This window comes from Trichosurus vulpecula, chromosome 1 (assembly GCF_011100635.1).
Source record: "Trichosurus vulpecula isolate mTriVul1 chromosome 1, mTriVul1.pri, whole genome shotgun sequence".
Classification (NCBI taxonomy): Eukaryota; Metazoa; Chordata; class Mammalia; order Diprotodontia; family Phalangeridae; genus Trichosurus; species Trichosurus vulpecula.
The window spans coordinates 168,598,341-168,659,288 of NC_050573.1; the positions used below are offsets into that span (position 1 = coordinate 168,598,341).

Sequence of the window (60,948 nt, forward strand, 5' to 3'; positions counted from 1 at the left end):
TATTGTGCTCTGCTCTGAGCACCACAGTTTAAAAAGAACTTTGATTAGTTTGAGGAAGGCAATCAGGATAACAAAAGGCCTTGAATCCATATCTTAGGAAGACTTATTGGAGGAATGTTTAGTCAAAAGACTCTAAATCACTATTACAGAAATGCAAATCAAAACAATTCTGAGGTACCACCACATCATACCTATCAGATAGGCTAACATGACAAAACAGGAAAATGATAAATGTGGGAGAAGATGTGGGAAAATTGGAATACTAATTCATTGTTGGTGGAGCTGTGAACTAATCCAACCATTCTGGAGAGCAATTTGGAACTATGCCCAAAAAGCTATAAAACTGTGCATACTTTGACCCAGCAATACCACTTCTAGGGCTGTATCCCAAAGAAATGGGAAAAGGACCCACAGGTACAAAAAAATTTATAGCAGCTCTTCTTGTGGTGGCAAAGAACTGGAAATTGAGGGGATGTCCATCAACTAGGGAATGGCTGAACAAGTTGTGGTATATGAATGTAATGGAATACTATTGTGCCATAAGAAATAATGAGCAGGCAGACTTCAGAAAAACCTGGAAAGATTTATATGAACTGATGCTGAATGAGGGGAGCAGAACCAGGAGAACATTGTACATAGTAACAGCCACATTGTGCGATGACTTTGATAGACTTGGCTCTTCTCAGCAATGCAAGGATCTAAGACAACTGCAAGATTCATGATGAAACATGCTATCTACATCCAGAGAAAACTTTGGAGTCTGAATGCAGATGAAGCATACTATTTGCTCTCCTTTTCTTTTGTTGTTTAGTTTTCTTTCTCCTTTCTCATGGTTCCTTCCCCGTAGTTCTAATTCTTTACATCATGACTAATATGAATGTATAAGTAGAGACTACATCAAATTTCATGCCATCTTGCGGAGAGAGGAAGAGAGGGAGAGAAAATTTAAAACTCAAAATCTTATAGAAGTGGAAGTTGAAAACTAAAATTAAATAAATTATATTTTTTAAAAAACCACCAAAAAAGACTTATCAGGGGAAGAAGGGGACGCATTAAAATTACAGTGCAGTAGTTCAAAGGGGATGTTGTTATGGAAGAGTGATTAAACAGATTCTCTTCATTCCAGAAGTCAAAAGTTGGAGCTGTAGGTAGAAGCTGCAAAGAGGCAAACTGAGACTCGACATGAGGAAAAACTTAACAACAATTAGGATTGTCCAAAAGTGGGATGGGCAGCCTTAGGAGGCAGGGTGCCTCTCTTTCGAAGTCTTCAAGGAGAGGCTGGATGACTACTTGTTGGGTATGTTATAATGGGGGTTGGTTTCATGTATGGTTTGTGCCAGATGACTGCTGAGGCCTCATACAACTTTGTCATTCTGTGAATTATGACCACCATAGAAATACGATCTTTTTGCCACATTGTATATTTTAGTCTTGATGGACGGTTTTCCTAAGAGTTAAATCATATATAGATATCTGAGTTTCAAATATACCCAAAATATATAATGGAATCAGACCACTTAAGTTTGTAAAAGCAGATTTATTGGATGTTTCCTTTAGCATGCTTTGTGCATTTACTATTTCACTGTCTGAGCAATAGTGAATAATCTGCATGTAATAAATAGAACATAACTAGTCAGTGGTTCTTAAGTATCTTTTTTACTTCGCTAGGATGGGGAAGAATATCATGCTAATAGAAACGTACTCTGATCATTTATTATTTTAAATTACAGCCCTGGGGTTTTGATACTACCAAATTGATTTTTGATTAGTTCCCATTTTCCTTTCAAACTACCCCAGAAAACAGCAGGAGGTAGTAAGGGTGGGATGGGGAGAAGCTACTTAATCCTGGTCTACTACTTACCTTAGAACTCAGAGCATACTAAGAAGCTAATAGCAGAGAATTATAGATGATGTAGCGTTAATTCAAAATTTCCTCACAATAACTCTGTGAGGTACCTAGTGCAAGTATTAGCTCCATTTTACAGAAAAGGAAACTGAGGTTCAGAGAGATTATAACTTGTTCAAGGTCCCAGAGCTATTAGATGTCAGAGCCTAAACTCAAAGTTAGGTCTCTGCAGTGTTTTTCTGCTACATTGTACTCCTACTAAGCATTCTGTAAGGTTCACCAGTACCAAGCTGTATAAATAGCCACAAATCCTTATTTCTGCAGTGTCTTGTCACAGTGCTCCCTCTGGTCATGGTGAAGAAATTAGTAATGATTTGAGAGTATTATTATAATGGCATCCCCTTTAGAAAGACTTCTACAAGGGATTCGGATTTCATGGATCCAATGATCCACTGGAAAGAGTTTGAGAGTCATGGTTGGTTAAGTGTCAGCCAAAGGAGTTTCCAAATTGAGGTGGTATTTTTTAATATGTTTCCGAAGGAGCTGCTTATCAGGAGAGGAGTAGCAGCAAAAATTACAGCCAAATGTCTCGCCTGTGTGGTGTCGCCGTACATGAAGGTCTAGACTCTTCTTCTGAATGCTGCAATAAAAAGAAAATGGGTAAGTCTTTATTGGGAAATTTTCTTAAAATGGAGGCATAAGTATTTCTGTTTTCTGAAACTAGTGGCTTTTGAAAGTCTTTAGAAAAAGTAAACTTTTTAATCTGAACCATAATGTTATAGGTATACTTTATGACTGAGAAACTCCCCCAAAGCCAATTACTGTTTCAGTCACACAAGCTAAAATGGCATATTATAATTTAGCTTGACTCTGAAAGCAGAACTCTACCTAATTCTATGTCCCATGGAGGACAGCGAAATTCAGCAATTTGGTAAATGTTCAATTACTGTGTAATTTCTGGGTTCAAAGAAATAAGACCACTACCCTCCAAGTGATGCACATATCCCTGCTAATAAAACAAACTTTGCCCCAATGGCAAATTAGTAAATATTCATCTTTTTATACCTTTCAAACAAATATGTTCATATTCATAGTTTAGTTAACAGGCTATAGATTATGTGAAGGTCAAAAACCATATTAAATTTTGGATTTTGTAAATACATTCAAACTTTGTAAGTCTTGCATTTCCCATCAAGGAACCAAGATTATTTAAGCCACCCAAATATGTTAAAATCCTAGAAAGAACATATGATATTTAGAACTTAAGTATACTTAGAAGGCTAATATGTGATTTTGTTAGTCTTCTCGGCTTTCCAGGTTAGCCCACGTTTAATCTTCACCCAACCAAAGACTCATGAATCAGTTTTCTCTGATTCTAAATTTAAAAGCCTGGCATTAAATGGTCACTGAATTCTTTTGAAAATAAGACTTCATCATTGGTACAATCATGACCAAGGAATCTATTTTTCGTACAAGCACAAAGTTTGCGATTACCACATATTACACAAGATTTCTGGTTGCTAGGGAAAAAAGGTATACTACTAATAATTTAACAAATTTGAATGTTGACTTCCATTAACAATTTAATTTTAAAAAATTTCAAACCACTTCTGACTGGTTTAGAGGTACTCTGAGGAATATAATACATTATCAAACAAAAGACCAAGGTACTATAGTAGAGTGAAAATAATACCTATGTGACAACTATTAGCAAATCATAACCATTCTCGGTGTTTCAACATACATAAGAATGAGGAACTGGACCTGATGACATCAAGGACCTGATGATGACTCATAAACTAACAACATTTAATGTTCTTTGCTCCCTGAATAATGGTCACCTGCTTTTTGTGACAAGAAATTGTCTTGTCTTTCTGTTTTCCTAGCACTTTGAACATAATAAGTTTGTAATAAATATTTTCATTCATATCACATGAAAACAGTGATAATTTTTTCTTCTTTGCTTATTTATTTCTTCAATTTCTTTCTGGCTTATTGTTAAAGCCAACATTTTTAAGAACTACTCAAGTTTACTAGAAGATCTGGATGGGAATGGGTGTGATGGTGCAGTATTTAAAAAACCTGAAGTGCTAACAACAACAACAACAAAAAAAACATATCTCTGACAGGTTCGGGTTCAACTGCTGTTGCTCATGGGCATCATTAACAGGCTTTTCCTTGGGATTATGCATAACATAAAACATCAGGCTGACTGCAAATTTGAGCATTGGATGATAGAAGAATATAAGGACTTCCCACATTAACTTTAAGACATTTATTCATCATGAAATAAAGGAGGATGTAAAAGGTGATTATTAACATGTTAGAATTTAACCAAAATATCAATCCCTTCTTTTCGAGTTTATTTAGTTCTCACAACTTTGAACTATTTATATGTTGCAAATTGAGCATTTGTTTTGTAATGCATCTAGTGGGTTAACTGTAATTACTTCTAATATAAATAATTAAAATTTATGGAATTATAAAAAAATTATATTTACAGTTTTCCTAATACTGAAATAACTGCATTTCTGGAGCAAATCCAATCTGGAGAGTCGGCATAATCTTTTAAATATATTGTTGAAGACTCTTGGCTATTATTTTCTGTCCTATATTCTTTAGGAGTATTTGTCTATAGTATCATTTTTTTTCTGCTTTACTTGTCCCTGGACTGCGTATATGGACCACATTTGTTTCATAGAAGAATTACAGTAAGATATCTCTTTCCCTATTTTTGCAAATAATTATGTAATGCTGAAATTATCCTTTGAATGATTTCTAAATAATCTAGTCAAGTGATTTTATCTTTGGGAGTTCCTTCATGGATTATTTGATTTCTTTTTCTGGGATTAAGTGGTTTTCTATCTGTTTTGCTAATTTAGACAGTTCACATTTTTGTAAATATTCATCTATTTTATTTATTAGTTTCGTTGTCATACAACTGGGCAAAACAGTTCTGGATTACCCAAGTTTATTAGGTTTTGGAGGAAAACCATTACATTGTTTTGCTTATCAATTCAAAGTGTTATTTTCAATTTTATCTCTTTGAATTTTAGAATTTTTATGTGTGTTCAAATTGGAGTTTTTTGATATGTTGCTTTTCTCCTTTTTTTTAGTTGCACACTACATCACTCATTTGCTGACAAAAGTGCTTAGAGATATAAATTTTTCCCATAGTAATACTTAAGTAGCATCCAAATGTTTTGCTCTGTTGTTCTCTCTGAGGAAATTATCTATTGTTTTTTATAATCTGTTCTTTGAGTCATCGATTCTTTAGGATTAGTCTCCATTTAATTTGAATTCTTTCTTCAAATGCCCTTTATTGATTATACTTTTTATTATATTTTGGTGGGTAATTGATGTGTTTAGTATGTGTTTTTCTATAATTGTGAGGGGTTTTTTATGCTACAAGCAGTACATGATCTATATAAAGTTAGCACACACAGCTGAGAAATATTAATATTCCGTTCTGTTCTCATTTTGCAATTAACCATGATCTGCCATATGTAGCTTTTCTAAGATTCTATTCAGGACTTTGTTACTTGGCTGCCTGTTTCTCCTTACTCCTTTAAAGTATTTAGATATTAGGACATTTGTTGCATATATATTAAGTGTTATCTATGGTGCCGTTAAGCCTAATATAGTTTCCCTGTTGATCTCTTTTAACCATTTCTATTTTTCCTGTTGCTTTGTCTAAAATCATGTTGGGTACACCAGTTTTTCTGAATTTCCCTCAAGTATAATAATTCTTCTCTGGTCACTCATTTTTATCCTGTGTGATTCCTTATGTTTTAAAATTTTCTTGTAAATTTACCATTGGATGCTGCCTTCTAATCTGTAGCTAACTGCATCTGTTTTATGGGTGAGTACATCTACTTTTCATTCATGGTTACAACTTTTCATTGTGTGTTTTACTCCACTGTATCCGCTTATATTTTTTTCTCTTTCAAATTAGGGATAAAACTCCAAATACTTTCAGATACCTGTAATCATCACAGATCTTAAATCTTGCACAAAAGGATAGAAATTCTGATTCACAAATTATCTAATGCTTCTTCTCTGCTAGGCATTAGCTTCTCTCAGAAATTATATTAAATATAACTTTATTACATATATATGTGAATTTTCTAATTTGTAAGTTCACTCTCACACATACACACACAGTGTATACATATACATACATATATATACATATATACATATGTACAAAACTATCTGAACTGTGAAACTGTGAAAATGTTCTTAAGTTTTTGGAAAAATTTAAATTTCAAAGTATAACTGGTAGTGACATCATTAGTAGAAATAGTCAAATATAGCAAACACAAAAAATTATCTTCCCCTACACGTGGAACAAAAGTTCTTAAAAAAAAATCTTTTCCATAATCACCCCACCCTACAGCAGGTAGTACAGTACAGCCAACTTCAAACATTTCACTTTATTATAGGAGAATCATAATCCTTTTGTCACTCATTTCCATATTTCTAGAGGACATAGCCTTAAGGGAAGCAATGAGAATGAAGATTACAGCTGTGAAAGCAACAGAAAGGGTATTCTCTTAAATTTTTTTTTAATAACATAAACTGTCATGCATAGCATGCTAAGCTAATAATTTTGCTACTAGTATAAATATATATATATATATGACCAGCCCTTTTTCTTTTCTTGCCAGGAACAGCAGAGAGTTTTGACTCCTACTTTATTTTTTTTCTTGGGGAAAAAAAAAAAGAAGTTTGTAAACTTACCTACTATATGAACAAAGCTGGCATTTGTAGGGCCTTTCCCGTGTGTGAGTTCTAAAATGTCTGCGCAGGGAACTGGCGTCAATTGAGGCATAAGAGCAAATTTCACACTTAAAAGGTTTTTCACCTATTGAGATACATAAAGCCACAAAGATCAGCTCTTTAACACAGAAATAATATATTGCATCCTAGGATTTTAGAAAATCAGAATTGGAAGAAAGTTTAAGTGGTTTAGCTCTTACTGACCATTGCTACAGAATAATTTGGAGGGGAGGAAGAAAGGAAGGAAGAAAGGAAGGGAGGGAAGGAGGGAGGGAATTCCTAAATAGCCACACTATCCTTTTGATAGCAAATGCTATCAATACTATTAGAAACCATGGACATTTTCTATTTATTTTTCAAAGAAGTAAAACAATTTAGCATAGTTTAATAATTTAGAAATTAATAGTTTAATCACTTGGAAATTAAGCTGATGATACTTCTGATCATCATAAATCTAAAGATACAAAACATCAAGAAAACACTCAAAATGACTATTAGTCAAAATCATTCTGTGATATTAAAGATTTTGCCTTCAATTTTACTTTTATACATATCCAAATATGGGCCATACTTAGCTTCTGAAAAGGTTAGATTTGGACAAAATGAGTCTGATATTATGATAAGCTATCAAAATAGAAATATTCTATAGGCAAGTTAAAAATACCCAAACTGGAAGCTGGAGGAAAAGATTGCTGGAGATGAAAATCTGAATATCACTGATAAAGAGGTGAGAATTGAAGCTGGGACAAAAGGTATGGACTGATCCCTGGGAAGACACAATTGGATATAGGGATAGGAAGAGAGATTGAAGGAAAATTAGTGTGGCATTAAAGGCAAAGGAGGAAACAGTTTCAAGAAGAAAAAGGTAGTTTTAAAATTCTGAATGACACCAAAAGATCCAGGAAAATGAGACTTAAAAAGGCCAATGTATTGTTCAAAGAGGAATTTCAATAGCACTAGGAGTGGAAACCTCATTTTAGAGGATCAGATAGAAATGGAAGCAGTAGCTATAGTCCCACTCATTCAAGATGTTTGATAATAAATGATAGAGAAATAGCAGTTAGAGAAGGCAGTAGGACCAAGAGGTTTTTAATTTTTTTTTTAAGGTAAGGGAGATCTATATATGTTTAAAGACATGGGAGAAAGGATCTAGTAGAAAGAGAAAGATTCAAATTAAGGAGAGATGAAAGAGAAGAGTTTATCTAGAAATAGGAAGGAATGAAATCTAGAGCAAAAGTCAAAAAGAATTGCTTTGAATCATTTTAAAACTAAACTTTTAAAACTATAAAATGAAATTTATTAAGGACCTACAAGTACAAAGACATTTATAGCAACTCTTTCTGTGGTGACGAAAAATTGGAAATTGAGGGGATGTCCATCAATTAGGGAACGGCTGAACAAGTTGTGGTATATGAATGTAATGGAATACTATTTTGTACTATAAGAAATGATGAACAAGCAGTTTTCAGAAAGACTTACATGAACTGATGCTGAGTGAAGTGGGCAGAACAGGAGAAGATTGTACACAATAACACTAACGCTGTGCAATTATCCACTACGATTGACTTAGCTCTTCTCAGCAATACAATGATTCAAGACAATTCCAAAAGACCCATGATAGAAAATACAATCAACATCCAGAGAAAGAACTGATAAGAGTCTGAATGTAGATCAAAGCCTACTATTTTCACTTGTTTTTCGTGGTTTTTTTTTTCCTTTTGTTCTGTTTCTTCTTCTACAACATAACTAATGTAGAAATATGTTGTTTGCCACCTTGGGGAGCGGGCAGAGAAAAGAGGGATGGAGAAAAATCTAGAACTCAAAATCTTTTAAAAAATGTACGTTGAAAATTGTCTTTACATGTAATTTGAAAAACTAAAATACTATTAATTTTAAATAAAATTTAAAGTGAAATTTATTCAATGGGTCACCATGGTCAAAGAATTAATTACCATATGATCAACCCACACGGGTTCTCCTTAATTAAAAAAAGGGTTTGGCATTTATTACTCAAAAGCAATAAGAAAATCATTCCATGGGATATTTGGTTATTGTATATTGCACTATTCAATAAGCATTTACAAAAATACCACCATGAAAATCATAGAAGTTTATGCATCATTATCTGATATTGAGGATGAGGAGATAAACAAATTCTATAAGGAATTCAAAATCCTTCAAATTAAATCAACATATTGATACTATGATAATCGTGACTTCAATACAAAGGCAAGAACAGGTAAAAATGGTGAAAAATAACTTTAAAAATAGGAATCTGAAATAAGTAATGAAAAATTCAAAAGTTACACAGAAACTTCACCCATACATTATAAATGCTTTCTTTGAGAAAAGAAAAGGAAGGTGCTAGATAAAGTGAGTACCTAATAACATTACCAAAAAAAAAAAAAGAACATAATTATAGGAAACTACTCATCAAAATGTGGGAGTCATTTCTGAATAACCATTCCTACGTACAGGTAAGTCCACCACTTTGATCACTGTATAAAAAATGGAATATGAAAAAAAAAAAGGGGGACTTAGATACTGAGGGAATTGAGGAGACTGGAACAGCAAGTGGTGGTGGAAATTGAGTGAACCACATTGACTCAATTCTAGAGCTAGCTCAGTTCCCTTTCTATTCAATTATGGATAGTCCATTATTCAACTGCGGGAATTGTGAGAGAACTTTATTGCACTGTTTGAACCTATCCTTATGTGCCTGGGAAACTAGACCAACTTTACCTGCTGCTTAGAGACCCTCAACTAAGAACCTAGGTTATGCTGATCAGAATTCTCACAATTATACATCTTAAGCAAACCATATTTCTTATCTGAAAACTAGACCCATACCAATCAACCAGCTATTATTTCCACGTTCCTTTGACTGTTCACAGACACTTGGGGGAAGTGGGATACCTCTTTTTCTGATTTCAGGGAATTGCACCTGTTTGCTCTCCCCCTCCCAACTTGGAAAGTCCCTAATCTTTCCTCCAATTAGAAATCAGATTACCTAATGTTATATCTCAGTGTTTTCTTTTAATTAATTGGTCTTATTTGATTAATTGTTTTTAATTTATAAAAGTCTGTCTCCCCCTGTATTTGGGGTCCAATGCCAAAGCTGAGGAAGGCAACTAGCCCCAATTTGTTATGTAACTGGCATGGACTGCTTAATAAATCAATATGCTTGGAACTTGATATGCTTTGTTTCCTCAGTCATTTCATCTTTCACCCACCACAACCCCAATTACAATAGCGTCACATGGAAATCTAAATTAAGGAAATAAATTGCCATGGCAAGGGGGTCAAAGAGCCTAAACACCATTTCAAACAGCAACACTTAACTTACTTGCCTAGCAGAGAGATATAGCAGCCAATGGCAACAACAATTTAGAAAGGAGTTCTTTATCTGTAAAATCTTATGGAGACGAATGGCAAAAGTTTCAGTAGTACCATCTCATAAAACAGAGAGGAGCAACGATAGATTAAAAAAATTTTTTTTAAAAGAAACCCATGAAGAGACTCAACTAATCAGTCACTCCAAGGACATTTAGGGATAAAGATGGGGCAGGGTCAAGATGGCAGAGTAGAAGCAACAAGTCAGTTGAACTCTCCCAACATTCACCTCCCAACAACTTTAAAATCATGCCTCAAATTGAATTCTGAAGTGGCAGAGTAAACGAAAAATCGGGGTGAGATCACATCACCTTGCAATCACTGGAAACTTGCAGACCCCCAGAACTCTGAAAACAGTTACATGAAGAAGCCTGAAACTGGGGACAGTGCCTTCCCATCCCCGGGTGAACAAAGCCCGATTTTGAAATAAAATTGAAAGTCAAGAAATAGGCTAGAAAAATGAGCAAACAGCAAAAGAAGAACTTGACCATAAAAAGTTACTATGGTGGCAGGGAAGATCAAGATACAAACTCAGAAGAAGACAACAATGTGAAAACAACTACAAGCAAAAGCTCATAGAAAAATGTTAATTGGACCCAACAAAACAAGAATCCCAAGAAGAGTTAAAGAAAGAGATAAGAATGGCAGAGGAAATATTGAGAAAAGAAATTTCTGACACAAACACCACTACTAAATTTGTATCCCAAAGAGATCAAAGAAAAAGGAAAAGTTCCTATCTGTACAAAAGTATTTATAGCAGCTCTTTTTGTGATGCCAAAGAATTGGAAAGTGAAGGGATACCATCAGTTGGGGAATGGCTGAACAAGTTGTGGTATATAATTGTGATGGCATACTACTGTACCATAAAGAAATGATGAGCAGATGGTTTCAGAAAAACCTGGCAAAACATATGACACAAAGTGAAGTGAGCAGAGCTGGGGGATAGTTGTATACTTTGCAGTGGAGAGGGAAAGAGTAACAGACAGAGAATCTGGGACTCAGAAATTTTTTTAAAAGAATGTTATGATTTTTTTTAAAAAGGATAAAGATGGAAAGAAGACAATAAAACAGAGGAAAGATGTAAAAGATCTATAAAGACTTTTATAACAAACTTGCTTCACCATGAAAACAAAACAGAGCCACTACACTTAGGATCTCAACATCATTGTCCTACATATGCTCATATAGAAAGCACATATGGAGCTAGAAAAAACGAAGATGAGAAAAGACACCAGATTAAATCATAAATAGATAAGATCTATGAAAGAACTGTGATGGCATCAAGAGATTGATTTACGAATCATAGAATATGTATTGTTGTTGTCCTTTGTTCTTGAAGAAGACCAAAATGACATCACTATGCTAGAGTCAAGTTTCAATGTGTCCAATTGTGGATGATCAGGCCAATACGAGCTCAGAATGCTCTGCCACAGGTCAGATACAAATAATCCTTGTGAACATTTGGGGTTGATTCTCTAATTTTGTGCATCCTGTGTTTCCTTTGAGCTGTTTCAATTCTGCTTTGCTCATACAGCACAGCACCTTCTCTGATGTGGGCACGCAATGCGGAGCAGTCCTGTGCCAGTGTCTCCTATGTCATACAATCAATTCCAAAGTTCTTAAGAGAGATCTTGAGAGTGTCCCTCTATCACTTCTTCTGACCACCATGTGAACACTTGTCCTGTGTGAGTTCTCCATAAAACAGTCTTTTTGGCAAGTGTATGTTTTGCTTTCGAACAACATGGCCAGCCCACTGGAGTTCCACTCTCTGAAGCAGAGTTTGAATGCTTGGCAGTTAAGTTTGATTAAGGACCTCAGTGTCTGGTACCTTATCCTGCCAGGTGATCTTCAGAATCCTCCTAAGACAATTCAAATGGAAGCAATTCAGTTTCCTGGCATGGCGTTGGTATACTCTCCAGGTTTCACAGGCATACAACAATGAGGTCAGCACCATAGCTCTACTGTAGACCTTCAGTTTGGTAATCAGTCTAATACCTCTTTTCTCCCATACTTTCCTTCTGAGCCTCCCAAACACTGAGCTAGTTCTGGCAATGCGTGCTTCAACTTCATTATCAATGTGTACGCCCCTGGAAAGTACACTACCCAAGGTAAGTGAACTTATCCACAGCATTCAAAACTTCTCCGATGGTTCCACGTAACGATGGTGTAGTGGTGGCTGATGGAACACTGTGTTTTCTTGGTGTTAATTGTTAGGCCAAAATTACCACAAGCAGCAGAGAAATGATCCATACTTTGTTGCATCTCACCTTCAGAGGCTGCACTGAGTGCACAATCATCTGCAAACAGAAAATCATGCACCAACACTCCCTCCGCTTTGGTCTTGGCTTGTAGCCTTTTCAAGTTGAAGAGTTTACCATCAGTGTAGTAGCTGACCTTGACCTCATTGAAAGCATTTGACAACATTGCTGAAAACATCATGTCAAAAAGCATGGGAGCCAGCACACAGCCTTGTTTCACTCCACTGGTGACTGGGAAGGTGATAGTAGCAATCCAATCAGGGCTTTTATGCTATCCTGAAGGCTCTTGACGGGCCAAAGACCTATGGTACATCTCAACTACTCAGTGCTGATGGAGCCACATTGATTAGTGATAAGGACATGAACCTAGAGAGATGGGTTGAACACCCCCATAGTGTTCTCAACAGACCATCATCAATCAATGCTAAGGTCACTACCCATTTACCTCAGGTTGAAGTCAATTCCTCCCTAGCTGAACCTCCAACTGAAGAAGAGGTTTTGAATGATATTAGGCTCCTTTCATGAGGCAAAGCACTTGGTGCTGATTCTATTCCAGCTGAGATTTATCAGGCAGGAGGTCCACTGCTCATACAAAAACTGACTGAAATTTTCCAGGATATATGGCAAGAGAAAATTATCCCCCAGGAGTTCAAGGATGTCTCCATTGTCCATCTCAATAAAGGTAAAGGAAGTAGACTGTCCTGTGACAATGACAGGGGTGTCTCTCTCTTAGTCACTGCTGGCAAGATTCTTGCCAGAGTCCTCCTTGATAAGCTGATCCTTCACTTGGAAGATGGTCATCTACCTGAGAGCCAGTGTGGTTTCAGAAAGGACTGAGAACAGTCGACATGGTCTTTGCTGCCCAACAACTCCAGGAGAAATGCCAGGAGGAGAACAGAGGTCTGTACACAATGTTTGTAGATCTGACCTTTGGTACTGTTAGTCGTGAGGGCTTATGGAAAATTTTGTCAAAATCTGGTTGCAAAGAGAAGTTCATCAGCATTATATATCACTTTCATGATGGCATGCTGGCCCAGGGTTCTAGAATATGTATTAGAAGTAGGGTGATGTTAGTCTTTAAGTTCCTCCTTCAGTCCAATCCCTGATCCTGTTCTCTTTCCTTAGGAAGCAATGAGAAAAACAACTATGGCCTCTGCATGGACTTATGGAACTGGAGTGTGGGTGGCCAGTGGAAAAATGTGGTCTAGTTTGTGAGCCCAAGAATGAACCTTGGGATGGATGAACCTGTTTCTAGCTGAATTAAAAAAAAGAGGAGCCACTGCATACTGTCAGCAGCAGCATAGAGACTGGTCAGCATTCTATCTTCAAATGTGAGTTCCAGGCTGAGACAAGGAAGTTTTTGGACATCGTTGTTTGGTCATTGTATTAATAGAAGGAAGTATTTATATGAGAACTGATCTCCCAAACTACTGATACCTTGGAAAAACTGTCGTAAGTTTTTATCAAAAGACCAAAGACAGCTAGAAGTAGACGTTTACTTGCAGAAAGACACTGATAAATGCAACATCATAAATCAGGTCTTAAACAGGAACACCAAGGTCCACAACTATCATAGTTTTGCTGTCTTTCTCCATGCAATTTGATTGGCATTTCCACTACAAACTCAAATGATGGGCCAGTTGGTACATGTGCATTGAGTACCTATGTTGTTTTATTTTCTGTGGTATCTATGAGCATAGTATATGGTTTCCCTGTTTTATTTTATCTATTTCTATTTTTGCTGTTGTTACTTCGTCTGGAATAACTGTCACCTTCTTTTCTTAAGATAGTTTAGTTTTTTAGTTATATAGACAGTTTATAGAATTCATTCATCAGCATACACACAAACATAATATACACTAGACAGATAATGCAAATGGAAAAGTTGGGTATATAATTAAATAGGAAGAGAAAAGCAAGCTTGATCGACTATGGGAAATTATAGCACTTCTTTCATGAACTCAAATTTGTTGGCAGAATGAAGACCTATCTTTTAAGTGCCAATATTCTCTCAGCACTGTATAATTGCTATTAAGAGTGTAACACTACATTCTCCAAAGAATTAAAATTGAGTATCTCTCAGAAGCCAAAGGAAAGAGCAATGGTGGGTATGAGCAGGTTGCAACACAACAAGTAAGCAACTACATAGAAGATGTGAGAAGAGCAAAGGAATAACCAATGGCTATCCCATGTATTTCACTGGCTATCTTTGACGTATCAAGAGAAATCAAGATAGTTCCTAGTGTGCTGGGTGGAACCCCTGTAGCAAATTTATGGAAGGACACAGAAAATAGGAATGGACAGAATGGACAACATTGATGAGGTGCATTCTACATCGCTGAAGAAAAATACGCACAAAAAAGAGACCAGATGCATTTGAGTATCTGTACAAAAAATGTAATTACTCTGGTAAAAGCTATTTACATACTAATATGTATATCATAAAGGTTTTTTATGTGTTTATTAAAATTGGAAATCTAAAATGTAGGACTTGACTTGACCCCAAGGGAGTAATCAACTACACAGGGTAGAAAAATGGGTTACATTTTATCCTCCCAATTTTCTGTATTTAGCACATCTATACTACCTCATTCTTCTTCCTCTCACAATTGGCCTTCCATGGGTATACCAGTCATGAGGTATTCAGGGCACAAATGATATAACCAAACCTGACCTAAGTATTATAAAGCACAGGCAAAATCCTGCCATCACATGTCTCTGCATAGTATCTCTTTGATCATGACAGCCATGGGAGGTCTGTTTATCTCTATGATCTATATATCCAACCCTAATTTCTCTCCAAACCCACCCCTCTTTAAATTTTCCTATTATTGTTAAGGACATGACAACCTTCCAGTCACCTAGGTTCTTAACCTTGCTGTCATCTTTAATGACTCACTGTCTCTTACATCTCCAATCAGTTATCAACTCTTATCATTTCTACTTTCAAAACATCTTTATCATCTGACCCCTTCTGTCTACTAACAGCCCCATACTCATTTGAGTCTTTATTACCTGTCACCTGGACCACTGGAATAGTCAACAATCACCAAGAACATGAATTATTAGAGAAAGAACACTCTCTTTGACAAGATTTTACGGTACAATTGTAAAGTAGTTTGGCAGAAATTAGGTTTAGACTCTCATCTTACATAATAAACTCCAAATGGACACATACTACCTAAATATAATAATTCTCCTAATTGGTCTCCTTGCCTCAAGCCTCTTTTGACTCCAATCCATCCTCCGCACAGCCTGCCAAAGTGATTTTCCTAAAGCACATTTTGATTGTTACTTCCCTACTCAAACTCCAGGGCCTCCCTATTTACCCTAGAATCAAATGTTATTTCATTGAAATTTTTATCATGTTTTTAATGTACACAATTACTGCCACAGTAATCCGACATAAAGTAATCAGAGCTAAGAAAATACCATATGCAAGGACTATAACAACGTAAGTGAAAAGAAAACCAATACAAAACAATAAAAAAATATGTTGCAAAATTAAAAAGAAGCAATATAGTTCCAAAGAAGAGATATGAGAAGGCAACTCCACTCCAGTCCTTTACAGAGGTGGGAGGTCCACGGATACAGAATACTGCATATATTTTCAGACTTTTTCAATTTACTGATCAATTTTGCTCATCTTTTTTCTTTAAAAGAATTTATCTGTTATACAGAATGGTTCTCTAGGAGAGGTTATGAGGAGAGCTACTGGCTGAAATTCTAGTGGGGTAAAAAATAAAAAATTAAATAAAATTTATTTTAAAATTTAAAAGTACATTTGCTTATTATTCTCTAATAACATAAAACATTTTTATTAACCGGAGAGCATGTCGTCCAGGACTTTTTCAGATACCTTACTGATTATCCTTTTAAGTAAACAACTGCTGCCTGAAGCTGCTAATTAGTATTATATGTATCAGAAAAGACCATACCATAGTGGGAATTAAATTCAGAGCATACTATAGACATATTTTTTTCAAATTAGGCTTACATCAGTCATTAATAGAAGACAACCCCTTGTTCACTTTATATCACCCAACTCCTTGGTTCTTAATACCACAATATTCTTTAAAAGAGAAAAATTAAAATGGCCAGTGCCTGGAATGTCCAAAAATTCCATATGAAGCTAGATTAAAAAGACACTGTGTGGTAATCTAAGAACTCTATGACTCTGCCACTTTTTTTTCCATCAGGAAGAAGGAAGTGGGTGTAACCATGGAAATGTAGTTTCTATAAACATAAATCTCAAACAACCTCCCCAACCCAGTAAAACCAATCAAACAAGAGTCCTGGCTCTCTAACAGAGAACTCAGCATTACATGAAACAAAGCAAATGAAAAGAAACCTTTCCTGAAATGAAAAGTTCTCCAAAAGATCCAACCTTGTACTTTTTAAACTGAGGCAGATGCCTTTTATTTGGGGAAATGAACCATGTCCCCAAATGTCAGTAACTATAGAAAAAAGTACTTTTTTTTTTCAAAGGCAGACTGTAATACATACCTAAATTGTATCACCTTTCTCAAAAGGTTGTACCTTAATTATACTATGATACTTCAGCTCTAGGGTAGATTTAGCTATGTCTGTTCTGTTTGCTGACATGGGAAAGGTGTGTGGAAGAGTTAATAACATGCCTTAATCTAAACTTACTTAGAAACACCTGGAACCCAGGTAAATTCATGTAAACTGGCACTTTCTTGTGCCAAGGTGGCTCGCTATCATGTCAGAACTTGCTTTTTCCTTTGAACTAAACCACTAAGATGAGGAAGAGAACAAGATGCTCTTTCTTAGGTCCATGGGGAAACTAATCCCTCCCTCAACTCCCAAACTCTACCTTGTGACTCTAAAACACAGCACACTGGGAATGAGGCCTAAACAGTATCCCTCTGCCAGAGGCCAAAAAGTGGGAAAGGAGAATTCACAGCAAGAAGTGAATATGTAATTTAACTGATTCACTTTTTTGAGTCACTATGGACTTTCCAAAAAGCTGTTGTTCTTTTAAAGTTTAGAATACACCATCATACAGATGGGTAAATGAACATTTAATAAATGCCTAGTGACAATAATAGTAATTCATATTTTGAAAGGCATTGTGGTATATAAGAAAGAGCACTCAATGTGGAGTCAGGAGATAGAGAGCTATATAAATAAAATATATCATCGCTAGTGAAAAGGAAGAAGGGATTATCTATAATGGCTGTCAGAAGCCACCCGCACTAAAATTCTATGACTCCGTATCTTCATGAAACAAGTTTACTGGCTAAGTAACTAAAGGTTCTCCAAAGACAGGAAAGATAAATGAATGCAAAAATAAAAATTTATTAAGTGCTTATTCTTGTGAAAAATGCAGAGGATACTAAGAAATAAGCAAGACGTCATCACCTGATATGTATAAAGCTTACAAATTTTTAGACTTTCACATCCATTATTTCTGGTTATGGTTAAGGTTACCCCACCTCATTTTAATTTTAGAGCAAAGAAGGACCAATCTTTCTCACAGTAAAAGGAAATAATTTGCTAGCAAGGTAGAAGTGGTTAATTTGGGTAAAAGTTGGCCCATAGGATCTATGCTAAGTCTACTGATATTTCTACTTTACACAGAAAAATTTTAAAACAAAAACCTCAACTCTTCAAAGCTAAGCTTCTGGAGCAGCATGGCAGAACAGAAAGAGGACCAGAATATTAGTAGGAGACCTAATTTTACTTTCATGCAACTCTCTTAATCATTCTAGAAACAACAAAATAATCACAACTTAATGCATCTTAAAAATTATAATGATTGATGGAGCTTGGCCTCAAAAAAGAGATATGAGAAAGTACCTCCCCCTACATGTTTGCAGAGGTGAGGACTGTAAGCATGGAACACTGCATGTAACTTTTTCAATACGTTGCTTAGTTTTGTTGGAATTTTCTTACTCTTTTATTCTTTAAAGGACAGCTCTCTAGAAGGGAGAGGGAAGAGGGATACGTCGGAAATTATAGATGATATAAAAACAAAACATATTGATAAATTTTATCTTAAAAAACAATACAACCTTTCTGGGCCTCAGCTCCTTCATTTGTAAAACGAGTGGTTTGGATTAGAGCTGCTAACATCCCTCTCAGCACTAACACAATGCTAATTTGCCCTGTGCAAGTAAAGGACAGGAGGGTTAGAAGAGGTAGAAAGAGGTCACCACAAATAAGCCTTTAGGATTTATAGGTCTATATGAAAAGGGAGAGAAGGGCCCTTGATCCTAGGGTCTGGAGCAGAACCCAGCATCAGAATTTAGAAGCTAAAGCACTTAATTTCACTTGGGCTCCCACCTATAGCAAAGACAAGATTTAGATAGCTGTCAAAGATAGGGAGATAACTGAAAAGAGAAAAGTAGAAAAGAACCTTTCAAAGTATGCAGCTGTTGGTCCCCTAGGCAAAGTCATAAACTCTATCATGTCACTGAATTAAAGAGAAAGAACCAAAAAAAAAAAAAAAAAGCCAAAATAAGAAGAAAAAGAAGCCTGTTCTGAGGACTATGAGATAGCACAAGAGCACCACCTACTGTAAAAAGGACTGGCTCTCTATCTAAAACCAGGACTTAAGGATTTAAAGGACTACTGTTGCTGAAAGGCAGCTCAAGAAGCAGATGAAAACTACTGGCTTACCAGTATGGATCCGCATGTGTTGTATCAATGAAGCCTTCAGTCTTGTTTTATAGTCACAGTGCTGGCAATGGAAAGGCTTAACTCCAGCGTGTATACCCGTATGTCTCTGCAAGGCCAATTTGGAGGAACATTTCCTATTCGAAAGGAAGCAAGGTTTGTCAAAACTTAGTAAAATAAGGTCTTAGTCCCTCCTTTTTTAAAAAGGAGGGGTTAGACTAGGTGAACTAAAAGGTATCTTCCAGCTCTGAATCTATGATGCTAAGATATTATGGCTGTTTCTCACTTTAGTAAGAAATATGAATTTAAGGACTATTTTTTTTAAATCACCTGGGAAAGTATCAAAATATCACTGCAGCTGTTACTTTTCTGATCTAAATGTCTACCAGGAGGATTCTTTAATTAGCCCACTAGAGAAAGTAACTAATAGGTGGTGGAGTGGATAGAGCACTGGGCTTAGAGTCAGGAAGACTAAACTTCAAACACTACCTCAGAAACTTCCCTGGGGAACTCACTTAAGCTCTCTGTGCCTCAGTTTCCTTATCTGCAAAATTAGAGGGTTGGACTTAATGGCAGTAAGTTCCCTTTTGGCTCTGAGTCCATGATCCTGTAATCCCACATCCTCTACAAAGATTTTTAGCTTTCATGTATGAGTGAACACTATCAGAAATGCTTATCAAGTGGTCAGATTGCCAATTTATCATAGAATCTCGTTTAAAATATTAACTCTGAACAGATCCTGTTCTAGAAAACAACTTATTGACAAGCAAAGCACGTTCAAGTGAACAAACATTTATTAAACACCTACTACGTGCTAAGTAGCATAGCATGGTGAATAGAGTGCCAGCTTTAGAGTCAAGAAGACTTGGGTTCAAGTTTTACCTTTGACTCATATAGCTATATGACCATGGGCAAGTCACAATGTCTCAGTGTGTCCTAGAAACCTTTCAAAGATTAGAAATTGTAGATGAGTTCCTAATCTGTAACAATGAAGGAAGTTCCTATATCAAGTATTCATTAGAACAACAAAATTATAATTATGCCCCCCATTTTTTGCCCTCAGGCAGTTTACATTTGCATAAAGTGATGACAGTCAAAAGACTGTATGGACAATATAATATTATTGATTACTTTTAAGTTTCCAATTTATTTATGTTTATAAGAGAAGGGTAGAGAAATTATAGCAAGAAGAGCATCTGAAACAATAAAAGATGCTAAAAAGCTTTTGTTGTTCAGTTGTGTCTAACTCTTTATGACTCTGTGGACCAAAGCACACCAACACTGTCCGCAGGGTTTTCTTGATAAATATAATGAAGTGGTTTGCTATTTCCTTCTCCACTGTAATAAGACAAAGAGAGGTTACATGACTTGCCCAGGGTCACACAGCTAGGACGTGTCTGAGGCCAGACTAGAACTTAGGTCTTCCTGACTCCAGGACTGGTGTTCTCTCCACTGTGCCACCCAGCTGTCTCTGAGCCACCTATTAAACTTTAAATTGGAAAAACTCAAAACTTTCCAGAATTTTTATGAAATTCCATATGACATAATTCTAGTGCTCACAAACTAAAAAAAGATGGGCAGCCAAAAAATTCTGCTACTTAGCAAATTGACAAAATTTAAGAGCAAACACTAACTAAAAGTGTTCAGTCTTATATACTGAAATTCCAATGCAACTACTATGACAATGTAATGTATTTAAACAGTGGCTTTTATGTGACAATCTCAAGAGCTAAACAAGATGTCCTTTAAGGTCCCTTCCAGCTCTACAGCTATGATCCTATCCATCTGTATGTATACACATATATGTATGTTCAGCACTTGACTTGAAACAATTAGCATCTGACTAACCCCAGCTTCCTGTCCTCCTATGTTGTCCCCCTCCCTTTTTAGGTCAACTTCTACTGTACGTGGGGCAGCTAGGTGGTGTGGTGGATAAAGTGCCAGGCCTGGAGTCAGGAAGATCTGAGTTCAAATCTGGCCTCAGGCACTTACTAGCTATGTGGCCTTGGGCAAGTCACTTAACCCTCTTTGCCTCAGTTTCCTCATCCGTAAAATGAGCTGGAGAAGGAAATGGTAAATAAACCAATCTAGTATCTTTAGCAAGAAAACCCCAAATGGGGTCATGAAGAGTTGGACATGACTCAAACAAATGAAGAACATCTGTTGTACACAATACTCTACAAACCATTTCATTAAGTAGGACTGAGCAGGGAAGGGCTAGAGAGATTGGTGTTATACAACTGCTGTTACATATGCTAAGTGAAATTATTAGGTCCCTTCATAGGATAGATGCTTTTCCCGACAATATCATTTGTTTTTCATCTGTAAAATGGAGGTAATATTTGCAGGAAAATCTTGCTAAATTAACCTTTACAACATCTCTTGTATTAGTCTATTTTTCTCTACTCACAGTTACTACCCTAATTCATGGCCTCACTTACCTCTCACTTAAGACTACTGTAGTAGCCTCCTAGTTATCCTTCCCCTCTCCAAAAGTTTACACGGCTGCCAAAGCACAGGTCAAACCATGTCAGTGCCATACTCAAGATGCTTCAGGGGCTCCCTTTTTTCTCTAGGAAAAAATACCAACTCTTTTGTTTGGTTTTTCATGTTCTTTACAATCTTGCTCCAGCCTACCTTTCCAGACTTGATGTACCATCATTCTCTTTCATGTACACTGTATGGCACAGACTGGCCAGCTTGTTGTTCTGTTGCATGGATTTTCCCCATGTCTGGAATGCATTCACTCCTCACCTCCATCTCACAAAATCCCTAGCATCCTATTTTGACCTCAGCTCAAGATCCATCTATATAAGAAGCCTATCTTGATCCTGCTCTATCCCTAACCCCCATTGAGTAATGCTCTCCCCACTTAGAAATTATATGTTATATAAATATAAACATGTTATATGTGTTATCACATAAATTATGTATGTGTTGGTTTTCCCCAATTAAATGTAAGCTCCTTGAGAGAAGGGGCTAGTTTTTCTTTCTATTTCTAGCACTTGGCAGAGTGCCTGACACATAAGTAGATCTATCTAATAAATGCTTGTTGAACTGAATTGAACTGGATATCAAAAATGATTTCAACTTTGACATTTTTTTAAAAGTTTCTTCTGAAAAATCCTTACAGTGAAGTTTTTTACAAGAAAATTAGTATATTCCCATAAAAGTGGAAGCCTTTTAATGTCCAGTTTTTAAAAAATATATACTTTTACTTTTAAGTAACTATAAAATAAGCTGGGTTCAAATCTGTCATCTGTGAAATTTGTCATTTCTTACTTATGTGACTTCGGGCAAGTCACATAACCATCCTGAGCCTTCTATATCTATATCTATAAAATGAGGGAGTTTGACTTGACCTCTGAAGTCCCTTCCAATTATAGGTTTATGAAAGCTTGCACAGCTTAAAGACTCACTACATAAAGGAAAGGAAAGTGTTTACAAGACTTGGAGCTAGCATAAAGAAATAGATCCAAGAAGAAACTCTTGCCAATAATTCTAGGCTCCAATACCAAAATCACAAATGGGGCTAAAGAGGCACTGTGAATGACAACAATATTTAAAATTGAATCCTACCACTGGAAAAACAAGAGAGTCTGACTACAAATAACAGAATCTTCCTGAATGTCTAAGAATTACAAACGGATAAAAGGAAAATCATGAAAAGCAAAGAAACAAAAGAAAACATGAACTACCAAAATACTGCATAATAGCTTCAAGTACCTCATCTAAGCACAAGAACACAAAGTTACAGCAGATGAGTCTCATTTAACTGACAAGAAAGGAGTTCCTTGTTGGTACTTTTCACTCTGTAATCAAAATACAATTTTGAATAGCTTGAGTGGTTTTGATACTGAATGTATCATTTATTTGAGCCATCCACATTAGTTACTGCACCACCACAAAATACTGGTGTTGCAGCAGAAAAACTTCACCACTTTTAGAGCTAGAAAATAATCATGAGACTGCAAACATGAATTTGTTTTTATCTGTGTCGAGCCTTGCTGTCAGGAGGGACTGGAGTATTTGCTGAATGAATGATACTTTCAAAGCGTGGGGTTTTGGTTTAGATAGTAAACTCATGTTACTCTGGAACTTAACAATAAACATACCTTGTTCTATTCAAGGATGGTGGCTATCCAAAACCAAAAAGGGTAAGGAGATACAGCTTTACAAATAGGAAATAAAAGTGCTACTTGGGGAAAGTAAAGTAGCAGGTGAAAAACTAGATATTTTCTTCACAAGTTACTTCTATGAGAAGTGTTTGTTCCTTAGTTCCTGAAGCCTACTATCTTCTAGTGACAGAAACAGCATCCAAAATGTCATGATAAAAATCAAAACAAAGGACATCTTAATCAAACAACTTGTTAAAAAAAAAAAAAAGAATAGGCTCCTTGAACACTTACAAGTCTAGGAAAAAAGGGGGGGGGGTCCCATTGAGAAAACCAATTTAACCTCTTACCATAAAAAATCATTTATGGATAACTTATTAACCCATCATTTTAGAAAATTATGCAGAGCCACAGCATAAGTGCCATTAAAACCTGGGCACAGAAAAATTTAAATGGTGAAAACTGTTAATATTGACTGCACATTTTCCCTTATACAAAATAAAATATGGCAAAATCATAGTAATAAAAACCTTAGAAACAAAAATATAACATATTCAGCACGCAAATGTTATGTGATACAAAAGACTATGGGATTGAGAGCTGAGATAATATATAATCGAGTCCTGGATTTGCCATCAAAAGACCAGAATTCCTAGGATCATAGAGCTAGAGCTAGACAGGTCCTTACGTGTTATCTAGTCAAAACCCTTCATTTTATAGATGAAGAAATTGAGAGAGGAAAGGTTAAGTAACTTGCCCAAGGCACACAATAAGTAGCAGAGCTATGTCTTGTACTCATGCCCTCTGACTCCAAACCCAACGTTCTTCAACCAACCCACCACTCGCATCCAGATCTGCCACTTCCAAGCTGCAAGACCCTGCACAAGACACAGGATCTCTCTAAGCCAGCGTCCTCACATATAAAATGGGATTAACACATAAAATACTGACTTCATTCAAAGGGTTGCTGTGAGGTACAAATGAGAATATATGTAAAAAGCCACCATAACTATTCATTGTTATTTACAAATAGCTTTTTAAAATTGTGTGTGATTTATACAATAGGATCAGAGATTTCTTTGATAGTCCTTCCACTTCTGCACTGATGGCAGGTGGCAGTACAGAAAAAAAGCTCAAAATTACAGTTTTTAGATTGTCTATAAACGTTAAGGTAGTTGTTGGTCCTCTAAATAAAAGATTAAAAGAAACTTGAGGCCAAATGGGAGGAGAGCTTACACTTGTAAGTTTCCCTCAGAGAACTTGTCCCCCTTAGGGATACAAATAGAGGTGCTGGCAGAATTGGCTTTATTGCACATCAAAATGCAAGAAATATTTCACAAGGCACTTGGTCATCTTGTAGTATCTTCCTGTAGTGCATTGCAAAATTTCACCATGAAAATAATCTCATCTTACATTTCAGTATTTGTTGCAGAGGATACAGAAATAGTAATATTACAAAGAACTCAATTAGTACCTTCTGACCCTTCCCCAAATTAAATCAACATATACTGCGATATTTAGTAACTTCAGTGCAATGGTCGGCACAGGTGGTTCAGAAGAAATGACAGAGGCTAAAGGCTTGCAGACTATGGCGAAATCACGCAACCATATATCATGAATATGAGAATTAAGTCAGAAGGCATTAAATATGGCAAGTGCCAAACAACAGAACAAAAACTAAACTGATTATATTTAATATATGGTAAATTACTAGCTAAAATACAGCAATCTTTTCCAAATTATCTGTATGCCGTCAGACCACTAACTTGTTATTCTAACAAGATTAACATTCAGTTTTAAGAACACTGAACAATTGGTTCTAAAAGATAGCTGAGACAGAAAGGTATCTAGAGCTTGGGAAAAAATCATGTGCCTTCAGACAATCCAGACAGCTTGGAAAGCTACAGGTTTATCTAACATACTTAAAAAGAAAAGCAAACTATACATAACAAAGATGTTCAGTTTCATGTACAATCCTTTTTCTCTTTCACTATGTATCCATTATGTGAGATGTGCAAATTTAGAGACATCTCCATTCCAAATGTTCATATGGACTATTTGTGGTAGAGCCTTCTGAGCTGGCACTGGTCTGATGAGCCAAAGTTAGACACACTGTACCTTGACTCCAACATAGTAATGTGATTTGGTCCTCTTTGAGAATGAGATGACAACCATATATAGACAAATGCCCATTCAGTTTAATGTTTAAGTTCAGAAAGAATAATAATATTTTTAAAACCCTGGACCTTGTCTTTATTCACCCCCCCCCAAGACAACCAAAAACTATAAATACTGAGCCATATGCTGTTCCCATCTCTTTATAACAATAATCCCAAATCTGTAAGACATTAATCTACAAATACATTGAAATCACTATTAATGAAGTTTTAAGGCAGAATAGGAAGGCTTTCAAGAATATTAATATGTGCCTTGCCCACAAGAGACACATAATAGATGATAATTAGAATGCCATCTCTACAAGTTGTTTTATATATATATATATATATATATATATATATATATATATATATATATATAGATATATAGATAGATAGATAGATAGATAAAATCCTCCCCTTTGGGGATGGGAAAGAAGAGGAAGAAGTATTTTCATATTACGTTTTAATACATTTTTTTGGTTTGAATTGACTTTCCTTTTTTTAACTGAAACTATAAATATATTAGTATAAGGAATTCTCAGTGAGGAAATTCCCTTTAACATTTCAAGTTGGCATGTTCCCTGCAACATGTAGTCTTTTGGAGAGATCTTTTTTCTTTTTTTAAAATTTATTATTATTTTTGGAGTTCTTAAAAATTTGAGTTCCAAATTCTTCCCCTCCTTCCAAACCCTCCCCCCACCCATTAAGAAAGCAAGCAATATGATATCAATTATACATATCAAATCATGCACAACATATTTCCATAATAGCCATGTGCAGCAAGAATTGCTTGGAACACTGAACTGAGAGGTTAAGTGATTATCATGAAAATTTAGAGGGGAGTTCCAGTAAAATGCACACAGAGCAACTCTAGGATGGGTCAAAATAGTTTACTGATACTCAAAGTCAAGCATGGCATAGGACAGTATAGATAGATGGACAATTCAGTCAAGGACAGAGTCATGCCATCTACCTTTCCTCCATCTTCCCATGGCGGCAGCAGGCAGAGTGGTGGCCCCAATGAGCAGTGATACGTGCTCTTGCTGAGAACCCAGGTTTACATTGGGTTTTCAAACAAAAGGTTTACTATAGCAGCTGTCACAATGCCAAGCAGGGCAATGGGATCATGAAACATGGACCACAGCAAAAAAACCAGGTCTCTAAAGATTAAACAGGAAGACAGGATATGAAAGGTGAAATTATAACTGTGCCATATCAACAATTTGTGAGACAGTGTCAGCAGATGGCTCTAACAACAGCTGAGCGTAATGAAGCTTTTTGCATACTAGTAACCTGTAAGAATACCAGACCTAGAAGAATGGGCTTATAGATTCCTCTGGTTAAGTTACTTCCAAGGGATCGATAAGTATGTGTCAGAGATGGGACTTGAACCCAGGCTATCCTGATTCTTAAGCCAATTATTTATCCTTTACATAGAAGTACCTTTTAGATTAAACAAAACTCTGTTTCTTTTTGCTTGAAGGCAACTTTATAGGGAATATGATTTTCCTATCTCATCCAAAAACTTAAATGTCAATCAATGAGCGTCTATTAAGTACCTAATTGGCAGAGTTAGAATTCAAACCCACGTTCTTTGACTCCAAATCCAGTGTTCCTTCCATTATCAAGTCAACAAGCATTAAGCATCTCCTGTGTACTAAGCAGTGGGGAAACAAAGAAAGTAAAAATGGTTCCAGCTCTCAGGGAACTCAGTCTAATGGTTGGAATGGCATACAAGCAACTACTGCACAAACAAGATACATACAAGACAAACCAAAGAGAAGCAGCAGAGGGCTGGCACTGCCATTAAGGGGGAATAGGAAAAGCTTTCCAATTTCCCAGGGAAGGTAGGAACTTGAAGGAAGTCAAAGAAATCAAGAGATGGAGATGAGAAGGGAGAACGAATCAGACAAGGGAGGATAACCACTGAAAATCACCAAGTCAGAAGAAGGAATGTTGTGTGCAAGGAACAGCAAAGAAGCCATTGTGGCTGGATTTCAGAGTACTTGGAAGGGAGTATGGTGTAAGAAGCCTGGAAAGGTAGGAAAGGGCAAGGTTATGAAGGGCTGATCTTGGACGTTAACAAGGAGGTACTAGGGTTTATAAATAATGTATGTCTGTATGGAGGGGGAAATATGTGTGACCTGGTCAGATTTGCCCTTGAGGAAAATCAATTTGACTGCTAAGTGGAAGATAGACTAGAATGGGGAAGAGACTGGAAGTGGGGAGACCAACTTGAAGGCTATTACATTAGTACAGGCATGAGGTGGTAAAGACAGCGGCAATATTGAGGACTGGAGGCAGCATATGAAGAGATTACAAGAGTAGAATTAATATGACTTGGAAAGTGATAGGATATGGTGGGAGTGGGGGGTGGGAATGAAGAATGAAGGGGAAGCCTGGTGATTAGAAGAGCCAGTAATTTCAGTAATGGGAATTAGGAAGAAGGGAGGGCTTAGGGGGAAAAAGATAATGAGTGTCGTTTGGGACATGTTTAAGATGCCTATGTAACATCTTAAAAGTTAACAGATATCTTAAGGTGCCTATCAACTGTCCAATAGGCAGTTGAAATGTGAGAGGAGGTCAGAGGAGATTAATGTTGGATAAGAAGATGTGAGAATTATCATCAGTCAAATAACTGAATCCATGATAAGATGGACAAGATGGAAATGAATAGGATCACCAAGCAAAAACAGTATATAGAAGAAGAAGAGAAGGTGGTCCAGGACAAACACCTGGGGCCACATAAACAGATAGTCTGACTTTGCCTCCCTGTTAGGCAGGGAGTTATTTTAAGCTAAGAGAAGAACCTGTAGGGTTTCTACAGATCCTTGTAAGTCAATATGACAGGTAAAATTCTAGTGAATCATACACATTCTGGATGCCAAGGGAAAGTTAAAATCTTAAAAGTCACAGATCTATGTGACTACCTTATTCATAATGATGGCCATCAAAGTGTAATGAGGCCACAGATGTTCCACACTACTAATTCTTTATGTCATTTCTCTGGCTAAGATTTTACAGTTTGTTTTAGGCTGAGATTTTACAGTTTGTTTTGTCATGAAACATAAAAAGTGTTAACTTTATGTTTCATGGTTCAAAGGTTTATTTTTCTTGAGGTTTGTTGGGGTGAAGAGTGGGGAATTATTTTTTAAATAAGGGCTTTTAGTGATAGAGAAATTAATCAATTATTAAAAGCAAGTTAATTGAGGTTGGTTTAAAAAAGTTTTGGACAATAATGACTATAAATACTTAAACTACCTAGGTTAAAATTAAGACCAGGATTCTCGAGAAGCAGCATGGATTAGGAGATAGAAAAATTGACTTGGAATCAGGAATTAATGGAAAACATACAAATATATGAAGTCTGATATTAAAGGACTTCAAACTACATTAAAAATATTAATCATTTTTTAAAAATGGTACTGGGAGAAGTAGATCCAGAAATTAGATTAGACAAGATCTAAAGAAAATTAACAATATTGCTCAATGTTTCATAATTCCAAGAACAAACTAGGAAAGTACTGTTTCACAAGAATGAGCAGAACCAGAAAGCAGAAAATAACTTTAAGGCCAGCAACTTACTCTTCTATCACAACCACTAAAGCAGGACTGCTGCAATTTAATCCATAATGTCTTGTTGTGGATGCTATAATCTTTTCTTTTTTTTTTTTAATGCAATTTATTTATTTAACATATTTGGTTTTCAGCATTGATTTTCACAACAGTTTGGATTACAAATTTTCTCCCCATTTCTGCCCTCCCCCCCCACTCCAAGATGGCGTATATTCTGGTTGCCCTGTTCCCCAGTCAGCCCTCCCCTCTATCACCCCCCTCCCCTCTCATCCCCTTTTCCCTTCCTTTCTTGTAGGGCAAGATAAATTTCTACGCCCCATTGCCTGTGTATCTTATTTTTTAGTTGCATACCAAAAGTTTTTTTGTTTTTGAACATCTGATTTTAAAACTTTGAGTTCCAAATTCCCTTCCCTCTTCCCTTTCCACCCACCCTCCCTAAGAAGTTGAGCAATTCAACCTAGGCCACACATGTATTATTATGTATAACCCTTCCACAATATTCATGTTGTGAAAGGCTAACTACATTTTGCTCCTTCCCAACCCATCCCGCTTTATTGAATTTTCTTCCTTGACCCTGTCCCCTTTCCAAAGTGTTTGTTTTGATTACCTCCACCCCCATCTGCCCTCCACTCCATCATCCCCCTGCCTTTTATTTTTTTTTTTATCTTCCTCCCTCTTCTTTCCTGTGGGGTAAGATACCCAACTGAGTATGTATGGTATTCCCCCTCAGGCCAAATCTGATGAGAGCAAGGTTCACTCATTCCCCCCTCACCTGCCCACTCCCCTCCTCTCCTAGAACTGCTTCCTCTTGCCACCTTTATGGGAGATAATCCACCCCATTCTATCTCTCCCTATCTCCCTCTCTCAGTAAGTTACTCTCTCATCCCTTAATTTCATTTTATTTCTTTTAGCTATCTTCCCTTCATCCTCAACTCACCCTGTGTTTGCTCTCTCTCTTTTACATATATATATATACACATACATACACATACATACATATACACATAGATACATGCATACATACACATTCACTTATATATATACATAAACATATATATATGCATATATATATATATATGCATATTCCCTTCAACTACCCTAATACTGAGGTCTCATGAATCATACTCATCATCTTTCCATGTAGGAATGTAAACAAAACAGTTCAACTTTAGTAAGTCCCTTGCAATTTCCGTTTCTTGATTACCTTTTCATGCTTCTCTTGATTCTTGTGTTTGAGAGTCAAATTTTCTATTCAGTTCTGGTCTTTTCACTGAGAAAGCTTGAAAGTCCTCCATTTTATTGAAAGTCCATATTTTGCCTTGGAACATGATACTTAGTTTTGCTGGGTAGGTGATTCTAGGTTTTAATCCTAGCTCCATTGACCTCCGGAATATCACATTCCAAGCCCTTCGATCTCTTAATGTAGAAGCTGCCAGATCTTGGGTTATTCTGATTGGGTTTCCACAATATTCAAATTGTTTCTTTCTGGCTGCTTGCAGTATTTTCTCCTTGATCTGGGAGCTCTGGAATTTGGCAACAATATTCCTAGGAGATTTCTTTTTGGGATCTATTTGCGGAGGCGATCGATGGATTCTTTCAATTTCTATTTTGCCCTGTGGCTCTAGAATATCAGGGCAGTTCTCCTTGATAATTTCCTGAAAGATGGTATCTAGGCTCTTTTTTTGATCATGGCTTTCAGGTAGTCCAATAATTTTTAAATTATCTCTCCTGGATCTATTTTCCAGGTCAGTGGTTTTTCCAAGGAGATATTTCACATTGTCTTCCATTTTTTCATTCCTCTGGTTCTGTTTTATAATATCCTGATTTCTCATAAAGTCACTAGCTTCCACTTGCTCCAATCTAATTTTTAAAGTAGTATTTTCTTCAGTGGTCTTTTGGACCTCCTTTTCCATTTGGCTAATTCTGCCTTTCAAGGAATTCTTCTCCTCATTGGCTTTTTGGAGCTCTTTTGCCATTTGAGTTAGTCTATTTCTTAAGGTGTTGTTTTCTTCAGTGTATTTTTCAGTATTTTTTTGGGTCTCCTTTAGCAAGTCATTGACTTGTTTTTCATGGTTTTCTTGCATCCTTCTTATTTCTCTTCCCAATTTTCCTCTACTTCTCTAACTTGCTTTTCCAAATCCTTTTTGAGTTCTTCTATGGTCTGGGGCCAGTTCATGTTTTTCTTGGAGGCTTTGGTTGTAGGCTCTATGACTTTGCTGTCTTCTTTAGGCTGTATGTTTTGGTCTTCTTTGTCACCAAAGAAAGAATCCAAAGTCTGAGACTGAATCTGGGCGCGTTTTCGCGTCCTGGCCATATTCCCAACCAACTAACTTGACCCTTGAGTTTTTCAGTGGGGTATGACTGCTTGTAGATTACAGAGTTCTATGTTCTACGTTTGGGGGGGGAGGTGCCAGCTCTGTCAGAGCCGCACTCCTCCTTCCCCAAGGACCCCCAGTCCAGACTGGGCTCAGATCTTCGGCAGGCTGTGCACCCCTGCTGTGATCCGCCACTTAATTCCCCCCACCAGGTGGGCCTGGAGCCGGAAGTAACAACAGCTGTAGCTGCCCCACCTCCGCTGCCCCCGGGGCTGGAAGCCGAACCACGAACTCCTTCCACTCCCGCAGCTTTTCCCACTAACCTTCTCCGCAGTCTTTGGTGTTTGTGGGTCGAGGGGTCTGGTAACTGCTCACGTATTCAGGGCGCTAGGGCCCCCTCCGCCCGGCTTCTGGACTGGATCGTCTACGCCGCTCAGGCTGGGCTCTGCTCCACTCCGTTCCCAGCTCCCAGCTCCCAGCTCCCAGCTCCGTGTGGAATAGAGCTCACCCAGAGACTATCCGGGCTGTCCTGGGCTGGAGCCCTGCTTCCCTCTGCTGTTCTGTGGGTTCTGCCGTTCTAGAATTGGTTCAGAGCCATTTTTATAGGTTTTTGGAGGGACTCAGGTACGGAGCTCACTCTAGTCCGTGCTTACCAGCCGCCATCTTGGCTCCGCCCCTATAATCTTTTCTACAATGATATTTTTACTATTTAGAATTTTTGCAACAGCAAAGGAGTATATGATTTTTGAATTTTGTATCTATTCCTCTGCCTCATTTTCCACATCTCTTTATAGTCTTACCACTTTTTTTTTAAAATTTAATTTATTTATTTAACATATTTAGTTTTCAGCATTGGTTTTCACAAGAGTTTGAATTACAAATTTTCTCCCCATTTCTATCCCCCCCCAACTTCAAGATGGCGTATATTCTGGTTGCCCTGTTCCCCAGTCAGCCCTCCCTTCTGTCACCCCACTCCCCTCCCATCCCCCTTTCCCTTCCTTTTTTGTAGGGCAAGCTAAATTTCTACTCCCCATTGCCTGTGTATCTTATTTTCTATTTGCATGCAAAACCTTTTTTTTTTGTTTTTGAACATCTAGTTTTTAAAAACTTTGAGTTCCAAATTCTCCCCCCTCCTCCCTTCCCACCCACCCTCCCCAAGAAGTCAAGCAATTCAACATAGGCCACATTTGTATCATTATGTATAACCCTTCCACAATACTCATGTTGTAAAAGACTAACTATATTTTGCTCCTTCCCAACCCACCCCCCTTTACTGAATTTTCTCCCTTGACCCTGTCCCCTTTTGAAAGTGTTTGTTTTTGATTACCTCCACCCCCATCTGCCCTCCCCTCCATCACCCCCCCCCCTTTTTATCTTCTTCCCTCTTCTTTTCTGTGGGGTAAGATATCCAATTGGGTATATATGGTATTCCCTCCTCAGGCCAAATCTGATGATAGCAAGATTCACTCATTGCCCCCTCACCTGCCCTCTCCCCTCCTCCCACAGAACTGCTTCCTCTTGCCACCTTTATGCGAGATAATCCACCCCATTCTATCTCTCCCTATATCCCTCTCTCAATATGTTCCTCTCTCATCCCTCAATTTGATTTTATTTCTTTTAGATATCTTCCCTTCATCTTGAACTCACCCTGTGTCCTCTCTCTCTCTCTCTCTCTCTCTCTCTATATATATATATATATATACACACACACACACACACACATATATACATACATACACATTCACATATACACACACACACACACACACACATAAACATATATGCATATTCCCTTCAGCTACCCTAATACTGAGGTCTCATGAATCATACATGTCATCTTTCCATGTAGGAATGTAAACAAAACAGTTCAACTTTAGTAAGTCCCATGCAATTTCTTTTTCTTGTTCTTTTTCTTGATTACCTTTTCATGCTTCTCTCGATTCTTGTGTTTGAAAGTCAAATTTTCTATTCAGTTCTGGTCTTTTCACTGAGAAAGCTTGAAAGTCCTCTATTTTATTGAAAATCCGTATTTTGCCTTGGAGCATGATACTCAGTTTTGCTGGGTAGGTGATTCTTGGTTTTAATCCTAGCTCCATTGACCTCTGGAATATCATATTCCAAGCCCTTCGATCTCTTAATGTAGAAGCTGCCAGATCTTGGGTTATTCTGATTGGGTTTCCACAATACTCAAATTGTTTCTTTCTGGCTACTTGCAGTATTTTCCCCTTGATCTGGGAGCTCTGGAATTTGGCAACAATATTCCTAGGAGATTTCTTTTGGGGATCTATTTGAGGAGGCGATCGATGGATTCTTTCAATTGCTATTTTGCCCTGTGGCTCTAGAATATCATGGCAGTTCTCCTTGATAATTTCTTGAAAGATGATATCTAGGCTCTTTTTTTGATCATGGCTTTCAGGTAGTCCAATAATTTTTAAATGATCTCTCCTGAATCTATTTTCCAGGTCAGTAGTTTTTCCAATGAGATATTTCACATTATCTTCCATTTTTTCATTCCTTTGGTTCTGTTTTATAATATCTTGATTTCTCATAAAGTCACTAGCTTCCACTTGCTCCAATCTAATTTTTAAGGTAGTATTTTCTTCAGTGGTCTTTTGGACCTCCTTTTCCATTTGGCTAATTCTGCATTTCAAGGCATTCTTCTCCTCATTGGCTTTTTGGAGCTCTTTTGCCATTTGAGTTAGTCTATTTCTTAAGGTGTTGTTTTCTTCCATGTATTTTTCAGTATTTTTTGGGGTCTCATTTAGCAAGTCATTGACTTGTTTTTCATGTTTTTCTTGCATTCTTCTCATTTCTCTTCCCAAATTTTCCTCTACTTCTCTAACTTGTTTTCCAAATCCTTTTTGAGCTCTTCCATGGCCTGGGACCAGTTCATGTTTTTCTTGGAGGTTTCTGTTGTAGGCTCTTTGACTTTGTTAACTTCTTCTGTCTGTATGTTTTGGTCTTCTTTGTCACCAAAGAAAGAATTCAAAGTCTGAGACTGAATCTGGGTGCGTTTTCGCTGCCTGGCCATATTCCCAACCAACTAACTTGACCCTTGAGTTTTTCAGCGGGGTATGACTGCTTGTAGACTAAAGAGTTCTATGTTCCATGTTTGGGGGGGATGTGCCAGCTCTGCCACAGCAGCACTGCTCCTTCCCCAAAAACCCCCAACCTGGACTGGGCTTAGATCTTCAGCAGGCTGTGCTCTGATCTGCCACTTAATTCCTCCCACCAGGTGGGCCTGGGGCTGGAAGCAACAACAGCTGTAGCTGCCCCACCTCCGCTGCCCCTGGGGCTGGTAGCTGAACCGTGAACTCCTTCCACTCCCGCAGCTTTTCCCACTAACCTTCTCTGTTGTCTTTGGTGTTTGTGGGTTGAGAAGTCTGGTAACTGCTGCAGCTCACTGATTCAGGGTGGTAGGGCACATTCCGCCCAGCTCCTGGTCTGGTTGGTCCTGCTGCTCACACTGGGCTCTTCTCTGCTCAGCTCCCAGCTCCCAGCTCCATGTGGGATAGACCTCACCCAGAGACCATCCAGGCTGTCCTGGGCTGGAGCCCTGCTTCCCTCTGCTGTTTTGTGGGTTCTGCCGTTCTAGAATTGGTTCAGAGCCATTTTTTATAGGTTTTTGGAAGGACTAGGCAGGGAAGTCATGCTAGTCCCTGCTTTCCAGCTGCCATCTTGGCTCTGCCCCTAGTCTTACCACTTTTATAATGCTATATTCCATTACATTGTTATGCCACAATTAATTGTCATATCGTAATTGTTAGGCATATTAGTTCTTTCCAGTTTTTAACAACTATATAGAAAGCATATGTTAATACATGACAGGTCTTCTTTCTTTCTTTTTTTACAGCTTAACCTTATCTACCTCTGACTTTTAAAAAAAATTTTCATTGACATTTTCTGTTTCTTACATTATCATAGTTATTCAAGGTACCCTTGTCCCCTTTGTCCTCCCCCAAAGAGTCATCCCATATGACAAATAGTATCTTTTAGAGAGAAAGAAAATCAGCACAAATGATCACAGAAAAATTCTGAAAACATGCACAATATGTAACATCTGTTGATCTCTCATCTCCACTAAGGGATGGGTACAAATAGGTCTTAGTTTTCCCCTTTTAATAACAACCTTAGGATTTAGCTCTTTAATAGGATCACTGAATAGAAGGTACAAGTGTGTGTGTGTGTGTGTGTGTGTGAGACAAATAGCCATTCCCCAACAGATAAGCAGTCAAAGGATATGAACAAACAGCTCTCTGCAAAGTGTTAAGTGCCACATGAAAAAATGCTTGAAATCACTAATAATGGTATAGATACAAATCAAAATAACCCTGCAAAGTGACAAAAAGGACAAAAGTGGCAATAGTCAATGGTGGAGGGGTTGTGGAATGATAGGCATACTAATACACTGTTGGTGGAGCTGTAAAATGGTAAAAGTAGAAAGCAATTTGGAATTATGCAAATAAAGTGACTAAAACGTCCATAGCCGTTGGACCTAAGACTCTATTACTGGGTTTATATCTCAAGGAAGCCATAGATTAGAAATCCTCACAAACTCCAAAATATTTATAGCAGCACTTTTTGCGATAGCAAAGAACTGGAAACAAAGTAGATCCCCATCAAATTGCGGTATATGAATGTAATAGTAATAGACTATTACTGTGCTGTGTGAAAATACACACCAAAATAAAATTTTTTAAAAAGTAGATGTAACAAAATTATAAAGGTCAAGAAAACTCTAATAAAGAGATATGAGAGGACTCATCCAGCCCACCCCTTCATGGGGACAAGAGACTGACAGATCTTACACATTGCACATATTTTCAGAATTTTTCTATGTATTGATCAGTTAGGCTGATTTTTTTTTTCTCTCTCTAAAAGATACTATTTGTCATATGGGATGCCTCTCTGGGGGAGGGGAGGAAGGGGATACACAGGGATACCTGGAATAACTATAATGATGTAAGAAACAAAAAATATCAATAAAAACTTATTTTTTAAAAAGTCAGGGGTAGATAAGGTTAAACTATTAGGAAAAAAAAGAAAGAAAAAAATAAAAGCAAAAAGTTCACAGAGCCCAGGTTAAAAACCTCTGCTGTAGTCTATTCCTCTCCTTTTATAAATGATGAAACTGTAATCTGGGGAGATTAAGTGATTTACCCAAGGTCAGGTAGCTAATAACAGAGATGGAATTTGAACCTAGGTCCAATGGACTCAAAATCTAGTTCCCTTTTCACTGTACTACGTCTTCAACCTATGATGTGGTCAATTTTATAACTATCATCACATATTATCAGATAACATATTGTCCAGAAAGACTGTGTCAATTTATATTTCCACTAATAATGTAATAGAATGCCTATTTACCATTAGACCTACCAACATTGAATTTTATAATTTAAAAGATTTTTGCCAATTTTATGGAAATGGCCCAGTTTTCATTTGCATTTTCCTTCCCTCCACCCTCTCAGCTGAGAACTTTGTCTTTTATTTTAGTGAAAAAATTGAGGCCATTCACTGAGGGGCCTTCTCTCCTCCTATTACTTCTTCCCTCTCATCTCATGTTACTCAGGTGCTTTCTGCCACTATCTTCTTCATCCATGTCTCACCTGAAGAGGTAGCCCTACTTCTTGCTAAGGAAGTGACCCCACTCTATCCCATCTTCTCTGACAGATTGCTCCCTCTATCATCCCTCTTTCACTTCTTATTAATCTCCACCTATCTACTGGTGGCTTGCCTACTGCCTGCAAACATGCCCAAATCTCCCTCATTCTCAAAAAACCTTCACTTGATTCTCCCATCCCCATTAACTATCATCCAATATCTCTTCTGCCATTTGTGGCTAAACTTCAGAAGGCTATATCTACAATAGATGCCTGCACTTCTCCTCTTACTCTCTTAATTCTCTGTCTGACCATATCATTCAACCAAAACTGCTCTCTCCAAAGTTCCCTTGTCAAATCCAAAGGTCTCTTCACAAATCTCATCCCTTGGCCTCTCTGTATCCTTTGACACAGTTGATCACACTCGTTTCTCTGATATTCTTAGGACTTCCATCTCCTTTACTGGGTCTTCATTAAGTCATGTCCATAGGGCTCTGTCCTGGGCCTTCTTTACTCCTTCTATACCACTTCACTTGGTGACCTCAGTTCTCAAGGAAATAATTCTCTATCTTCTCTTTGCTAATTATTCTCCAATTTAATTAAATTTATCTCTTACTATCAAGGGCACTACCATCATTCCATGGGACACTACATCTTCCTTCTCCATGCTTTTGTACTGGTAGTCACCCATACTGATAATGCTCTGCTTCCTCACCTCAGCCTCTTATTCTCCCTGGCTTCCTTCAAAATTCAGCCCAAATCCCACTATCTGCTGGAGGCCTTTCCTAATACCTTCTGTCCACTCCCACTCTGCACTAGTGTCTTCCCTCTGTGATTATATCCTCTCTACGTTGTATATATCCTGTATGTTCACAGTTGTTTGCTTGCAGTTTTCCTCATTAGACTGTGAGCTCCTTGAGGTCAGGGACAGCATTTTTTGCCTTACTTTGTATCCTCAACACTTAGCATAGTGGTTGGCACATAAGCACTTAATAAATGCTTTTTGATTCAGTAAAGTAAATAGGAATGAGAAAGTCTGGCATATAGTAACATTTAACAGAGATTTTTTAAACTGAAATGAAATGTATTCCCCTGCAGCCCAAAAGCTTAAAATTTGTTGAGAAATTAACACCCACTTAAAACAAATACAGAGTAACTTATGAACAAGTATAAAATAACACAGCAAAAATTACATCTTGATGCAAAAAATAGATTGGTAGAAAGGAGAAGATTACAGTTTAAGTAAAATTAACATGCATGAAGGCCCAAAAGATTGAATTGGCAAATTAAGACACAGAATGGAAAGTAGATTGCCAGCTATTGCAGAATTATGCTACATAATGGAAGAAAATTAGATCTTAAAGACAAATTAGGGAGTCAATTTTGTTATCTGAAACTACAATACTAAAGAGAAATACAGAGGCACAATGATGTTTTATATAACCTTTGTTTTGAATTTAAGTTTTTGAAATTTAAAATTTTATGTAAGAAGAAAACTAGACATACTACAGTCGATTTTTGAATAGAGGGACAACTTTTTAAGTTTTCATTCACACCTGTAGTTGTTGGCCAAATGCAATGGGGTAGAAAAGGACTGGCCCACAAGGCTTTCATAGTCCAAAGTATAATAAGGGCTTAGATTAGGTTGGCTGCTATAGAAATGAAGGTCAAATCTGAGAGACATCACTGAGGAAATGTGAGAGATAAAGATAAGAAAGGAATATAAATGATGTCAAACACACAAACTTAGAAAACTAAGATGATGAAGTAATCATTGATGGCAATGGAGAAGCAGAGAAGCGATATCTATTTGAGGAAGACAAGAAGCGTAACTGTATTTTTTTCTAACATACTAAGTGGATATTTGAGTATCATATCGTTTTCTCCTGCTTTTCTAAACTAAGTCAAACAATGACATACTCTGTCTATGCACACATATTTCAGACAACAGGCATAGTTACTGAATTATAGGGTCAATGCTTGAGCTAATCTGTATATTAGAAAGGTATTCACTGAGGTAAAATGCTATTAAATCCCAGAAGTCAATGCTAAAAAAAAAAATCCGTTTTATGTTAATGATAAAACTACGTAAAGGAATAATCACTCTACTATGGACAAGAAAGTTGTGTAACAGTTGCCAAATATCAAGCCAATACATGAAATAAGCAGCATATGTTATATTCAACAGATGACAAATATAACGCATGAAAGATTTATTTTTTAAAAGGTTTACAATTTGACTATTTAGAAATTCAAAAATGATAATCTTGGGTGAAAGGCTAATTCAACCACAGCTACCCAATCTTGGATAAGAACCGAATCCAGATGCATTCTCACAAATTATTGCGTGAAATGTGTGAACAACAAAGGAGCTTTTACAACTTAGAAAATGTGGAAGAGTGAAGGATTCTGATCGAGTAACATCTGATTTATATAGTACTTCGAAGTCTGTCAAGCAGTAAAGAGTCTTCTTTTTGCCCACAGAACTCCTATTCAAAGCACATAAAATCCCAGAGTCCTGTGAAATATTTCACTACAGATCTGAAGATAAAGCTTAACACAGATACAAAGTAGCTAATGTAGCATTAAATGAGCAATGATTAAATTCAAAAACAGACAAAAATATCAAGAAATATATGCCTTAATGCTGGTGACAGTTACCATATCTAACCATAATTATCTAACTTTAACAAGTCATACCTGTTGCAAATTTTGCAGGTAAATTCATCAGCATTTTTCCTGGTTCTGGCTGTGGCTTCTGTGCCTGAATAAATGAGGCTAACCTCTGCTTTCTTTCTTTTTTTTCTCTCTTTTTTATTCAGTTTCTGATGCACATGCTTATGATGCCTGCTCAATTGACGTCTGTATTTGAATGTCTGGTCACATAATGAACAAAGAAAGGCCCTGGCTTTCTTGTGTTTGGACATATGCATCTTCAAATCTGTTCTATACAAATGGGAAGGAAAAAATCAATAATCAAAATAGAAGAATTCACGGCTAAAATAAATTTCAACAAGAAGTGCAGTTCCATTTACACTAAAAACTGCTAAAAAAAAAAAAAAAAAAAAACAACAACCACCACCAAAACCCTTATGCTTTGGATACAAGATAACAGGCCCACTAACTAGTGCTCATCCAAGCTAAAGAGGAGACTAATTTAATATCTAACATATTTATGCTGAACAAAATTCAATAAAAAATTGTCTAAGACAGCTTCAAGCAGTCAAAATTGAATGCTAAAATAAAGACACAACACTGTATACTATGCAATGCTTTTCATTCAAGAATCTTAGAGAAATTTACAATTAGATTTATTTTTATGGTTATTAAAACCAAAGTCTGAAGTAGATTAATAATAATTAGCAAACTCATTTATTTAAAACTAGAAGATATCTGGTCCTATATGTTGTATCCTAAAGACATACAATCATGTTCTTCATCACTGTAAAAATCTATTTTGTTCTTGACTACAAAGTTAAAAGAGTAGCAACTCAATGTGAAGTTTTAATCATGTTTAAATAACCATCTGCTAGGTATTTTATTAACTAGTGAAGATGAACTTAAAAAGCAGATTGACAATGAAACATCATGCCCATTTGCATTTCTACTAAAATTATACAATGAGCAGCAGTTTCAGGTTAATCAAAGATGTAGGGAGTAGCATTACTCCTGTGATGTTTTCCTATCACTGGGAACACAGCAAGAATAAGAACACAAATACAAATATGATGTTGTTAGACTCGTAGCTACAGAGGGACAACATCCCTGGTCTGCTGGACAATTACATAGCATCATATTGTACTAAATCATGCATTACTACTACAACTTCCTGAAATGAAGGGACCGGAAAAGAGTAGGCAAGATAATATGTTTATGTGAACGATCAATTTCTAAAGTTCGAAAATTGCTTTAAATAGCTCAGCCCGAAAAACTGAAAATTCAAAATTCTTCATATTAATCAGTCCTTTAAATAACATACAATACTGGCACTCCCACAGTGTGGAGTATGCCAAATAATGAGAAAGAAAGAGAAAAATGAGGGTAATAAAATGCCTTTAATCTCTGGAAAAACCCTGAAAGTCCAGAGTAATGCCCTAAGAAATGGATGAGAAGGTAGTTTCTGAAAATTAAATGATATTTAAATAAGTATATGAATCATTTAAATGGTTTTCAGGGTTTCCCAACAATCAGAGAATTTTTCTGGAGAAATTAAATTACTATCATAGAAAAGAATGTAAAAGACTCTGTGATAACATATATGATATCAAATATAATCTAGATGATCTGAAAGACAACCATAGTAACTATGCCAAACATTTCTTAGATTTTACCAAAAACGAGGTGACTTACACTAAATTCTTTGCATTATTAGGGGATTCAGTATATTGTCAATCTACCTATAAAAATACACTAACCAAGAGGAACGTTACTAACTTGATTTTTTAAAAAAGTTCTCATTTTGTTTTATCCTAAATTTAATCTTTATTTGGCTTAAACAACAAAAACCTATTTTCCCAGGATTCCTAGTATACTACCATCTCCTCCTGCTACTCTACTCTCAATTTCCCCACCTGTTCTTAACCCTTGAAATTTCAAACAAATTAGTTTTGTAAGAGAGTTGTGATAAAGGTTACCTACATTCTGAAGAACTTTTTTTCACACTCAGTACATGGATGTGGGTTGGCATTATAGTCATGGGTACTATTCAGATGTTTGTGGACTTTAGGCCAATCGCTATCTGTTTTAAAGATTTAAAAAACAAGAACAAAAAGAAATATATGTATTTAGAGGAACTATTAAATTACATTTTTTGGCATGTTATTAGCTACCAGAAAAGTCTTTTATTGTGACGATATACAGTACATGTACTGCAAGTGTAATTTTAAAATTACATTATAGATTATCTCCACTAAAGTTCTCCTCGGATGCCACATTATGGCATAGAGTGGATTCTGAATTCTCAAAGCCTTATGCCAGTGGGAGGGGCAAATTATAGGAGCTTCTAACAAAGAAGAAAATCTTCAGATGTGATACTGGTAATTGTTTTCTATGTCTTGTTTAAAGACCAGCTTGGCTGAGTTCAGAGAGATCACCAAGAAACTGGCACCAGATGAGGTTTTTAGTAACAATTCATGAAAACTGCCTGAGACATGAAGGGGTTGTAATCTGCAAAGAGAGAGGAAATCAAATCACCATTCTTTTCTGATATATTTACATAGGTAAATCACTAGGTACCAAAGAGTCCAGGGCTATCAAAAATAATGTATAGTTCAAGCAACAAAGCATCATAAATGCAGCTTCTATTGTTAGCAAAGCCTCTCCCCTGAAGTCACCCTAATGTCTTGAGCAATCTCTCTTGCACATCAGCCTTGCTCCTCTATTTTGCTATTCTGCTTACCTTCAATCCATGCTTCTCTTTTAGGAGAGTGGTTCACTTCATCCAGAAATGATCACTAACACATACAAAAGAACTATGGTTTGTTCTCAATATCTTCTGGGTGGTCTGTGGCTAATCTCCTATGGTATTAAAGTCACAATGTCTGTATTTTTGTTCCTAGAAAATTTACTGATAGGAACTTCTAAACAAATTACAAACTCTCAAACATTCATCCAAAAGCTACATTTTCATTCATTTCAGTGAAATCATAGAATCATTATCTGTAGAGCTGGAAAAGATCTCAAAAGCCAGCAAGTTCTTTTGCGGGAACAGATAGTTGTAAGTAGTCAACAGGGTTTGGATTTTTGTCCAACATGAACTACTACAGTAAAAGAAAACACCAACTTGACAGAAACATCAATGAGGAAGAAATATTACTAGAAACTATAAATGAACTTTCCCAAAACAACAGAATTTGTTTGGGGATTTTCAATTTAACCTTGTCCTTGGGCTCTGGTAGTCCTTGAGTAAAGTCAGCATAACATAGCAATAACTGCATGTAAATGAACCATGTACAGTATCTATTTACCATATAAACTCACCGCTATGGAATTTATGTTTTTATTGAGTTTGACCACCTTAAAAAACAAAAAGGAAACTTGAAAGCATTTTTACAATTAAAATGAGAATTTAACGTATTTCTTAAAGAAAAAGACAGTCCTAATGACTCAATAATACTTGTCTATGACAAGATCTAAAAATGTATAGACAGAAAAGTGCACCAAACTGAACAGTGTCAATAGAATCACTGAATTAAAAGTACAAGTATCAGTTTACAGGTAGAGGAAAGGTCATTAAAATGGTAAAACTAGATTTTAGGAATTAAAACTAGGTTAAAAGGTTTATAGGAGCTCTTTATATTTTAATATTTTTTTTTTTCAAGTGACTACATGGAAATGGAGAGAATAAAATTAAAGGCATTTAAGTTGCAGATTAATAGATAAGAAAATGTAAACTACACCAAAAGGTTATTTTCTACATACACATTTCCATTAGAACTTATTTATATAAAATTGTCCTGTAATTAGCACAAGCTGCGAGAAGCTGATAGTAAAATCGGGTGTATCAGGAAACCATGGGTGCATCCATGTTAATGTCTAACACAGAAACCCTCCAGAGGCTAATTTTGAGCATTAAGTGCTGAAAGCAACTCTTTAGAACTCACCAATAAAATCACAGTTTGGGCACTTCAACAAACCCTCATGATGGCAGGCCAAGGGGAGGTTTTCTGCTGGCTCTGTCTCGTAAAGGGCCTTGCCCCCTGAATGCTGAAGAGCTCCCTTCCTCCCACGGTGACTCTCCTTGTGCACTTTCCAGGCACTTTGGTTCATAAAAACCTTCTCACACGTTAGGCACTGGTAGCTCCTCTTCACCCGCTTATGAGATTTTAAGTGTTTTTCCATTAAATTCCATTCAGTCACATTCAAATTACAGTAAAGACATTGGAATCCTTGATTTCCATTATGGCATCTATCATGTATTTCAAGGGCATCTTTGGATGTGAACTGCTGGTCACAAGAGGTACATAGATGTCCTTCATCACCACTCTTTAGGGAGTAAATATCTTTCAATGGTTGAGATGAGTTACTTTGGTCAGTTGTGTCTCTTTTACAACTTCTACCCATTTCTTGTTTTGTGCCTAATTTGGGTACTTTTTGCTCCATGCCTAGAGATTTCATACTAGAAATGCGGCACAAGCCAAGAGACATTAGATGCTCAGATTGGGCTTCCTCATCTTCCTTGCTTTTTTTAGATTCAGAGAGGTCTGGTGAATAGGACAGTGGATTAGATACCATAGAACAAGGTTCTTCCAGATGGAACTGTCCAGATTCTTCTTCAAACAGTGTATTTACATCACATGTAGCGGGTGTATGGGTACTGTCACCGTGATTATCTAAGTTCATGTCACAGCACTCAGGACTCATGTTATGAAGCATTCTGTACATGGGCAACAGAAAAGACATTTTCTCCAGATTCTCTTCATTCTCTTTGTTTTCTTGACTTATTTCATCTCCAATACTGTAGGAGTCATTTTCATCTGGATCTGTACTCATTTCTTGGCATTCAGAACTGGGACGGCATCCATCCTGTTCATGAATGTTAAATACATGTGTCTTGATTTTATTTTTTATGCTGCTAGTGAACTGGCAAAGCTTACACCTGTACACCTCTACAAGAAACATTTCCACCAGACTTGCAATTTTGGCTTCAAAGCCCTCCACAGAGGAGGAAGATAGCTTGGATGTGGTGGTTTCCTCAGGTAAATGAACAGTCACAGGTGGTATGTATCGATATTTAAACTTAAATTCATTCATTTTCCAAAGTACAGCTTAAGAAGACCTACAAATAAAAAAAAAAGAATAGTTAAAAGGTGTTACACAATTTTGCTAAGTTAGCCTAATGAGGATTTAGGTAGATGATGACTTAGCCCAGATCTCTTAAAATGTGGAGCATAATATAAATGAGACACTCTATCGTTGTTGTTAAATATAGGCTATGAGAGACAGTAAGGCATAATGCCCTATTATCTGGAAGGCTGGAGGAAATGGAACATTTTGCTTAATCACATTTGCCAGGTATATCAATTCCCAGAGTAGAAAAGACTTATATCAATATGGTAATGTTGTCTTTTAATCTTTATTTTTTAAAGTAAAGTAAAAATCCCTTTGAAAGAGGTTGCATAAAATATAAAATTCAAGTTTAATAAATCTTATTCATTTTTTATTTTTACATCATTTTCATTTCTAAATACATCTTTTCTCTCTTCCTTTTCCCAGACAACCACCCCTAGTGACAAAGAAAAAAGAAAAGTAATTCAGCCAAATTAAGCATCACCTAAGCATGCCAGTACATTCAGGGTCCCTCACATCTGCAAACAAAGAAGGTGCATTTTCTTCTCCCTTCTCCAGTCAAACTTGTGCACTATAATTACACAGTATCCATTTTCTTTCTACTTGTTCCTTCTATTTACACTGTTGTCTCAACAGAACATTTATTACGTTCTTACCATGTGTAAATCGCCAGATACAAAGACAAAATTTAAACAATCTATTCCTCTTGGAACTTAAGTCAACTGAGCAGAAACAACGTGTACACAAATAAATACGAAGTCATTTCAAAAGGAAGAGAGTAAAACTACTCTGGGGGAAAATCTAGAAAAGCCTCCTAAAAAGATGGCTCCAGACCTGTGCTTTGAAGGATGTGGGGACTTTTAAGAAATGGAGGTGGAAAAAGATGTTTTCCAGATGTGGAAGACCACTTAATCAAAGGCATAGACAGGAGATGGTACAATGGTGTGTATAGGGAATAGCTAGGAGATCGGTCTCACTAGAACAGAGAGTGCATAAAGATGAGACTGGAAAGGTAAGTGGCAGCCAGATTGTATAGGGCTTTAAATGCCCACCTTAAACGGTCTATTTGTTTGTTTGTTTGTTTTTTACCTCTGAAAGCAACAGTAAGCCATGAAACATTCTTGACATGGTTAGGTGTATATTGTAGAAATATCAATTTGATTGAGTACAAATTGAAGAATATTTTTAAACTTTATTTTTCTTGGGGTATGTGTGCATGTTTTCTTTTGCAACATGGCTAGTATGGAAATACGTTTTGCATAACTTCACATGTACAACTAATATATATTGCTTGCCTTCTCAAGAGGTGAGGAGGGAGAAAATTTGGAACTCAAAATTTTTAAAAGTAATGTTAAAAATTTTTACATGGAATTGGGAAATATTTAATAAATAAAAATATGTTTAAAAATATCAATTTGGCAGCTGTGTGGAAGATGGGATGGAGAAGCAAAATAATAGAAACAGAATAATTAAAAATATTTCAACTGGTCACGAAAGAGGGGTCTGAACTAAAGTTGAGGTTTTGTGAGCAGAAAAAAAAGAGTAAGATACTAGAAGTGTTGTGGAGACAGGACTGACAAGATTTGGAAACTGATTGGATGTTAGGGCTGAGAAAGAGGAAGAGTCAAGAATGATGCCAATATTGCAAACCTGAGTAATATATTCATCCACCTTGGATATCTTAAGGCATTTGGAATCAGAGATCATACATCCCCTTCTGGGGTGAATTAACCTTCTCAAGCTGGAACTCCCTGTGAGGCTTGTTTGGCTGGGATGTGTAAACTTGCATAAAGTACAACCAGGTAGTCCCAGACCATGTTTCATATCCATACACCCTGGACATGTTGCTATCTGCTCTGCTGCTATCCCTGCTCTCCCCATCTCCTGCTTTCCACCTTTGCTCTGGGAATCGAATCAATACTAATTAAATTAATACTAATATTGACTACTTCTAGAAAGGGCACAACAATGGACAGACCTATGGCTTCAGTATCCATTGCTGTGACAGCCCTCCCTCATTTGAATGTAAGCTCCCAGAAGAGAGTTTTTCACTTTTTGTCTCTGTATCACCAGTACCCAGCAATAAGTGTTTTAATAAAATCTTTTTCACTGATTTATTCAAAAGGAGGGCCATCTTCAATAGAAATTGTCAAGTTTGGAGGACAGATGTGTTTGGGGAAGAAATATAAATTCTGTATTAGACTGCATTTTCCTTTGGGGACCTGGGTTCAAATCCCAGAACCTTTGCTTACCTTAGTCAAATCATTTCATCTCTTGGAGCAGAGGTGGGGGGAAAAAAACTGAAACTTCAAATTTTGTTTGGATTCAGTCAAAGGGCTACACTTAAGGACCTAGAGGGCTACATGTGGCCTTGAGGCTGCAGGCTCCCCACCCCTGTCTTAGGGCCTCTGTTTCCTTACCTGGAGAAAAAGGGGGTTAGAGGTTAAGGCTGGAGGAAACCATGATTCTATATCACTTCTGAGATACCTACGAGAAAGACATGTAGGCAGAAATGCCCAGCAGAAAACTGATAAGAATACAGCTGAGAGTGACATAATTTGGAAGTAATCTGGACAGAGAAAAATAACTGAACATAATAATTGATTCCATCTCTACACCAGCTGCCTTGTCTGCCTAAAGAGGATTCAGCCCTTGGTCCCTGACTGGTACAAGAACCTCCACATCTTGAGAAGCCCCGGCCATGCTGCTTGCTTCTCTTCTTGCTCATTCTCTAGTCCATTCCACTTCCAGACCAAATGCCTCCTCATCTGCCCCCAAGGCTTTCTAGCTCCCCCTTATGTTTTGTCCTCCCGTATTAGAATGTAAATTCCTTAAAGAATAGGGACTGTCTTGTTTTCTTGGTTTTATATTACTTAGCAAGGTGCCTGGAACATAGCAAGTACTTAAATGTCCTTTAACTATGTACCTAACTATGGGAGCTGATGAGACCAATAAGAAAGAGAGAAGAAAGGCCAGGGCAGAAACAAGTGGGACTTGCCACAGTGGGTGAGATGAAGATGACAATCCAGATAAAGAGGGCTGAAAAGAAATGATTAGAACCAAGATAGAGCAGTTCTGCAGATGCCAAGGGAGAAGAAAACGTCCAGGAGGAGGGATTGGTCAACAGTGCCAACAGCTACAAAGGACAAGCAGAATAAGGACTGAGAAGAGATCACTGGATTTATCAGTTAAAAGATGATTACTCTGCAAACCTAAGTATAATCCTACAGGGTAAAGAATGGTCCTTTAACAGAATAGAGGGCTGTCAAGCATCCCTCAAGAAAAGAACAAAGCTAAGTGTAATCTCTGAAGTGTAAGCATAGGAAACAAAGGAAATCTGGAAAGACAAATACATTTTAGCATTGGGAAGAGACTAAATGATGATTAAGTGCTTATATTCTAGTTTCTTCATCAGTAAAATGATGATTAAAAAATAGCACTTACCACACAGGGCTGTAATAAGGATCATAAATGCTACCTATTATTATTCTTATTACAAGGTGGAGAAGAGATAAGAGTCTTTCCTTTAGAAGGTCACTACCTTCAGGTTTATAGAGAAAAGAGGAAGGGGGAAAGGGATTTGCGAGGAATGAACAGTGGAAGAAGGGGGAAGCATTTACTATTTTTCATAATGGAGATGTGTCAAGAAGAAGATATGTAAAAATGAAAGAAGGAATGAAAGTAGGGGACTCCTCATGAAGCTCCCTATTATCTGAACTGAGAAAAAGAGGGTTGAAACACACAAAAAAAGTTTAATGTAGAAAGATACCGAATTCGTCAGAGTAATAGCTGGGGACAAAGAGAGGAATGTTTAGTCAGGGAGGAAACAGTCACAAGCAAAACAAACTGCAGAGAGTAGATTGTAAAGGTGGGGGTGGGGAACAAAAGGACAGAAAGTATGAGTATTCATAATCAAGAACTAGACTAGGTAGACAGAAGACAGGAAAAGGATGGGTATGAGAAATTTAAAATATACATTACTAATATGGTTCAAATTCCTTTCTTTCACTACCTTCTTTGTTATAAAGAGAGAAGTGGGAAGTAAGGAGGGGGTAAAACATAAGAATATATGACAAGAGTTAAGCACAATTATCAGTTACAAACTCATTGGAAACGACCCTTATGTTGGGAAAGATTGAAGGCAAAAGGAAAAGGGGACATCAGAACATGAGAAGGACAGATAGTGTCATGGAAACAATGAACATAAACTTGGCATACTTTGAAAGATAACGAAGGATAGAAGGGCCTGGTGTGCTATGGTCTATGCTGTCATGAAGACTGGGACACAACCGAATGACTGAAGAACAAAAGAATGGATTAGAAAGCAGAATTCAAAAATGTTGTTAACACAACATTTGAAACAAAAAAAATTCACAAAAAGTTAAAAGAGGCTGACATAGAATGCTATTATGCTTCAAGAGTTTTTTTTTTTAAATAATAGTGGCAATCAGATAAGGCAACAGTAAAAAAGAGATAAGCAGCTTAAGTAATGTGACAAATATGTACTAAATGAATGCATCTATTCATCTATGTTTTTAAAAGTTAAATGACTTATGGTAAAATAAAAAAAAGCAATAATTAGGAACCTCAACATGTCCCTTTTCAAACCTAAACAAATCTAACAAAAATATAAACAAAAAATAAACTAAGGACCTAAACAGAATTTTATTAAAAAGTTAGATGTCTTGTATCTCTGGTAATCGGTGAATGGGAATAGAAAGGAACATACACATCTTACCAAACTGCTAAGAACTATATGAATTGATGCAGAGTAAAGTGAGCAGAATCAGAACCATTTATATAGTAATAACAACATCAGAGAGACAAAACTTTGAAAGACTTAAGAACTTTGTCCAATGCGATGACCAACTGATTCCTAAGGACTGATGAAGCATACTGCTCACTTACAGAGTGTGAAAGATTCAAGATTTAGAATGTTACACATTTTCAGAAATAGCCAATATAGGAATTTGTTTTGCTTGACTAGAAAGCCTTTGTTTTTCTCTTTTTTATTTAGGGAGTGGTAGGGAGTAGAGGGGGAAAGAGTAGCTAGGGATAAGGCTGCCCAAAAGAATAAATAATAGAACATTAAAACATGTTTATAAATACAGAGAAGCCAAAAGGAATCTAAACAAATGGGACAGCTTTGAAAGTAACATACTGAATTCATTATATTTCAAAAGAAAAGCCAGTAACACACAATAGAAATTCATAGTTTTATATACATCCCTCCCCATTCTCCTAAGTATAGGAAAATACTCATAGTTGATATTTGTTAAGTTCAGAACAATTATATACCAATATCACTAAAGAATATTAATGTAAAAATAATGAATAAAGCATTTAGAAAAGCAACTATACCAACACACTAAAAAGATTATACACCAAGAACAGGTTGGATTCATACCAGGGATGCAGGTAATATTATCTATATTAGGAAAACTATAAACATGACACCAAATTAATAACATAAAATAATGTTCACACATGCCAACATAATAAAAATGACAACACTACCTAAATTTATTCAATACCACACTAAACAACCAAAGTATTACTTTATAGAATCAGACTACATGGTATAATGAAAAGTGGTGGGAAAGAAGAGGGTCTTATAGTACCAGAGTTCCAACTATACTACAAAACAATAATTATAAAAAATTATTTAGCAGTACTTGAAAAAACAGAAAAGCTGATCAGCGGTACAGACAAGGTACAGAAGATACAGAGGTAAACTGAACATGATAGCATAGAATTCAATAGACATGAGGACACTAACTACAAGAATAATGGACTTACTATATGACCTAAACTGCTGAGAAATCAGAAAATATTACAGGAGAAATACAGCTTATGAGTATATATCATATCATATGCCTTAATAATCTTCAAATAAATGACAACCTAGATATAAAAAGGTCTTATCATAAACAAATTAGAAGTGAAGATACCTTTTGCAGCTACAGATAAGGGGTAGAGCTACTGACAAAAGACAGAAAGGTTCCCAGGAAATAGAGCAATTTTGATTAGATAAAATTGAAGTCTTCTGCACAAGGAAGAGCAATGAGTCAGAACAGGAAGAGAAACAGTTAAATGGGAAAAGTTATCTTTGCAGCAAGTTTCTCTAATAAAAGTCTGGTATTGAAGTTATGTAGGATATACCAAAAGCTTTAGTGCAGTTAGTTTTAAGCTACTATAACAGGTGTCCTTTATAAATATATAAAGCTTTACAACAAAGCTTTATTAGCTTAAAATTAAACTAAGATTTTTGGGACAGCCTTAAAAATACATAAGTGCTAGAGGTGTTCCCCCAAAAATAAATGGTTAAAGGATATAACAAGTAATTCTCAAAGGAAGAAACCCAAGCTATCAACAACCACATGAAAAAATGCAAATTAAAGCAACTCTGGGGTTCCATTTCATAGGCATCATCAAACTGCCAAAGATGACCAGAAAAAAAAGAAAGGAAAATGACAATCATTGGAGGAGCTATGGGAGGGCAAACACACAGATTTATTCACTGTTGGTAGGCGTGTGAAGTGGTCCAATAATTCTGGAAAGCAATTTGAATTATAACCTAAAAGTCATGAAACTGTTTCATATCCTTTGACCCAAGGATACCACTTATACTCCAAAGAGATTGAAGACAGAGGGAAAGGACCCATGTGTACAAAAATATTTAAAGTAGTACCTTTAATTGTAGCAATGAATAGGAAACTAAAGGGGTTCCCCATAATTGCTGAATGGCTGAAAAAATTATTGTATATGAATTTAATAGAATACTACTGTGCTCTAAGAAATGATAAATTCAGAGAAACCTGGGAGGATTTGCATGAACTAATGTAGAATGAAGTGAAGAAAGGGAGGAAAACAATGAAAACATTGATTACAATACTAAAAGACAACAATGCTGAAAGACTTAAAGAATCTGATCAATGAAACAGCCAGTCCCAACTTCAGAAAGCTGATGTTAAAGCATGCTTCCCCATTCTTGCCAATGAAGTGATAAAACTGTAAAGCATGAGACATAATTTTTGAGCACAATCAACACAACGCAAATTTGTCTTGCTTGACTCTATCGGTCAGAAAGAAGTGCTTTTATATGGGAACTAAGAGGTAGTGAGGAGTGGAGGGTAGTGATAGGGAAAAAAAAGAAGAGTCAAAAGGTTTTCAAATACTCAGAAAGCAGAAGAAAGTTCAGAAGAGGACAGAGATAAGAAGGGCAGTGTCAGTACTACCAATGGATTCCTACTTTAAAGTGTAATATGTCCTCTAAAAAACAAGCTGTACATGGTAGATTCACTTTCATATGCAATACATTTACTCTTCTATGTATAAGAAAATATTCATGTTTGTTGATTCATGTCAAGTTCATAATAAAAAAAAATGACCAAAAAAAATAGTCCTATAGATCCTAATAGGTTGGAGAATGTTCAAGTACAGGTCCAGCAAGTTTATCTGAGGATCAATCTTAAATATGAAAAACTCATCACTATAAGGCTAAAAGTACTTCCCCACCCCTTGACCGTGCAGCAACTACTAAATATGACCTTAAGATGTAGAGGAGTTGTGATATGTGTCAGTGTAGGGAATACTCAAGCCAACATAACCACAGATTTTTAACATACTATACCGTCAATAATAAGCAAAAGACTTTGTTTTAAAAGTTCCACACACAGTTACTTCAATAAAGAGATATAGGTGTAATTTGTAATGAGAATTACCTACCACTTATTTATGTTCTTTTAAAAAACAATCGAAATGTGGCCATGAAAGTATTTCTAGGATCCATCATGTTAATAAATCCTTCTGCAAGAAAAACAATCTTTAAGAATATCAAGGGAAATAAGTTTAAAAAGCAGGAATGAAGGGACAATAGCACTTATAGGCCTAAAACTATATTATAAAGCAGCAATCATTAAAAAAATTGGTAGCCAAAATATATAAACTGACATGTATAACCAAAAGCCATTTCCCAATAGATAAATGCTCAAAGGATATGAACAACCAGTTTATTAAAAAACTGTAATTTTTAATGATATGAAATATTCTAAATCATTAATCATAAAATCCTAATATGTGAATCAAAGAACAAATCTTTAAATTATGTAAAATAAAATGATAATGATGTGATAACACATCAAATTTCTGAGACACCCTTAAAATACCCTGAGAGAAAGGTATTAATAAACTGAACATTGACTTTTAAAAACTAGAGACGCAGAAAACAAACCTTAAAAAAAAAAAAAGGAAAAAAGTGTGTGTGGGGGGGTATTTTGAAGATTAGAGGAGAAATAGATAATTGGAAAACCAAAAGACTATAGAATGATAAAAACTAAAAGCTGGTTCTTTGAAAAGATTAAGAAAATTAGTAACCTTTGAGTGGACCTGATTAAAATGAAGAGGGCAGAAAATCAAATCAACAAAACAAAATTTAAAAAGTATAACTATAATAAAACCAGAATAAATTAAAAGTGATAAGAAACTACTAGCCAGGCATGGTGGCACACACCTGTAATTTCTACTACTTAAGGACTCCAAGTCTGGTGTATTTCTTGAGCATAGTAGTTCAAAGTTGCAGTAGGACTAGGCTGATTCAGTGTCATCAGGTTCAGCACCAATAGCTACTCTGGAGTGGGAGCCTCCAGGCTGCCTAACGAGGGGCATTAATTTCCGCCCCTGACAGAAACAGTCAGGCCAAAGCTCCTAAGTCTATCCATAGTGGGCCTGTGAATAAATAGCCTTTCCACTTTCAGTGGGGGAAAGAGATAGGAAGACCGAGTCTAAGGAAAAGGAAAGTACCATGCATTAATGCCAACAAAATTGAAAACACAAGAAAAAGAGGATTAACTTCAAAAATATAAAATAGACATATAGAACACCTGATAAAAATCTTAAATGATGCAGTTTTTTGTTTCCAGAAAAGGAAATAGAATTACCTACGAAGGAACTATCAAGGAAAAAATTTTGGTCTTGAGGGATTTACAGGACAATTCTATCAAGTTTTAAAGAATAAGTAATACCTACACCATACAAATTATTCTCCAAAATTGAGAAAACACTGGACCAAATGACTTTTAGAAGACAAATCCAGTCTTACATATATGGGAGGAAAAGGTTAACCAAAGTAGAAACTATAAAATAATATCTTAATGAATACCAATTCAAAAATATAATCCTGTACATATGTTAAATTATATGTTATATGTGTTAAACATAATCCTGTAAGACTACAGCAATATATCCAATATAAGAAATCATTCATCATGACCAAATTTGATTTACACAAGCAAGGCACAAATGGTTTACCATTAGTAAAACAACATAATTATATTAAAAATAAAACTATTCAAAAGCATAAGATTAGCTCAACATATGCCGAAAGGGCCTTGTATAAGATTCATTTATGTTAAAAAAAAAACAACTCTACAAAGTACAGGCAGAAAGGGATCTTTTTTTAATATGATAAAAAATAACTACCTAAAACCAAAATCAATCATCATGTGCAATGGGGATACACTAGCTTTCCCAATAATTATAAGAAAAAGCTGGATGCAAACTCGCCCTACTATTACTTGATATAATCCTAAAAATGCTAGCAATAAGAGAAGCAAGTAAAAGCATAAAGACAGGCAAAGAGGAGACAAAATTATATTGATTGCATGATAGTTTAATCAAAAAACTGTGGTTCTTAACCTTTTTGGTGCCACAAACCCCACCTATGTCAAGTCTGGTGAAGCTTACAGACCTCCTTCACAGAATAATGTTTTTAAATGCATACAATTTGAAATAATAATAATAATGGATTTCAAAGCAAAGCAATTCTATTGAAATATAGTTATCAAAAACTTAAAAAAAAAACAGAGTAAGAACCTCTAACTTAGAAAACCCTAGGGAAAATAAACAAGGAAAATTAATTGGAAGAATTAACAGCTTTAGCAAAGTTGACGGCTAAAAAATAAACTCACAAAAAATTAAGTAATATTTCTATATAACAAGCTCCAAAAGGCAGTAACTGAGAAATCTCATTTTAAAAAACTACAAAATACATAAAATATTTGGGTGTAAATCTACCAAAGCATACTCAATACTTGATTTTACTTGACTGATGATAATACTTGACAACTGATTCAATTACAAAGTACTCCTTAAAGAAAATAAAGAATTTAGAGGCCTATTCACTGCAGCTAGAGGACTATTCAGTGCTTATCTGTGGGCTATCATAATGTAATAAAAATGATAATACTACTAAAGGTAATTGATAGATTTAATTCCATGCCAAACTATCAAAGGGATACTTTTTACAGGGCTAGAAAAAAAATTAAACAGAATTCATTGAGAGAAAGATACAAAATATTAAGAAAAATAATGGAAACAATAGGAAGAAGAAATAGCACTTCCATATCTCTCACTAGATTATAATACAGCAGCAATCATCGAAACCACTTCACAATGGTTTTTAAAATACATAAAAGAAGATCAATGAAATATACTGTACAAGGGAGAATCAATAACAATGGAACTTAATAACTCAGTGTTCAATAAACCCAAAATATAAATTACCTAGGAAGTATTCCCTATCTGATAAGAACTTCTGGGGAAAAAAAATTAAAGCAATCTGGTAGAAATTAGGCTTAAACCAATATTTTACAACATATTCTACAATAATTCAAAAAGGCTACGTAACCTGCAATTAAAGATCATAGTGTTAAAAAATTAGAAGAGAAACAGGTAATTTGCAGCTATAGCTAGAAGAGGCTAGGTGGTATAATGGAGAGTGCTGGACCTGAAGTAGGGAAGACCTGAATCCAAATCCATGGTCAGATACTTAGTAGCTGTATAATGACCCTGGGCAAGTTTCTTAAGCTCTCTCTGCCTCAGTTTCCTCATCTCTAAAGCACTGCCTCATCTAGAAAGCACTACCTCCCTAGGTTGTTAAAGGAGATGGCATATTTGTAAATCTTAAAGCATTTTATAAATGCTAGCTGGATTAGACCATATATTCTTAACCAAACAAGGGATATAGACAATTAGAAAAGATAAATTTTGATTACATGAAACTCACAAGCTTCTGCACCAACACAATTAATATCAAAGAGGTGAGAAAATAGGCACACTAGTGCACTGTCAGACTGTAAACACAACCAATTTTGAAAAGCAATTTGGAATTAAGCAAATAAAATGACTAAAATGTTGATGCCCTTTCCCACACACCTCAAAGTCTGACAATAAGAAGAAAGCCCCAACATACACCAAAATATTTACAATATTACTTTTTGTAGTAGCAAAGAATGGTTAACAAAATAAATACCAGTCAACAGGAAAATGACTGAACAAATTGCAATACGTGAATTAAAAGGAATATTACTGTGCTAGAAGAAATGATAAACATGATTAATACAGAAAAGAATGGAAAGTGAATGTTGCAAAATTACAAAGACTAATCTGGCCCACAAAAAGAGAAAGAAGACACACCCACCCCAATTCCTTTCCAGAGGTGGGAGGTGCACAAGTGTGGAGTAATACATATATCTCCAGTCTTTTTTAATGTATTCATCAGTTTGACTGATTTTTTTTTCTTTTTTTCCTTAAAAAAAATATCAGAGCAATATGAGATGGCTTTCTGGGAGGGGGGAGGTGAATATACACTGTGATAAATTTTGATGATAGAAAAACAAAACATATCAATAAAAACTCATCAAGAAGGGAAGAAGTCAACTGGGATAGAATTTTTTTCTTGTTAAATATCTCTCATAAGGGCTTGACATCCAAGCTATACAGACAACTATTCACTGAATGGGCATTACCTCACTCAAAGTGAGAACCTGAAAAGACCTTAGCCTAAAAGGGCCAGGGTCTCTTAATGCATCCTGGGCCATTTCTAGTCATCCTGGTGAATATCAGGACACTGGACCCAAATGGCTGTGGAGAAGAAAGTCAGGCTGGTGACCTTACACAGCCCTCCCTCACTCAAATCAAAGTCAAGTGCAAGTCATGTCTTCATTTCCCTGATGTCATAGTCCTCTTTGAGAAGGAAGGATAAACACAACAGCAATACAGACAACTAACAAATATATAAAACCCATCATTGTCTAATAGGTAAGTGGTCAAAAGATATGTAGTCTTCATGTGAAGATTTGCAAATTTCAACAATATAAAAGAATGTTCAAAATCACTAATAATAAGAGAAATGAAAATCAAAACAACCTTGGGTTTTACCTCATATCCAACAAATTGATGAAGATGAACAAAATGAGACTAGTCAACATTTGTGGGGTTGCACTAATGTATTGCTGGTGGGACTGTAAATTACTAAAATTCTTCTAAAAGGCAATTTAGAGTGATGCAAATGAAGTAGCAAAAATACCCACAACCCAGAGATTCCTATGCTAGGCATATACTCCCCCCAAATGATAATGACAAAAAAAAAGGTTCTATGTACAGCAAAATTAAGCAGCCTTTATGGTAGCAAACAACTGGAAACAAAATAGATTCCCACTGATTAAGGAATGGCTCAACAAATTGTGGTCCATTAATATAATGGAGTGTTACTCTCTGCTGTAAGAAATGAAAAATACAAATACTAAAATCAAGGAAAGAGTTATGTGAACTGATGTAAAATGAAGAAAGCAGAGCCTAGTATTAAAAATATACCTGAAGACAACATAAAAAGGACATGAAACACAAAACCAATTAAAAATGAATGCTGCAAATTTGTAAAGAACTAGCTTGACCACAAAAAAGAAATATGAGAACACACCTCTCTGCATCTTTAAAGAGGTAGAGGGGTTCAGAGGTATGGAACTTTGAATATAATGTCAGATTTGGGGGGGGGATATATTGATCAGTTTTGCAGTTTTTTTTCTCTTCCTTTTATTCCCCTTTAAATTCTTTGTTAAAAAGGACAGTTCTTTGGGAGTGGTATTGGGTGGCATACAGTACAGGGAAAACCCAAGGATGTCATGAAAAATTATTTTTAAAATTTTTAATTAAAAAATTTTAAAACATTAAAACATGGCCACTAAAATCTTACTGGCACTAGTCTTATTTACAAACCCTTTTTCTTTAGAATAAAACACAGTCCAGACAGTCCCTAATTACCATAAATACCAAATGATTAGAATCTAGCAAAGTAGCAGAGTGTAATGGAAAAGACCTGTAATCCCTGATACAGGAAGAGCCTGGGGCTGGTGGATGGTTTAAACCCAGGAGTTTGAAGCTGTAGTAGTGCTAAAGCCAATTAAGTATCCACATTAAGTCCTGAATCAATAGGAGCAGCTGGGGAAGGGCTGGATGGCAGCCTAAGGAGGGGCAAACCAGCCCAGGTAAGAAACAGAGGTCAGAGTTTCAATACTAATCGGTAGCAGAATCAAATCCACCAGTAGCCATTGCATTTCCTGTGTAAGAGAGATAGGAAAATCCAGTCTCAAAATAAGAAAAAGTCTAATTGAAGGGTTTTAGCTTTTAAGGTGTTCTATGATCTTAAACTAGGTTTGTTGGACATTTTATGCAGGTGAATTTATTTTTCCTGTAATAAAAAGTCTTGGGAAAGAAAGTTAAAAAGGAGCAAGAAGTTGTATTTTTGTAACTGATGACTGAAGGCAAGTGCTTCGGGAAGGGGAGAAAAAGCAGATTTGGGAAGAAAACAACTATTTTAACTAGTGGTTAAAATAAGAACAGAATTCAGATTTGCAGCCAAAAGCTTATGATATAGGAATGACAGGCTTTTGGTCAAAGATAGAGTATCACCAGTTCTTTTTGGACATGTCTATTTGCCTGGAGTCTTAGAAATCAAATCAAAAGGTCTTTAATAAACTGAAAAGGAAGATAAAGGAAGAAGATTATCCATATATCTCAATCAAGCAAGATATCATGGAGAGCAGCTTCAATGTAGAGCCTGCCACAATTTCACAGGAAATAAATTCCAAGAAAGCATTGGGCAACAAAACCCATCTGCCTCAAATGTATGCAAACGGAAGTGACTAAAGCAAGGATGCAAATTAAACACCATGGGTAACACTGATGTTCAGTGGGATGAGTCTCATGACTGGAATATGGTTCTGGAAGGCCCAACAGCAACTCAACAGGAAAAAAGAGAAAGGCATAGAATGGCACTGGATAATAAGATACACTCATATTAAGAAACCCAATAGGTAGATGTGGAAAGTATAATGATATTCAGCCTTAGGCCAAAAGCAGAACTGACTGTCATTAGAGTACGCTACATGCCACCAGGCCACAAGTCTGATTTGGCAATATGATATAGTAATAATGTGGGGGTGGGAGGGGTGGTACGCTAATTAGCCAGACATCTCCTAGAGTTCTCCACCAAAGATGGAATAGCTAAATATTTTGCCTTTATGATTTCATCCTTCTGTTTTGAAGGTAAAGTGATGTAGTGGGTAGGGTGAAAGATTTGGGGGCAGTTAGGTGGGGCAGTGGATAAAGCATCAGGACATGAATTCAAATATGGCCTCAGACACTTACCAGCTGTGTGACCCTGGGCAAGTCACTTAACCCTGATCACCTCCAAAACCAAAAAACAAACCAAAAAAAGAAAGGTGAAAGATTTGGAGTCAGAAAGAACTGAGTTTAAATCTTACCTCAGATAGTTAATAGCTTTGTAACCCTGTGGGAGCAGTGAGGTGTCGAAGTGAATAGAGTGCAGGGCCTGAAGTCAGGAAGATTCATCTTCCCCAGTTCAAAGCTGTCCTCAGACATGTATTAGTTGTGTGGCTCTGAGCAAGTCACGTAACCCTGTTTGCTTCAGTTCCTCAGTTACAATATGAGCTGGAGGAGGAAACTGCAAGCCATTCCAGTATCTCTGTCAAGAAACCCCCAAATGGGGTACAAAGATTCAGATATGACTGAACAAGAAGATTTAAGCCTGTGCTAGTCACTTAACCTCTTTCAGCCTCAATTTCCTCTTCTGTAAACTGAGGGAGCTGGGCTTGGTAAGAAAAGGGTCAGTGGGGTCATAGTTTTAGAACTGGAAAAGACCTTAGAGGTACTAAGTAGAAGCAAGAACAGGTAATACCAAATGCGTATAAAAGTGTGTATGGTCCTCAAGGGCAATGTTAGGAGCACTTAAAATTCAAGATGAATTGAGGTAGGTTCAATTCAGTAACATTTATTAAGCATCTGCTATGTGCTAGGAATTGTGCTAAATGCACCAGGGTCACAAGTAATAAAAAGAAACAGTCCCTGCCCTCATGGAGCTTCCAATTTAATAGGGGAGGACAACACTCCAAAATAAGCTGGAAAAGGTGGGGTACGGGGTGGTATCAAAGGGTATTATTTGTTCCATGGAGCCGAAACCAAGCAGAGCTGCAGACAGAAAGTGTAGAGAGCTTGAAAATCTTACAAACCCTGCCTCTGCATAAGGGAAAACTCTGGAAGTTTAGTGTTCAATTCTGTCCAGCTAATTCCACTCTCCATCAGCCGCTCTACAAGATTTCAGCTACACAGAATAAGCTGCCCCTTTTAAAATAAACCAGATCACCGCTACTCTCATCACCATACTGAACCTTCCTTCAGTCTCTTCAACTCTCTACATTATGATCATTTTTTTGGTTGGTGGGGGGTAGCTAAAAGTACTTATGCTTCACAATGTGAATGGAAAACTATTGGAGGAACTAAGGTCTAAGGGGCAAAAGGTGTTATTGAGGGCTAGATTAGAATTTAAAAAAAAAAAAACCAGAAACTCCAATTCGGCTCCTGAGTGATCCTGGGCAGATTAGTTCCTCCCTTTGGTCTGCTTTCTTCATCTGAAAAATGAGGATGGGGGAGTGCTGTTATTGCCTAAGGTGTTCTTTAGTTGAAAATTCTAGGAACCTCTGTATTCCAAACTTATCTTTATATCCCCATCTTTTAAGTAGTGGACTTACAAATGATGTTGATTGCAAGAACCTAAAAAAAAAAAAAAGGTTCCCTATTTCTACCTGGAGTTTACCTAACAATAAAGTAACACAAGTATAAGCATGGATAGTCTGAAAAAAAAAAACAATAAAATGAAAGAAAAAATTCCCCAGGAAATCAAGTCTTATTTATGACTTTGAAATGAACTCACTTAGCCACTTGGCCTAAATGAGGAGGGTAAGACACCGAGGCCCAGGGAGGTGACCTGACAAGCCTCATTCAATTGAACGCGCATTTATCGCGCAATGGCCAAGGGCTCGACTCCGTGCTAAGCCCGCGGGGGTCAGAAGACAATAAAGGAGTCTCCTCCCGCCCTCAGGAGGCTTGCGGTCGTGCCACCGCACCAGGTCACACGGCCAGTGCCAATGCCAGGACCCCCATCTCCAGAGCGACAATGAAGAGCCATCCCTAGCGCAGAGCTTTGGAGGAGGGGAAGCAGCGCCTCTTAGACAATCACATCAAACCAAACAACGGCGCGTGCTTCCCAGAGTGGCCAAGGAGCCGCCAGCGGAGGCCGCTCCACCCAGTCCAGCTGCCGGTCGATCTGCGTCAC

General features: G+C 36.6%; 1 protein-coding gene across 1 annotated transcript; it reads right to left on the reverse strand.

Moving 5' to 3' along the window:
• Window positions 1-1,522: 1,522 nt before the first annotated feature.
• LOC118839632 (oocyte zinc finger protein XlCOF6-like) lies at window positions 1,523-44,466 on the reverse strand. The gene is made up of 6 exons (XM_036747131.1): window positions 43,292-44,466; window positions 41,328-41,427; window positions 39,390-39,635; window positions 18,925-19,058; window positions 6,590-6,713; window positions 1,523-2,486 (listed from the first exon to the last, which is right to left on the reverse strand). Exons 1-6 carry the CDS (start codon window positions 44,439-44,441, stop codon window positions 2,327-2,329), a joined length of 1,914 nt encoding a protein of 637 aa, XP_036603026.1. The 5' UTR covers window positions 44,442-44,466; the 3' UTR covers window positions 1,523-2,326.
• Between the last annotated feature and the right edge of the window lie 16,482 nt (window positions 44,467-60,948).

Bases quoted from the DNA above. Each gene is read 5' to 3' on its own strand.
- LOC118839632 (XM_036747131.1), bottom strand. From the start codon at position 44,441: ATGAATGAATTTAAGTTTAAATATCGATACATACCACCTGTGACTGTT. The intron at 19,059-39,389 runs GTATGACTTGTT...CCTTTCGAATAG, and splicing joins ACCTGCAAAATTTGCAACAG to GAAATGTTCCTCCAAATTGG. The intron at 6,714-18,924 runs GTAAGCCAGTAG...GTATCTCAATAG, and splicing joins ACACATGCGGATCCATACTG to GTGAAAAACCTTTTAAGTGT.